This window comes from Pyrus communis, chromosome 15 (genome assembly GCF_963583255.1).
Source record: "Pyrus communis chromosome 15, drPyrComm1.1, whole genome shotgun sequence".
Classification (NCBI taxonomy): Eukaryota; Viridiplantae; Streptophyta; class Magnoliopsida; order Rosales; family Rosaceae; genus Pyrus; species Pyrus communis.
In genome coordinates this window covers 3,748,061-3,800,765 of record NC_084817.1, presented here as the reverse complement: position 1 = coordinate 3,800,765, position 52,705 = coordinate 3,748,061, and the positions used below count along the sequence as shown (strand labels likewise).

General features: G+C 36.2%; 3 protein-coding genes, 1 long non-coding RNA gene and 1 pseudogene across 5 annotated transcripts in view; all 5 read left to right on the top strand.

Moving 5' to 3' along the window:
* The window catches only part of LOC137717611 (uncharacterized), a 4,549-nt gene extending 570 nt beyond the window's left edge, over positions 1-3,979 (top strand). For both annotated transcript variants that reach the window (XM_068457027.1, XM_068457026.1), the window contains exons 3-13: positions 702-763; positions 938-988; positions 1,113-1,139; positions 1,399-1,503; positions 1,670-1,777; positions 1,872-1,943; positions 2,047-2,097; positions 2,250-2,312; positions 2,398-2,522; positions 2,670-2,883; positions 2,999-3,979. In XM_068457027.1, coding sequence (XP_068313128.1) covers positions 702-763; positions 938-988; positions 1,113-1,139; positions 1,399-1,503; positions 1,670-1,777; positions 1,872-1,943; positions 2,047-2,097; positions 2,250-2,312; positions 2,398-2,522; positions 2,670-2,883; positions 2,999-3,703 — 1,583 coding nt within the window. In that variant the 3' untranslated portion in view covers positions 3,704-3,979. The remainder of the gene's footprint in view (positions 1-701; positions 764-937; positions 989-1,112; positions 1,140-1,398; positions 1,504-1,669; positions 1,778-1,871; positions 1,944-2,046; positions 2,098-2,249; positions 2,313-2,397; positions 2,523-2,669; positions 2,884-2,998) is intronic.
* Positions 3,980-34,107: 30,128 nt separating this feature from the next.
* LOC137718593 (uncharacterized) lies at positions 34,108-35,248 on the top strand. The gene is made up of 3 exons (XR_011065901.1): positions 34,108-34,265; positions 34,951-35,020; positions 35,160-35,248. It is a non-coding gene; the product is annotated as an uncharacterized lncRNA (long non-coding RNA).
* Positions 35,249-35,493: 245 nt separating this feature from the next.
* Positions 35,494-37,122, top strand: LOC137718136 (eukaryotic initiation factor 4A-6-like; annotated as a pseudogene).
* Positions 37,123-38,868: 1,746 nt separating this feature from the next.
* Positions 38,869-39,255, top strand: LOC137718135 (uncharacterized). The gene has a single exon (XM_068457639.1). The coding sequence runs from the start codon at positions 38,869-38,871 to the stop codon at positions 39,253-39,255; it is 387 nt and encodes a 128-aa protein (XP_068313740.1).
* Positions 39,256-45,598: 6,343 nt separating this feature from the next.
* On the top strand, positions 45,599-51,415 carry LOC137718133 (uncharacterized). Its single transcript, XM_068457637.1, has 13 exons — positions 45,599-45,793; positions 45,904-46,086; positions 46,187-46,342; positions 46,453-46,707; positions 46,809-46,995; positions 47,380-47,463; positions 48,097-48,293; positions 48,356-48,468; positions 49,953-50,160; positions 50,321-50,509; positions 50,618-50,761; positions 50,856-51,107; positions 51,212-51,415. Exons 1-13 carry the CDS (start codon positions 45,599-45,601, stop codon positions 51,413-51,415), a joined length of 2,367 nt encoding a protein of 788 aa, XP_068313738.1.
* Positions 51,416-52,705: the final 1,290 nt, after the last annotated feature.

Here is a 52,705-nt window from a genome sequence, read left to right as displayed (position 1 = left end):
CGAAGCCAGGAATTATCGGGAAAGCGACGAAGTTTTGAAAGGTTAAAAGGTTCTAGAAAAATTTAGACAACCAAATCCTTTTAGGTGGTAGACAAAATTAATGTCGTTTATAATTTGTCAATACAAACAAGTTACGATTATTGCCGGCGTGGTTTCACGTCGCATATGATCATTATTAATAAAAGCAAAAACATCTGTCTCAATGTTTATTTGGAAAACGCCCTCCACATGTAAGTTCATTTTAAGTAATCCTAGTAATCCGAAAGCGTTACTAAAAAAGTGTGATAATGCCATAATGGGGACCTAAAATGGAAGTAATCTGAAAGCAAAAGAGAAAAGGGGATTATTAGAAACCCGTTCTGTCCTTTGTAATAAGCTCACTGCCAAATTATGGTTCTTTTAAGCTTAATTCCTCAAATTGTTGAAATACAAATAAAAATAATTTCAGCTAATTCAATAAAAATGCATCAGAAACCGGCACAACCTATCATCGAATTTGCACCAAAACAGTCAAAACAAGAACAACCCATCATCACATTTTCGTAAAAGTATCGAAATTTGCAGCTAATTCATGTCATAGACGATCAACAATCAAAAACCTAAAATCCCAATTCAACAAATTCGATGAAAAAGAGAAAGAAACTTTGCGCCTCTGTAGCTTCGCTGGTGCTTACATTCGATCATAAACCCCTTTTTTGCAGAAAAGTATGAAAAAGATGCCAAGAAGTACTGGGATTTGTTTTACAAGCGGCATCAAGACAAGGTGTGTTTTCAATTACTTATTCGGTTAGTAAGTTTCACCATAGCTACTTCTGCGGTTGCCGGGCCCCCAAAATTATGCTCTGTTGCATTCTTCTGTGTGCCAATATCTGGTGCCCATATCCGAGTTTTGATTTTGCCTGATGCGAAATAACTAACTGCGAATTTCTTTAATCAGTTCTTTAAAGATCGGCACTACCTGGACAAGGAGTGGGGCAAATATTTTTTGGTGAGTGAAGAATTATGATGGAGATATATATGTAGGTTCTTAGTTTTGTAGTTTCATATCCATCCAACAGTTGCATAAGATTTTAACTTTTGTTTTTATTTTTTTTTATCTTTTTGACTATCAGGGCGCTGGGCGGAAAGTTATTTTAGAGGTAAATTAGTGTGCCAGTCATGCATGTTACTGTTGTTGTCTAATATCTCTGTATCAGTAAAGATCTTGTGGCATTATGTCACATATATGCCTCAACTTGATTTGGAAGAAATATAATTTACTTCTCTTTTGTGGCAAAGTATTTATCTTAGTTTGTGAAATGCGCTGATCTATTTTATGTTTCTATATATAGGATCTCTGACCATTTTCCTGGAAGGACGTTATGTATTGGATTATTGATTACTGTATTCAATGTACAGGTTGGCTGTGGAGCTGGAAACACTATTTTCCCACTGGTAACGATGTATCCAGATGTTTTTGTCCATGCATGCGATTTTTCAACAAATGCTGTTAACTTGGTTAAGGTATGATTTCCTTCTACATTTAGTTGCTGATTCCATGGCAAAAGATATTTGATTGAATATGTTTGACTAACAAAATGCAAGTAGACGAAAAATAGTAAATTCAGTTTAGGCTGGTGGTTGGTATTGAATAGCCATGACAAGTGATGCATGACAAGTTTTATTGCAGACGCATAAAGACTTCACAGATACCCGTGTTAGCGCATTTGTTTGTGATCCTACCATTGATGATCTAAGCAAGCAGATTTCTTCATCGTCTGTGGATATTGTAACCATGGTATATGAATTGAACATATTGAGCAACTTTCCCAAGTGGTTAAATTTGACGAGTGAACTTTTTTACTTAGTAAAGTTGCTGACTTGTTAAGTAGATTTTTGTGTTATCTGCAGTGTCTCCAGAGAAGATGCCTCTGTTACTGAAAAATATTAAGAAAGTTCTCAAGGTAACTGATGATTCTAACAAACTTTTATTTCAAGCAGCTCTTTTTACAGAATTAGTGTATGCCTCCTGATATGTGATGAAATTTGTGGATTCCTTTTTCCCAGCCAAATGGTTGTGTGCTGTTTCGTGACTATGCTACTGGTGACCTTGCTCAGGTTCCTCTCCAATATGCGTGTATTTTGAAATTCATCCTTATTATTAATTGATTGTTTTTTTTTTTTTTTTTTTTTTTTTTTTTTTTTTCGCCCTTTTGAAAGATGGTTATAAGATACGGAAGTTTACTTATAACTGTATTGGTAATTGACAGGAAAGACTGAAATGCAAGGACCAAAAGATAAGTGAAAACTTTTATGTCAGGGGTGATGGCACTGTAAGGTTTTCTTGCACATGCTTGTACATTGAGCTACTTTTTTCTCCGTTCACAAGCTTGATTGTGATCCCTTATTATATTTCAGCGTGCTTTCTACTTTGCTAATGAGTTCTTGACAAGCTTATTTAAAGATAATGGTTTCGATGTCGAAGAACTTGATTTGTGCTGCAAACAAGTTGAGAACCGGTCAAGGGAGTTGGTTATGAATCGGTAAACGATCCTATTTTCACTTGTAGGTTGTGTCCTGTATGTGGATGAGGATTGTCACTTTGATTAAATCCTGCTCTTCCTTTGGGTTTTTGTTCTATTAATTAATCTTCTCTGATCAAATTGTAATTCTTGTATTTTTTATTCCAGACGTTGGGTTCAAGCCGTATTCCGCCTTTCAGACGATACAAAGTCCTCTACCAAAACGGAAGCAGCAACCGAAGTAGATCATCTTGGTCAAGAGAAAAGCGAGCAAGAGGCCAATGAGAATATCTTGAAGAAACCTGTGAATGATTTGGATGTTGACATTTCCGACGGTGTGGCGGTGGACATGTTTGGTGTCTTACCTTCCAATGACAACGAGGTAAAGTTTCGTCTTTTTTCCTTCTACAAATATGCTTAAATTTTCATAATTGTTTGCAGAAATAAAGCTTTTATTAGGTTGCGGCTCGACTCATTTAAGGCATTCTTGCTCTTAGGTAATTGAGCTAGAGCTAGGTGATTGGACTTTCAAGATTGAAGTGTTATCCAAAGTGTATCAACACACTTGCAAATCAACTGGTTTAATGTTGTGGGAATCAGCTCGGTTCATGGCTTCTGTTTTAACCAGAAATCCAACTATTGTCAGCGGGAAAAAGGTGTTGGAGTTGGGGTGTGGCTCCGGGGGTATTTGCTCTATGGTTGCCGCTAGATCTGCTGACCTTGTGTTTGCGACTGATGGTGACTCGAAAGCACTTGACCTACTGACGCAAAATGTCAAGTCGAATCTTAGACCGCCATTTCTGGACAAACTGATTACAAGAAGATTAGAGTGGGGAAATAGAGATCATATAGAAGCCATCAAGGAGGCTAATTCTCAAGGTTTTGATATCATCCTCGGCACAGACGTCACTTATGTAGCTGAAGCAATCTTGCCCTTATTTCAAACTGCAAAGGAGTTGATTTCATCGGACAGGAGCACCGCTGAGGATTTCAAACCGGCCCTAATCCTTTGTCATATTTTCCGTCGGGTAGACGAGCCTTCCATACTTTCAGCTGCATCCAAATTCGGGTTTAAGCTAGTCGATAAGTGGCCTGTAGAAACTTCTCCTTCATCACAAAGCATCATCAAGTCTTGGTTCCCTGAGAATGGTTCGGAGCATGTCGAAAGGGGAGCACTACATATTCTGTACTTCCACGCGTAGCGGAATTTCGTGACTCGATAGTTATATTTCTTTCTTCTTTTATGACAGATTACATCAAGAAATACAGTCAATGTTCAACATTCCAGCCATTTTGTTTTTGTTGTCACGTTTTGAACTAAAATCTGTAATTTTTCTTGAAAGTTGTTTGAGTTGCTATTGAAAGCATTGGATGAAAGGAGAGCCATCACCTTCAATTGTGTAATTTTCTTCTTTTTGTTGGGTAAATAAAAGTGTGTAAAATAAAACAGAATAATAAGAGCAAGTTATAATGGTTAATTCATTTTCGTGGTTTGATGGTCAAGGTTCATGCAATCTGCAAGTGACAATTTGCTCCGGTTTTTAGGGTTTTTTTTTTTTCTTCATCCCATTGCGTTTCGGGATTGAACCTTTTCTTCTTCCCTTTAATTTGGTTCATGAAGCAGTTAGTTAAATCGTCTTTAGCTTATCACCGTGAATACAAATTAGTATTATGGAGTATAAAGAACATCTAGTTTTTGTGGCTAACCATGGTTTGCTAGTTAAGAATCATGCAATTTGCAAATGGCGGACTGCTCTGGTGTTTAGGGCTTTTCTTTTCATTGCATTGCGTTTTGGGTGTAGACCTTCTCTTCTTTTTTTTAGGGCTAGTTTGGGATTGTGGTACTTTTAAAAAAAGCAGCTTATTAAAAAATTTGGAATATTAAATGTGTTTGGTAAAACAAAAAAAAAGTGTTTGTTTAAAAAACTGTTATCAATGACAGTAGAAAAGTAGAAACATGGTCTACCATGCTTCTAAATTTTTATTTTTTATTTTTATTTTTTCAAAGCATAGTAATCAATGCTCATGTAATGAAATTTTCAAATGGCAAGTATACCCACTTTACAAAATTACAAATTTTGCCCTTACATTATTGTCTTTAACAATTATTATATCACATTAAATATCATATCTTTTATAGTCATTTTCATATTCAAAGCAATTTATATAAAAATTTAACAAACACTGAGACACTACTTTTCTATTTTTATTTTTATTAAAAGTACTTTAACAGAAAAAAGTTTACCAAACATTCAACAACTTTATTTTACAGCTGTTTATTTTCACAATACAACAAAAACTGTTTAAAAAAAAACATAGCAATACCAAATTAGCTCTTAATAGTAAGTTAAATATTTTTAAGTTAATCACCGTGAATACAAATTAGTATTATGGAGCATAAAAACAACTAGTTTTTGTGGCCTCGAAACCGTATCATTGTCACAATACTACATAACTCCAATGTTTTTTCTGTTATGTGGAAAAATATTATGAAAGGTTAGTGGTTAAGAGCATTTACTGGTGTACATATATCTTGTATTCGATTTCTCCAGTCATATCACTTTTATTAAAAACTGTAATACCTTGAAAATTTAAATATATGAATTTTATATTCATAATTGTGAATATGTGGGAAAAATCGAAAATAAATCGATTTATGGTTATGAAGAATTTAATTGAGAACTTTTAAAGTTTTGTTTTCAGAAATTATTATAATTTATGGTTTTGTATTATTGAGATTTTATGTTATTTTTGAAGAAATTATATTAATTCATTTAAGTTTAGTTTTAAATTAAACTAGTTATGAAGTTTGGGAATTAATAATTTAAAATCCGTAGGGCTTTCAAAGCCACAATTTATATTTTTGAATAGAGCTTGATCTCTCGAACGCATAGGCGCAAACCGTTCATGAAACGAATTTATAACGAAAAAGTTATTAATGTTTAAAGTCAGGGATATTTTGGTAATTTTACTTCATTTTAAAAGGCTCCAGAAAATCTGGAGCAATAAGTTGTGCAACGTGTGTGGTTGGGATGAAGGAAAAAATGAGTGATGGACGACTATGATTGAAAGGAAAGAACAGAAAGGAGAAAAGGAAGAAAGGAATTAGGGGGGGTGACCAATGGGAGGAGGGAATCAGGAGAAAAAGGAGAGAGATGGGGGAACACCGGATGACAAAGACCCTGCGACCCAACCCATTTTCCTCATCTTCTCCGGTGATTTTCATTGGTTTCTCGGCGAATCACGTCGATCAAACCTTGGGAAATCATTTCAAGACCTCCCCTTTACCCAATCCATTCCAAAAACTCAAGATAAAAGGGTGTGGATCTCGTGTAATTGGCACGGTGGGGGCGGGGTGCGCAGGAGCTTTTTGGCTGCCATTCGCCATTTTGTAAAGCCAAATCCAACCACCACCACTATCCATGGACTCCTTGTGAACCCAAGACCATGTTCCAAGCCTTGGATGGGGCGGCGGAACACCGGAGGACATGGATCAAGGTCACCCAAATTATAGGGTTTCCGGCGGGTTTGAGACAAATTGGAGCCTTTCGAGGCTAAATTGGACTTGGCCGCAGGTATAAAGTTTGTTCTACTCTTTGAGATCTTCATTTTTGTAATTTTTGAGAATTTTTAGAAATAGTTAAAATTTCCAGCAAGTTGGGGCGGCCGACTGCCACCCACGTCGGGGCTTGTGGCGACACACGGCCAGGGAGCTGACATTGTGTTTTTATAAGAATTTTGTTATTCTAATTATACCTGTGAGATCTAACTGCTGAGGTTTGAATATTAAAACGATTGTGGTATATGTTGGATTAATTGAATATACTCGGATTTGGGTTGAATTTTGGAAATGTGAACTACAAAATGCTTGATCCCGCTCAAGGGTACGTACGCAGTCTAACAGTGTTAGATGCAGCCTTAAATAACTCAAGAAACAATTTTTAGAATGGGAAGTGTTTTGTAAAAGGAAATAGTGACAAAGTGAGAATAAATTTGTGCGTTTGGTGTTTAAATTTTTAATTATGAATCATGGTTGTAAACAAGACAGATAATTAAAGAATTATGATAAGTGGTAGTTAAATCATTGAGATAAATCCTTTGTTGAGAATTGGTACTAAGAAAAGGAATTTGGTAAATAATTTGAGTATTAACCTTATGGCTTGAAAATTTAAAAGTTGGTCATGAATTTAATGTGAGGGATAGGAAATTGAAGTAGAGAATCGGGTTTAATGGTAGTTAACTAACCAAGAGTTTAGTTTGGGCCTATCACCAATAATATTCCCCGAAAATAAATATTTTGGGTAGGGACGTGACAAAAACAAATTAGGATAATGGCATTAATTTTCATTTGAGTGATATATATATGCTGCTTTTACAGGCATGCATAGTTGAATTGGAAGCATAATTGAACAAATAATGAGAAGAGTACTCACACTTTAAACATGCACTCGTAATGACATGGAAAACATTTCGATGTGTTGAAAGCTTTCTGACTCTTTTGTTTCTTGTGGTGATATTGCTTGTAATTATTGCTCTTGTTGATCGAGTTAACATGAAGCTAGAGAGGAAACGAAAAGCAACCGGATTTGATTATTAGGTGATTGTAGGGTTTTATGGTAGCTCTTAGGAATTTAGTCAGAATGAATGTAGGATAAAGATTGTGTGATGGTAGAACTTGATTATTGAGTATGAGTTTATTGATAAATTTTAGTTTTATTCTTAATTTCATCTTGTACTTCATGGTAATTATGCAATAGGATAAAATAGATAATTCACATTTAGAATTTAAGTTGGGTGTAGAAAGAGGTTAGATGGGTTCAAATAAAATTTTCCTTTTTCAATCTATGATAAATAGTGAGATTTTAAATATTTACTTTTCATGATAATATCCACATATAAATGGACCTAGTATATAACAGAAACAATAGATCTCTAATTATAACTTTACTTTACACCTAGTACTACAGTTTGGTAGTGTTCCTTATCACTTGTAAGTGAGAAGTGTTAGGTTCGAAACTAGTGAATGACGAGTTCGACATTAATATCATTGTATAAAAAATATCACTTTTCATAATAAAATACACAAAAATAGGACTAAGAACATAAATAACAGATTTCAAAGAACAAACGTTTGCTTCCCATTTATTACCTAAAATACAAATGAATAGAAGTATCAAATGCATTTCTTGGTGCCACAAGGGGCTTTTAGATCCAGGTCCAAAAACATAAATGATTTTTAGGAGTGACTCCAATTACCTAATTATATGTATTTATTTTTTTGATGCTCATTTTATATTTTCTAAAAATATTAAAAATCAATTAAAATCTTCTAATATTATGAATTTTCAACCCCAAAAAATATAATTAATATCTTATTAAAAAAAATAAAAAAATACATTGACATAAATCTATCTGCAAACCATTCTACCCTATAAAAAAGAATCTATCATATAGGTAGAAAAAAAACATAATATATCTACAAGCCAGACATATGAATCTTACTTGATTATAAAAAAGAATCTATCATATAGGTAGATAAATATAATTAACCTGTGATATAGGTTGATTATAAAAATAAAAAATAAAATCTATAAATGGGGTTTAAAAAGGGATAAAGAACAAGAAAGAACAAAAAAAAAATAATAATAATCAAAGAGATAATTAGGAAGAAATTTGATTTTTATAATAAATCTTATCATTTAAGAGATAATTATTGATAATAAAATAATAAGATTTAAAGAATTGGACTTATTTTAATAAATTGGACTATTCCTACTATTGGCTCAAAAAATTGGACCTATATCAAGTTTCCCCTTAAGGGAGTTTATGTTGTAATAAACATAAAACATCAAGAAATCAAACATAGAATTCTCATTTGAACATGAATGAATGCGAGGTAAAATTAGGCTCTTATCTACAAATAAATAGAAATAACACTAAACCGGAGAAATAAACACTACGAATCAATCACCAGTATTTTACTTATTTGCTAGAACAAAATCACTTACACTACGAATCAATCAATCAAATAAATCCAATAATGAGATAAAATCATCGATAATTAGTTATATTAGTATCGATCTCCATTGGAAAATCCGTGGATCAATCAGAAAGGGTCTTATTATTTTCTTCGAGTTTTTATTTTACATAAATTATCTTTCCAGATGTTAATCAACATAATCAGTGGAATAAAACTTCAAAAACAGTCTGGGATAAATGAAATATTGAATATGTTTCCAATAAATACAGTTAATTTGTCACAATAGCATTACATAAATCTTAGAAACTGCTAGGTTTTCAAATCACCAGTGCCTGTTTGCAAGAACAGCTATGGTTTCAAGCTACAAGATCTGCCCCAAGGAAGAAAGGGCTACATGCTGAAGGGGTTCTTCACGATCAACAACCTGATGGTAGAAGTTACGCCAACGAAAGACGGACACATATACACCTTATCATGGCAACCAATATGTATAGTACGGAAATTCTTCTCCCAAGGAACTCCACTTCACCAGGATTTTCCAGATTTAGCTGCAAATTAGGCCAAAAAGCGCTACCATTGCAATATTTACTGCATCAAGATAAAAAATAAAAAATAAAAAAATAATAAAAAAATAAAGATAAAAATAAAACTTACCTCATAGATCTGAGGGTTTATATGACATATCGATGTCGTATCTCGACTGTTCTGACCCATGTAAGGAAGCCTGATACGATGAATACAGTTCATAATTCGTTAATGAAAGTCAGATCTGACTTCAGAGCTTTTGTGTCCATAAAGATAAATTTTCAGCTTTCAACCTTATGGTATTGTACCAATTATGGCAAGAGAGACCAAAATTCACCTGCCTACCAAACGATGATAATTTTTCTTTGCTTCTGAATACGGCCTTGAAGTCAGCAACCAATTCAATGCCTAATAAAAAGGGATTTCGATAGCAATAAATAAAAAATAAAAATAAAAACCCTAAGAAACCCTAATCCCCAATCCCTACATAGTTTGAGACCGACATGTCGAAATCGATAAGTCTCTGTAACCACGACAACATGATGCAATTAATGATCCAGTCTAGACCCCCCATAGACTCCGTCAGATCAGTAGTTATTTTCTGGGAGCAAATTTATAAGCAGAAAATTCATGAAAAATTGTAAACGCAAATATACAAAACAAACATGCTTCAGAGAGTGAGAGAGAGATAGGTGGGTGTGACAGATAGAGAGTGAGCACGCAAAGCTTCGAGCATGAACCCAGCATGCAAGAAAGTACCATGTGTGCTCACTCTCTTCTGTCACCGCCCTTTACCCTTTAAAACCTTCTCTTCAATATTGCAGCACATAGAGAGAGAGAGAGAGAGAGAGAGAGAGAGAGAGAGAGAGAGGCCTCCAAAAAACCCTAGCTGTTTATCCCCAAACCCCCAAATTTTCTCTGAGATTGGAACACTTTTTATTTTTATTTTTATGGAGGGTTTCAAACCCTAATCTCTAGGATCGCTCTACTCGACCTCACCGGGAAGGGAACCCCAATCTATCACTCTACTCATCCTCGGTTCCTCACCGTCGAGGGAACCCTAATATCTTACCCTTGTTTTGCTTTGCTTTGCTTTGATATGAGAAATTGCAAGGCCTATTGGGGCTTTATATAGAAGGAAAAAAGAGAAAAGAGAGGAGTAACAGGAGTTGCATCGCTTATGGAATAAATCTGGGTTTATCTTCTATTGGTCATCGTCCATTATTTTAATGCCATTTTAATTTTTAATCACAGATCGAAGAGAAAGGAAAAATAAAGTCGTCTAGAACTTTATCGCTTCCCATCTCTAATGTTCAAACCCCAACCACTACACTTATCCAGTAACTGTCACCGATGCATCTAGTAATTATAAATCTTCCAGACCTTTCCTCCTCTCCTTTATTTTGATATGTGACAATCCCTTCCTTTCAAGGACGAGGTCTCTTTTCCTCCGTATTAAATAATATGTTTATGGACTTAATTTGGACATGTTGTTTTGTGTCCCAACCTAGCACCAAATTTATGCATACATTTTAAGAGTTTATTAGAATAAATTGTATTGTGTGATGACAGCGTATGGACTTCTTTTAGAGTTAATATAGACAAGGGCGGAGCTAAGATTTTTTTCTTGGGTGGGCTAGCTGAAAATAGTACCATAAAATCATAAATTTATTTTTTTGCTTATATAAAATTATATAATAATCAATATAAAAGAACAACAATATAATATAAACTATTCTCAAATTCATAACCCTAACCCATAAATTCAAGGACCATATAAATAATTAACCTACTAATTAAATCAAGAATAAGTAAATAAAGAGATTAAGAACGTACCAAATGTGACATTCATTGGAAAATTACAACAGAAGGTAAGGAATTGCAGAGATAGAGATTTAATTGTGGATTTAAAGAAATTATTTTTCGTTTCTTGAGTAAGACGCATAGAGGCTAAATTACATAGGGTAAATGGTCTAAAGAATAGGATAAAGGGGGACTGGAGACAGAACTAATTTATAATTTTTAGTCTAAGATGTATTATTTACTACTTATCCTCTACTAAATATACATTAAATAATAATGTCTTGAAATTGAGTAGGATATAAGCATGAGTTTACAAAAGAATAGATATATTAACAAACCCATTTTTACTTCCAACACAATCTTATTAATATTTTATCAGTGATCATCTTCAATTCAGAAAGGTGTGTAAGAAGTAAAAATGTGTGCATGGATAGCACTACCCTTACAGAAAACCTCCCTGGGCTATAGCTCACCTTAGCCTTGTGGGTGGCTATGCCATTAAATATAGATTTGCACCAATAATATAGTGTGAGTGATTAGCTGTTCATGTGAATGAGTGAATTTTAGTCTTAGTCGTTCATGTGAGTGAGTGATTTTTTGCTGTCTATAAATGTGAAGAATGAGAGCCAAGGATAATAGTCCATGCATGCGTGAGTGGTTCCTATATTCACATGCATAAATTAATACAAAATGTGGCACTTTCTCCATAAGAAACCCAATGAACACATAGGATATGCAAAAGAACGAAACTTAGGAAATGAAAAAGTGAAGCTGTTACGATCTTTAGTAACTAAAACATGATACTTAAATCATTGTTGTCATTGAAATCATATGCAGATATCAGCAGTATCCCCATTTGCTAGCTGGATTGGCCGAAATGGGCACAATGCCTTGAATATCCATGACACAAACAAAACACGGGGGTACAAATATATCTGCAAAGTCGAACATGCAAAAGTACCATGCTTCCTTAATCAAATCATAAACTAATTAAGGGCAAATCACAATTAAGCTCAAATTAACAAAGCAATGTGGCAGGGCTAGTCCTTTGGAAAAAGAAAAAGAACAAGAAGAATTGCTTTCGCACAAATTGGCCAATGACAGGTCAACAGATCCATTGTTCTTGATCATACTATACACAAGCCGGCGCAAAAAAAGAACAAAAAAAGAAAAAAAAAAAAGAAAAAAGAAGAAGATAAAAAATCGGCGCTAAAGCAGTTTAAAGTATATATGCTTTATAATAATTGATTCATTTTTATTGTTGGAATAATAATTAACTAAGAAAATGCAAAAGAAGGAATATATCAAAGACAAGGGCAATGTCACAAGTCTCTCTAAGCGACCAATCAGTGCAAAAATGCGTGGTTTGTGGGACGTCATGCCTTTGTTACATTCCCTAATGAAATATATAGTATGTGATTAGATTTGATACTTGCATAAAGTAAAATTTGTATACGTAACTGAAAGTTAATGCAACCCATTTAGATTAAATCGTGATAATCTAGCAGAGTAAAACTAGATTCAAGAGATTTTGGTGCTTCTTGAAATGCAGTCATGCTCAACTAAGGATCGTTTCTGGAGAGATGTCAGGGACACATTTATTGCAATCGTCGGATTAATCTAATGGGTTGAAATTCTTAATAACTTATCTTAAAGTACACCCGATTAAGAACAAACTCATGGCCGTGAGTTCTGTTTCACGGAAAAGCTTTCTCGTTTCTTCTTCCCCATCCTGCTAACAAACTAGATAGGTCATCCTCGACAGAGCAATAACAAGATTACACTTTTCAAGTGAGTTGGGAAACTTTTCCTTTCTTTGGAGGGATTTTACGAGCAATCGGAGGACTAACCTTGAAACCCTAAAAATTAAAAGTATAAAAACCCAGATATACTGAAACTTTGACTAGACAATTCCAAGATGTTTAAAGATTCAATCACTCCAAGATGGCATCTCAGGTCCTCAAAGGACTCCAATACGATTTTGAACAAATATTAATCAAATTAAGTACAACCATTATTTTTTTACCAAAAAATTTAAAGCTATGATTTCACTTTTACTCCTTGATCGATTTGTGCTTTCTACAACAAAGAAATGGCTCAACATTTAACACCCATTTGCTTTATCTACACATTGCTGTCAGCATCACTGCAAGATAAGAGTGTGTAGTGATTGTAGATGTCATCTTTCTCTTATGCTCTTATAAGAGAGGAGTGTAGTGATTTCTTTGGAGTGTTAGTTTGAACTTGTCAATACACTCAATTTTGATTCGGAATGATCCAAATTTATTATAATTGATAGGATATAATATTGCTTAGGTCCGATCCTCATCAAAGGCAAATTTGAACCACATTATTGTTAGCCATTGTGAGGATAAGCTCATTCCTGCCCACTCCCTTCCTTAGTATAGATGATATCGTTGGTTCAAAAAAAAAAAAGAAGAAAAGGATAGAGACTTACAATTCAATATTTCAGTAATCCTATTATAAATGGGTCAAGATATGTATCAAGATTGATATGATTCAATAATAATTTGATTCAACTTAATAGAACATATTATCTATTTTCTATATTATTTGTTTTTTTTTGTCGAATTTCTATATTATTTGTTAGGTATTATACTTTGTAAGTAACCTCATTCAAACTATCGGATTATCTAATGCATAATAGACAAATATAATAACGTTATTTAAAAAAAAAAATTCTTAAATTAAATCTTATAATGATCTGATTCAATTTGGATCAAATATAGATTGACAAGTCAAATATGATAATTTGAATAAATTCAAATTTGATAATCCTATTATAACTGAATGTGCATATGGATTAAGGCTGACAAAATCTAAATTCGACTAATTTACAAGTCTATCTTAATCGATATCACATGTCAATCGATGATGTATTGCTGGCTATGTAGCTTACCAAGTACCAGGGAGTGGTAGGGTCAGAAAAATATCCCGTTATGGAAGTGGGAATGCCTTTTGTATGGCCTAAGAGTTACCCTTTTGGGAGTGGGAAATAAGGGAAGTGCTTCCATACGAATGAGGATCCTTGTGTCCGTTCATCATAAATCGTACGATCAGTTTTCATCAGGTATTATTTATATTTAATTTTAAATAAAAAATTTAAAATGATTTCTAACCGTACGATGTACAATGAATGAACATGATTAAAAGATCTCCTGGATCCTCACATAGAAGATCGGAAGAGGATACTCATTCCTTACATACATTGCATACATGTTTGAATAGCCCCAGCTGAAATAAAATATTATTCCAAAAGTCACTACTTGCATTGCCAATCATGATGATAAAGCATCTTCTCTTGCCATCGAGGTATATATATATAGATTTCATGGTCCATGCTCCATGGAACACTTTTTTGTGGTAAGCGGTAACCTTAATGGCAGTCGAGAGACCCTTGGAGCCTTTGGACCAGCAGCAGCATGCTTTCATTTTATCCTTTTCCACTTTCGGCAGCAACCAAAACGGGTGAGGAGCTCATCTCGATCTTTTATCAGGGTGCATGCCACATGCATGTGGCATGCTAGGGTTTAGCTAGCTACTTGTTGGTCGAAGGCCACCAACCAAATTTTATGCTCCAATAATGTGTATTTTTTTATTTTAACAAACTGTTGCATTAATAGGTTAAATTGTTAAATGTTAATGAAGTGGAAGATTGGTGAGGATTAAACTCGCACCAGAATGCAACGGGATCCAATAATGTATGTTAGGGTCATCAAACTAGATAACATATCACATAAATACATGTTGGTATTTTGATAACATGTCAAGGAATAATGTCAGGTAACCTAAGGTATGTGAATATATAAAACACAGATACATTTTTAAATATAATAATATTATTTTGTGAGTTTGAGTGATCCTAGTAACTGCCTAGCAATGTATACATGAGTTTAATATGACTAAAAACCTTATGTATTATTTACACTTAAGTTTGAATTCTGTTATGTATAATTTAAATAAATTAGTTTAGAATATTGTTCATATGTAGAAACTCCCTAACTTTATATATGCGTAACATGCCTTCTAGTAATGGCTTTATTAAAGCTCATTACAAGGGTGCATATGATCTGAGAATCAATTGAGCGAGCATGCTGGCTATTAGTGTTCTGCGATCAATCAATTTAGTTAGATTGTGTTGGATTATATGAGAATCTTTGTGGTCCATTGGTACGTGTCAATAATGTGTGGTCGGGGTGGATTTTCAACCCACTGATAACTCAACTTTTGGCTTTATTAGTTGTGTAAGGAAGAAAAACACAGAAACACTTGCTTTTTGTTGGGGAACCGGATCCCCTCCGGATCCATATATACTGAGCATGCTGAGCAGGTGATCTGAACTGTTGAAATTTGATCTAACGATTATAATTATTATAATTTTATAAGGTTTCCCGTTTGTAACAATTGGATTAAATTTTAATTGCATGGATCGTCTGCTCAATAAGCTTAGTTTTATTGGATCCGGAGGGGATCCGGTTCCTTTGTTGGTGCTGCCGTATTTGAATTCAAGCTAATTCTGGCCCGACGATGTCCCATCCATTCCATTCAAAGTTGAGTGACAAACATCTATCTACCAATCCAACAAATCAATTCAAGGAAATATGATGCTCTATATAGAGAAGACTTACTTTAATGAAGATAAATAAATAAAATAAAAGAAGAAAAATGTAATTCACATACTTATTTTTACCTCTCACAGCTTTACTAATTTTTAGTCACTGATCTTCTTCATTTCATTTGATCTAACGGTTGAAAATTATCAGAGGTGTGTAAGAAGTAAAAATAAATGTCTGAATACCACTACCCATAAGAAAATATTGCACTTATTCACTTATCCCATAAGTCATAAGTATTATCGATCTCACACTTCTACTATATTATAACAATAATTACAAGTAGCGTAAATTAATTAATTTCCTAGCAGTTTAAGGAGAAATTTTCAAAATGTCTGATATTTAAGCGGTTATTCTATGTATCATCAAATAAGTGGAGGAATACAAATAAATATGTTATTTCATCCACTTTTATTATGACATGTGAAATGCCCTTTTTTTTTAAATATCCGGTACTTAAAAAAATCTCGACCGTATAAGCCACAATATCCTTGATCAATGGATTTGCCAGTGGAGATTTCTGCCAACAAGGAAACCATGTGAACAGTGAACTGAATCAGAGAGGTATGTGCATGATCACGTGCTCCCTACCCCAGCAATATACATGCATTGGTCGATAAGTGAGGCGGCCGGTGGCATATATGCCTTGATCGCTTATCTGATCCACAACGAATATGAACTGTGCAACAGAAATAAAAGCTGCATGTATTGCATTTTCTCGTTCTTTTGTTAACTGCATTTGTCTATTTTGGCATATTACATCGAGGACTGCGTGTGAGAAGAACATGATAACATGAAGGCCTCTGAATCTGTTTCTCTCCCGAGTCCACTTCATCTTTTCTTTTCGATAGGAAGACTGGCGATATAAATCAAAGGCAGTTTAGATGTTTATCACATACTGCTACTAGTACAACGGCACCGAGTCTTAGTTTCTATTCACAAGGGCGATAGAGAGTGTGATACCTAATTATATTTAGTCCTAGTTTAAGCGATAATGAGTAGAGTATAATGGTATTAGTCAGGATCCATTAAGTGGAATATAATCTTAGTCAACACGCATTGCTTCTCAACTTGCATCTTACATACATGCACAACACAGTAGACGTGAAATTCTATCACAAAAGAACTTGATGATATTTGAAGTGGAACCACATGAATTAGCCCACATTTAAGGCTTTCAATTTTCCTATACGAGATTCTTGTGTTCTACCTCGCCCCTTAATGTGGAACCATTTCATTATGGGCCACACGTGTAACTACTTTCACATCGATCTTAAAGAATGAAAGCAAAACACAGCATTAAACAAGGTAACTAAAAAAAAAAAAAAAAAAAAAGGTAATTTTGGCAAGACAAGGTAGACCTAGTTGGCCCAATTGATCAATCAACTCGCTCTAATACTAAGTTAACATTTCATATACTCGGCCAATCGCCCCCTATTAACCCTATTGATTGGTCGCACAATTTGCATCCAATGACTTGCACAACACTACGAGTGAGAGGTTCAACAAACGAGATATTTTGCAACTAACCTGACATAAAATCGGGTACCTAATTCTAATAAGTATCATTCTTATTGAGAATTTCCACTTATAACAAAAGGTTTTTGTCATCTCAGACGGGGAACTACCTAATATGTCACATTTAGGTTTATCAATTCTTTTTTTTGACAGATACTAGTATATAGTGTAGTGATTATCTTCTCTAGTTAAAAGTAAAAGGTCTCATGTGGTAGTACAAGCCCTGTCAGAATATCGTTGTATCACACTACTGTTACCTTAAAGCAAAACAAAAAATAGTTGTAGGAACATTTGGGCCAGAAACAACTAATCAGGAAATCAACTCATTTGCACGACTGGAAAAAGAGGCTTTCACCTTGCACTTCTCTTCAGCCCAGTTTCCTAATTAGGACCCAGTAGCTATGTTTTGTTCTTCAACAACTATCAAATTCAAGCCCAATATACACACAAATACGATGGGCTTAGTAGCACCTCCTTCCTCTGTAAGGAAAAGGTAAGTATGCTTACATGGCCACCAAACATTAATTTTGGTGGGCATATCCTTGACTCCCTAAAAAGATAAAGATACATAAGATTCGAATTATGGGGGAGTCAAGAAAATAAGTGACATACCATCAGTTGTCATGAGAGAGAATGAGGGAGAGGTCGTCTCTGCAAATGATGGAGTTGAAGATGTACTTGAATTATTTCCTTAAGTTTTGAATTATGTAACATTGTGAGTGTAATTATATTGGCTAGATAAAAATGTGCTTCCCTATGTATTTGAGTTTAAAATCTCACCCCAAATTGAACTAATTTAAAGAAAAATATTGTTTGTATTAAAAGAAAAAAAAAATGAAGTTTAAGAAAGAAAATAATAGCAAAGTAGAACATTAAAGGTGAAAGCTTTTTTTTTGGATGAGTTGAGGTAAAAGTTCTAAGTTGTTATATATATGATGCATGTTAATCTGTTTGTTATCGATATGATTTCATGCAAGTAACATTTTTTTTTATTAACAACGGTAGCTTTAGCAAGTTAAATCATTAGTTTGGGGTTGCTGTGTGAAAAAAGGGAAGGGTAGAGTTGCCTCTGCTTTCTACTATTTTGTACCTATAATTTTGACAAAATTTTTTTTTTTTTTTTCATTTACCAAACACAATTTTAGCCCTAACTTTTTAAAATAACCTCAATAATGCCTAACCAGCCCCTAGTAGAGTGCATCGGTGGGGATTGAACCGAAAACTTGAAATAAAAACAAAATTACAAGGGCAAAACCGGAAAATTAAAATATTAATCCATCGAAGATCCGTCACATAATTTCCCTATCCGATAATCTTCACGTACAGCTCTTTCACCTTCTCTAGTCTTCTTCTTTTGCATTGCTGCTTTTCTCCTCAACTCCTCTAACCAATATTACACACACAGAGATCCGAGGAGTTTGGGAAAACCCTAACCCTGATTCAATCCACAATCCCGTCAATAAAACGCATCAGTCCGTCCAACTCCCAACTGCGATCAGGTTGGCTCTGTTTTTATTTGTTTAATTCCTTTTAGGAACTAATTTAATTATGCTAGCTCGTTGAATTTCTCGATCCTTTTGCAGATAATTTGTTCATTCGGTATGGTTAGAGAGTAATTGCCATGGTTTGTTAGTTAAGATCCATGCAATTTGCAAATGGCTGACTCCTCTAGTGTTTAGGGCTTTTCGTTTCATCACATTGCATTTTGGGTGTAAACCTTCTATTATTTCTTTTAGGGCTGGTTTGAGATTGTGGTACTTTAAAAAAAAACAGCTTATTAAAAAATCTGGAACATTAAATGTGTTTGGTAAAAAAAAAAAAAAAAAAAAAGTGCTTGTTTAAAAAACTGTTGACAATGATAATAAAAAAGCATAGAAAAACAGAAGTGTGACATCCCACATCGCCCAGGGGAGTGATCCTTAAATGTAAATTCACATCTCTACCTAACACGAGGCCTTTTGGGAGCTCACTGGCTTCGAGTTCCGTAGGAACTCCGAAGTTAAGCGAGAAGGGGGCTAGAGCAATCCCATGATGGGTGACCCACTGGGAAGTTGTTCGTGAGTTCCCAAAAATAAAACCGTGAGGGAATGGTAAGCCCAAAGCGGACAATATCGTGCTACGGTGGTGGAGCGGACCCGGGAAGTGATTCGCCCCGGGCCGGGATGTGACAAGAAGCATGATCTACCATGCTTCTAAAAAAAATGTTTTTTCTTTTTCTTTTCAAAGCATAGTAATCATTGCTCATGTAATGAAATTTTCAAATGGCAAATATACCCGTTTTACAAAATTACAGTTTTTGCCCCTACATTATTGTCTTTAACAATTATGATATCACATTAAATACCATATCCTTTTTAGTCATTTAATATATTCAAAGCAATTTATAGAAAAGTTTACCAAACACTTAGACACTATTTTTTATTTTTTTATATTAAAACTAGTTTTACATAAAAAAGTTTACCAAACACTCAACAACTTTATTTTATAGTTGTTTATTTTCATAACACGGCAGAAGCAGTTTAAAAAAAAAAAAAAAAAAACACAGCAATACCAAATTAGCTCTTAGTAGTAAGTTAAATATTTTTAGGTTTGTCACCGTGAATACAAATTAGTATTATGGAGCACAAAAAACACCTAGTTTTTGTGGCCTCGAAACTGTATTATTGTCACAATACTACATAACTCCAACGTTTTTTCTGCTATGTGAAAAAATATTATGAAAGGTTAGTGGTTAAGGGCATTTACTGGTGTACGGATATCTTGTATTCAATTTCTCCAGTCATATCACTTTTATTAAAAACAAATGAGGAACTGTTTTTTCAATCTATGATAAATAATGAGATTTTAAATAACTACTTTTCATGATAATATCCACATATAAATGGACCTAGTATATAACATAAACAATAGATCTCTAATTCTAAATTTTCTTTACACTTAGTACTACAGTTTGGTAGTGTTTCTCATCACTTGTAAGTGAGAAATGTTAAGTTCAAAACTAGCGAATGATGAGTTCGATATTAAAATCATTGTATAAAAAAATATCACTTTTCATAATAAAATACACAAAAATAGGACTAATAACATAAATAACAGATTTCAAAGAACATACGTTCGCTTCCCATTTATTACCTAAAACACAAATTAATAGAAGTATCAGATGCATTTCTTGGTGTCACAAGCTATGTTTTGGCATACACGTAGTAGCACCGAAGCTCATGCTGTCATTAAGTTGAGGACTTCTTGAGGATTCCTTGCAATGGGACAGAGACTAGAGAGTCAAGACATGCTAGATTTGAAGCTAATAGACCATGCCCAACACGACAAGGGGCAATTTTATTAATTCCAGGCCTTTGTGGATCCTTTGATTATGTAGTTCAGCTGATAATCAGGCTACCGTCGTTCCTGCAGGAGTGAACGAACCAATAGTGTTCGTGAATGGACCTATCTCTCCTTCCCCAATCACCCGTTTTGATTGGACCCGAAACCAAAAATACGATATCACCTCATGCAATACCAGAATTTTATGGGGAGGGGAATTAGTTTGTCATTAATGTGTCTTGAGATATCTCTTGTTTATCTTTTTGCTTTGTTTAAGAGTTTATGTTGTAATAAGCATAAAATATCAATAAATCAAACACAGAATCCTCATTTGAACATGAATGAATGCGAGGTAAAATTAGGCCCTTATCTACAAATAAATAGAAATACCATTAGACCAGAGAAATAAGCACTACGAATCAATCATCAATATTTTACTTATTTGCTAGAACAAAATCACTTACACTACGAATCAATCAATCAAATAAATCCAGTAATGAGATAAAACCATCAATAATTAGTTATATTGGTATCGATCTCCATTGGAAAATCCGTGGATCAATCAGAAATGGTCTTATTATTTTCTTCTGTAGAAAAAGAGTATATGACTGAATGTATATTTCATTGATACATGAATAAGTATATATACAATTACATTCCTTGATTAGCAAGGATTCCTCCTACAAGTTAGGAGTACAATCATAATTTAAGTCTAACTACTTTCCTATTTGTCTAACACTCCCCCTCAAGTTGGAGAGTGAATGTCAAGAACTCCCAACTTGCGTAACATATTCGAAAACTTCTCCTTTCCAAGAGGCTTCATAAACAAGTCCGCCAACTGGTGTGCCGTACCAACATAGTTGGTAGTTATAGTGCCATCAACAATCTTATCATGTCTCATGAAAAACAAAAATGGCAGCTATATGCAATGCCGCTTGATTATAATAGAATAAAATAGACGGACCAATTAAGGGAATGTTCAAATCATTCAATAAAAAATGCAGCCAAATTACCTCACAACAAGCACCTGCCATAGCTCTATACCGCTTCAGCAGAAGAAAGTGAAATAGTTTTCTGTCGCTTTGTCCTCCACGAAATCAAAGAATTTCCCAAGAAAACACAGTAGCTAGTAATCGAGTGGCGAGTAATAAGACAACCAGCCCAATCAGAATCACAAAAAGCAATTGACTTGATTTGACTGTTAAAATGGAATAATAAGCCTTGACTCGGAGTAGACTTCAAATAACGAACAACTCGAAGCTCATCATCCATATGAGGAATACGCGGCTCATGCATGAAACGACTTAGAACATGTACAGGGTAGGTGATATTTGGCTGGGTTATTGTGAGATAAATTAACTGTCCTATTAGACGCCAATACTTTTCAAGATCCTTGAGAAGTTCCCTTTTGTCAGATAATTTTGTATCATCCATAGGAAATGCAATGGGTTGTGCTCCCAGGAAGCCATAATCCTTAAGAATTTCTAATGCATATTTACTCTGAGAAATATAAATGCCACGTTTGGATCGAGAAACCTCAATACCCAGAAAATATTTTAAATCACCAAGATCCTTAAACTGAAAGTGATCATGGAGAAAGAGTTTCAAAGAATCAATTGCACCCACATTATTGCCTGTTATCATAATACCATCCACATAAATGAGCAAGGCTATAAAATAAGTACCTGACTTTTTTGTAAACAATGAATAGTCAGCCTTGAATTGTTGAAACCCAGCAGAAAGAATGACACTAGTGAGCTTGGTAAACCATTGGTGAGAAGCCTGCTTGGGACCATAAAGGGACTTGTGGAGGTGACACACAAGATTCTCCTTCTGTCACCGAAGACCAGAAGGAGGAGACATATAGATTTCCTCATTCAAATCACTATGCAAGAAAGCATTATGGACATTGAGTTGGTGGATAGACCAAGATTGACTAGCAGCAAGTGCAAGAAGACAGCGCACAATGATCATCTTAGCAATAGGGGAAAATGTATCATGATAATCGATACCTTCGACCTGTGTAAAACTCTTGGCAACCAAACGAGCTTTATAACGCTTAATGGAACCATCTAAATTATGCTTAAGTTTATACACCCATTTATAATAAATAGGAACTTCGCCGCCGCCGGGGGGAGGGGGGGCAGGGTAGTCATGGTCCAAGTACAGTTGACATGTAAAGTGTCAAGTTCCTTGATCATAGCAAGACGCCAGTTAGGGTCCCTAGTAGCTTTTGCAAAAGAAGATGGTTTTACACCCCGACTCATGGAGTAGATATATGAAAGATGATTATGAGATAAAAGGTGGTAAGAAATATAATTATAGAGGGGATAACGCGTACCTTTGATAAAACCTGGTTGCGAAGTCAAGGATGGGTGTAAGGGCAGAATCACCTGCGAGCAAACATAGTTTTTTTAAATAAGGTAGGGGTGCATGAGAATGGGAAGATACATGGGTGGGTTGTGACGGGGCAACAGAGGGCACGTGGGGCAAGGTGTCAAGAGGTGGTGGGGTAGCAGGTAGGGCCGTGGGTGGGGAAATGGAAGCATGTGGTTCGATGGATAAAGGTGTGGGTATAGGGGAGTTAGGAATATGTGGAGTAATGGGGAATAAGGCAGCAGGTGGTGGTGTAAGGCCCTTAGTGGGGGTGGGAAAAGGAAGTCCAAAAATGGGGGAACGGGAAGTGAGACGGTAGTGGGTTGAGAAACCGTGATAGGGGTAGTGATAGGTGAAGCAAAAGGAAATGAGTCTTCATGAAAAATTACATCCCGACTAGTGAAGGGGCGATGTGTTTTAAGGTCATATAGTTTATAAGTCTTTTGGCCATTAGGGTAACCAATAAAGGTACAACGGTGAGCCCTAGGAGAGAACTTAGTGGTGGGAATCACGGATGTGGCATAGGCTAAACAACCGAAAATACGGAAGTGATCATAGAGCGGTGGTTTATTATGGAGGACCTCGAAGGGTGATTGTTATGGAGAAGGCGGGTAGGAAGATGATTAATGGTATAGGCGGTAGTGAGTACACATTCGCCCCAAAATTTGAGGGGAAGATGTGATTGAAACCGAAGGGCGCGATCGGTTTCAAGGAAGTGTCTATGTTTGTGTTCAACAACGCCATTTTTGTTGGGGTGTGTAAATGCAAGAAGTTAGGAAAACAACTCCATTTTCAGAGAAAAAATTGCGAAGAGAATAAAATTGCCCTCCATTATCAGTACGAATGCTTTTAATTTTGGTGTTAAATTGGGTAAGAACATAGGCAAAAAAATGTTTGAGAATTTGTTGAGTGTCGGATTTATGCTTCATTAAGAAGACCCATGTCAAACAAGAAAAATCATCCACAATACTAAAAAAATAATGAGCGCCAATAAGGGAAGATTGATGATTTAGACCACAAATATCACAATGAATTAATGAAAAAGGAAATGTCGTTGAAATTGAACTTAAACCAAAAGGTTGACAAGTCTGTTTCACCAAATGACAAATATCACAAACATGACTAGAATCCAAAGAACAATTAAGAAAACTAGAGGCTAAAACTTGTAAACGGGTTGGAGAGGGATGACCGAGGCGCTTATGCCAGAGGGAGGATGGTATGGTAATGATGTTGCATAGAGGTTGGCGGGTGGGGATAAAAGAGGCAAGGGCCACGAGGTAATAAAGGTCGCCACGTCGCTTACCCACACCAGTCGTCGCTTTCGAAACCAAGTCCTGCAAAATACACCAAGATAGAAAAAAGGTCACGGAACAAGATAAACCATCTGTAAGCTTACCAACCGATAAAAGGTCCACTTTAAAATTAGGGACACATAAAACATCTTTCAAATCAATCGAGGAGTTTAAGCGAAGAGTGCCAGTTAATGTAATTGGAGCTGTGGCACCACTAGGTAAGGAAACAGACGGCAAAAGTGAAGCAAAAGTATTAACCAAATCGGAAGAGGATGAAGTAATATGAATTGTGGCGCCATTGTCAAGGATCCATTGACCATGACATGGAGCAACAGGCAGCAAACCTTTGGCAAAGTCATCACTAGAGATGGCATGAGCTTGAGGAGAAGGCGACAATGAGGCTGCGGGATCGGCAAGGGCAGCGAGAAGACAATTATATTGATCAGCGGACAAATTTAGCATGGCTAACTGCAAGTCCTGAAGGCTTGGAGAGCCTTGCACATTGTGGGCAGATGATGGAGAACGCTGGGAGGAGTTGCTACCTGAGGAATGCCTTGAGTTGCTAGAAGGCCGAGAAGTAGCTAGTGCACTGCGTGCAGAAGAAGCAGCATTACTGCTGCGAGAGGAACCGGCAGATGTGGGCATGCGACTTGGTGGTCTCCATGGCTTCCCATGAAAATGGTGGTCAACGAGATAGCCATGAAGCTTATGACATGTCTCACGAGTATGGAAATCGTAGTCACAGTTGGTGCAATGAAGCGGTGATCGGTCTGAGGAGTTGTGGGAAGAACTACGCACGACCATGTAGCGAAGGAATCGGTGGGATGGACAGAGCCCAAGGAGCGTTGTTTCTCAACCTGAGAAACAAAGGAACATGCTTGACGAACAGTGGGTAAAGGATTCATCAAAAGGATTTGGTCACGAACAGCAGAAAAAAGATTCGTGGAGACCCATGAGAAATTGCATAAGTTGTTGCCGTTCATGCTTGGTTCCACAAGAACACGTGCAGCCGTCACTATATGAAGCAAGTTCATCCCAGAGAGCTTTGAGACAAGTGAAATAGGCGGAGACGGAAGATGAACCTTGAGAAATTGTAGCAAGTTCACGGTTGAGTTGGAAGATGCGAGGAGCGTTGCTCTGAGAAAACTGTTTGCGAAGATCGTCCCACACTTCCTTGGCAGTGGTGGAAAATAGCACGGATTCTGCAAGGCCAGGTTCCAGTGAATGAAGAATCCAAGAAAGAATTATGTCATTGCAGCGATGCCATGCTGCATGAGCATCAGGATCATTGGAGGAAAAAGGTTCATGAACATCTCCAGTGATAAAGCCAAGTTTGTTCTTGGCACTCAAGGAAATCTGCATACAACGGGACCATGATGTGTAGTTATCACCATTTAATTTTTTGGAGACAATGACAAGGTTGCGATGGTCTGAATGATGAAGGTAAAAGGGGTTGGTGCCATCAGAGGAAGATGAGTCCCCCATGGTGAACAACAAATATGGCTGCTGAGAAAAAAAAGGGAAAAATAGAGCTAGGGTTTTAAACCTGCTCTGTATACCATATAGAAAAAGAGTATATGGCTGAATGTATATTTCATTGATACGTGAATAAGTACATATACAATTACATTCCTTGATTAGCAAGGATTCCTCCTACAAGTTAGGAGTACAATCATAATTTAAGTCTAACTACTTTCCTATTTGTCTAACATCTTCGAGTTTTTATTTTACATAAATTATCTTTCCAGATGTTAATCAACATAATCAGTGGAAGAAAACTTCAAAAACAGTCTGGGATAAATGAAATATTGAATATGTTTCCAATAAATACAGTTAATTTGTCACAATAGCATTACATAAATCTTAGAAACTGCTAGGTTTTCAAATCTCCAGTGCCTGTTTGCAAGAACAGCTATGGCTTCAAGCTACAAGACCTGCCCCAAGGAAGAAAGGGCTACATGCGGAAGGGGTTCTTCACGATCAACAACCTGATGGTAGAAGTTACGCCAACGAAAGACGGACACATAAACACCGCTATCATGGCAACCAATATGTATAGTACGGAAATTCTTCTCCCAAAGAACTTCACTTCACCAGAATATTCCAGATTTAGCTGCAAATTAGGCCAACAAGCGCTACCATTGCAAAATTTACTGCATCAAGAGAAAAAAAAAAAAAAAAAACTTACCTCATAGATCTGAGGGTTTATATGACATATCGATGTCATGTCTCGACTGTTCTGACCCATGTAAGGAAGCCTGATACGATGAATACAGTTCATAATTCGTTAATGAAAGTCAGGTCAGACTTCAGAGCTTTTGTGTCCATAAAGATAAATTTTCAGCTTTCAACCTTATGGTATTGTACCAATTATGACAAGAGAGAACAAAATTCACCTGCCTACCAAATGGGGATAATTTTTAATTCTTTGCTTCTGAATACGGACTTGAAGTCAGCAACAAATTTAATGCCTAATATAAAGGGATTTCGATGGCAATAAATAAAAAATAAAAATAAAAACCCTAAGAAACCCTAATCCCTAAACCCTACATAGTTCGAGACCGACATGTCGAAATCTATAAATCTTTGACCACGACAACATGATGCAATTAATGATCCAGTCTAGATCCCCCATCGACTCCGTCTGATCAGTAGTTATTTTCTGGGAGTAAATTTATAAGCAGAAAATTCAAGAAAAATTGTAAACGCAAATATACAAAACAAACATGATTCAAAGAGTGAGAGAGAGATAGGTGGGGGCGACAGATAGAGAGTAAGCACGCAAAGCTTCGAGCATGGACCCAGCATGCAAGAAAATACCATGTGTGCTCACTCTCTTCTGTCACCGCCCTTTACCCTTTAAAACCTTCTCTTCAATATTGCAGCACATAGAGAGAGAGAGAGAGAGAGAGGCCTCCAAAAAACCCTAGCTGTTTATCCCCAACCGCCCAAATTTTATCTGAGATTGAAACATTTCTTTTTTTTATTTTTTTGGAGGGTTTCAAACCCTAATCTGTAGGGTTGCTCTATTCGACCTCACCGGGAAGGGAACCCCAATCTATCACTCTACTCACCCTCGGATCCTCACCGCTGAGGGAACCCTAATATCTTACCCTTGTTTTGCTTTGCTTTGCTTTCATATGAGAAATTGCAAGGCCTGTTTGGGCTTTATATAGAAGGAAAAAAAGAGAAGAGGAGGAGTAACAGGAGTTGCATCGCGTATGGAATAAATCTGGGTTCATCTTCTATTGGTCATCGTCCATTATTTTAATGCCATTTTAATTTTTAATCACAGATCGAAGAGAAAGGAAAAATAAAGTCGTCTAGAACTTTATCTCTTCCCATCCCCAATGTTCAAACCCCAACCATATACATTTATTCAGTTACGTCACCGATGCATCTTGTGATTTTTTATAGAGGTAATAAGATAAAAAACCATGTGTGAGAGGAGGGGATGGAAGGAGATAAGAATAAGAAGGGAGAGAATCCTACTCCTATTTTGATATGTGACAATCCCTTCCTTTAAAGGACGAGGCCCTATTTCTTTTCCTCTTCTGGCCTCTTGTCCTCCATATTAAATAATATATTTATGGACTTAATTTGGACATGTTGTTTTGTGTCCCAACCTAGCACCAAATGTATGCATACATTTAAGAGTTTATTTACAAGAAATTGTATTGTGCGACGACGGCATATGAATCTTCCAATCCTCTGCTCTTCTCCTCTATTTTGATCTATGATCGTCCCTTCCTATCAAGGATGAGGCCCTATCTCTTTTCCTCCTCTGGCCTTGTCCTCCATATATTAAATAATATATTCTATGGACTTAATTTGTACTTGTTGTTTTGTGTCCCAACCTAGCACCAAATTTATGCATACATTTTAAGAGTTTATTACAATAAATTGTATTGTGCGATGATGGCGTATGGACCTTTTTTAGAGTCAATATAGATTTGCACCAATAATATAGTGTGAGTGATTAGCTGTCCATGTAAGTGAGTGAATTTTAGTCGTAACCGTTCATGTGAATGAGTGATTTTTAGCCATCCATAAATGTGAAGGATAAGAGCCAAAGATAATAGTCCATGCATGCATGAGTGGTTCCTATATTCACATGCATAAATTAATACAAAATGTGGCACTTTCTCTATAAGAAACCCAATGAATACATAGGTTATTCAAAAGAACGAAACTTAGGAAATGAAAAAGTGACCAAGCTGTTACGATCTTTGGTAACTAAAACATGATACTTAAGTCATTGTTGTCATTGAAATCATATGCAGATATCAGCAGTATCCCCATTTGCTAGCTGGATTGGCCGAAATGGGCACAGTGCCTTGAATATCCATGACACAAATAAAACACGGGGATACAAATATATCTGCAAAGTCGAACATGCAAAAGCACCATGCTTCCTTAATCAAATCATAAACTAATTAAGTGCAAATCACAATTAAGCTTTAATTAATAAAGCAATGTGGCAGGGCCAGTCCTTTGGAAAAAGAAAAAGAACAAGAAGAATTGCTTTCGCACAAATTGGCCAATGATAGGTCAACAGATCCATTGTTCTTGATCATACTGTACACAAGCCGGCGTAAAAAAAAAAAAAGAGGATAAAAAATCGGCGCTAAAGCGGTTTAAAGTATATATGCTTTATAATAATTAATTAATTTTTATTGTTGGAATAATAATTAACTAAGAAAATGCAAAAGAAGGAATATATCAAGGACAAGGGCAATGTCACAAGTCTCTCTAAGCGACCTATCAGTGCAAAGATGGGTGGTTTGTGGGACGTCATGCCTTTGTTACATTCCCTAATGAAATGTATAGTATGTGATTAGATTTGATACCTGCATAAAGTAAAATTTGTATGCGTAACTGAAAGTCTATGCAGCCCATTTAGATTAAATTGTGATAATCTAGCAGGGTAAAACTAGATTCAAGAGATTTTGGTGCTTCTTGAAATGCAGTCATGCTCAACTAAGGATCGTTTCTGGAGTGGAGATGTTAGGGACAAATTTATCGCAATCGTCGGATTAATCAAACGGGTTAAAATTCTTAATAACTTATCATAAAGTACACCCGATTAAGAACAAACTCGTGGCCGTGAGTTCTGTTTCACGGAAAAGCTTTCTCGTTTCTTTTTCCCCGTCCTGCTAACAAACTAGATAGGTCATCTTCGACAGAGCAATAACAGGATTACAGTTTTCAAGTGAGTTGGGAAACTTTTCCTTTCTTTGGAGGGATTTTGCATACAATCGGGAGGACCAAACCTTGAAACCCTAAAAATTAAAGTATAAAAAACCCAGATATACTGAAACTTTGACTAGACAATTCCAAGATGTTTAAAGATTCAATTGCTCCAAAATGGCATCTCAGGTCCTCAAAGGACTCCAATACGATTTTGAACAAATATTAATCAAATTAAGGACGGCCATTATTTTTTTTTACCAAAAAAAGTAAAGCTATGATTTCACTTTTTCTCCTTGATCGATTTGTGCTTTCTGCAACAAAGAAATGGCTCAACATTTAACACCCATTTGCTTTATCTACACACTGCTATCAGCATCACTGCAAGACAGGAGTGTGTAGTGATTGTAAATGTCATCTTTCTCTTGTGCTCTTATAAGAAAGGAGTGTGAGGTGATTTCTTTGGAGTGTTAGTTAAATTTGTCAATACATTCATTTACAAGTCTTATCTTAATCGTTATTACATGTGAATCGATGATGTATTGTTGGCTATGTAGCTTACCAAGTAACAGGGAATGATGATAAATGGTAGGGTAGGAAGAAAATATACCCATTATGGAAGTGGGCATGCATTTTGTATGGCCTAAGACTTACCCTTTTCGGAGTGGGAAATGAGGGAAGTGCTTAGATACATTGCATGCATGTTTCAACAGCCCTAGCTGAAATATAATATTATTCCGAAAGTCACCACTTGCATTGCCAATCATGATGATAAAGCATCTTCTCTTGCCATTGTGGTTTATATATACCAAGAGCATCCGGAGGATCCTCTTTGTGAGGATCTTGAGGATCCTTCAATTACATCTGTTCATTATACATCGTGCGATCAGAAATTATTGTAATTTTTTTTATTTAAAATTAAATATAAACATTACCTGACAAAAGCTGGCTGCACGATATACGATGAACGAATATGATTGGAGGATCCCTGAGATTCTCACAAAAAGGATCCGGCGAGGATCCTCTCTCTTATATATAGTAGATATACTACAGTCCATGGTCCATGGTCCATGGAACACTTTTTGGTGGTAAGTGGTAACCCTAATGGCAGGCGAGAGGCCCTTGGAGCCTTTGGACCAGCAGCAGCATGCTTTCATTTTATCCTTTTCCACTTTCGGCAGCAACCAAAACGGGTGAGGAGCTCATCTCGATGTTTTATCAGGGTGCATGCCACTAACATGTGGCATGCTAGGGTTTAGCTAGCTACTTGTTAGTTGAAGGCCACCAACCAAATTTTATCCTCCAATAATGTGTTTTTTTTATACAAATGATTACATTAATAGGTTAAATTGTTATATGTTAGTGAAGTGGAGGACTGGTGGGGATTAAACCCGCACCAGAATGCAACAGGATCCAATAATGTATGTTAGGGTCATTAAATTTGTGCACCAAATAATCACATAAATACACTTTGGTATTTCGATAACATGTCAAGGAATAATGTCATGTAACATAACATATATGATTAAATAAAACACGGGCACATTTTTAAATATAATATAATTTTGTGAGTTTGAGTGATCCTAGTAACTGCCTAGCAATGTATAGATGAGTTTAATATGACTAAAAAAGCATGCGTCCGTATTTATATTTAAGTTTGAATTTCATTCTGTATAATTTAAATAAATTAGTTTAGAATATCGTGGATGTATAGAAATTATCTACCTTTATATGCCTAACATGCCTTCTAGTAATGGCTTTATTAAAGCTCATTACAAGGGTGCATATGATATGAGAATCAATTGAGTAAGCATGCTAGCTATTAGTGTTCTGCGATTAATCAATTTAGTTAGATTGTGTTGGATTATATGAGAATCTTTGTGGTCCACTGGCACATGTCAATAATGTGTGGTCGGGGTGGATTTTCAACCGACTAATAACCCAACTTTTGGCTTTATTAGTTGTGCTTGAGGAAGAAAAACACAGAAACACTTGCTTTTTGTTGGTGCTGCTGTATTTGAATTCATGCTAATTCTGGCCCGACGATGTCTCATCCATTCCAAACAAAGTTGAGGGATAAACGTCTATATATCAATCCAACAAATCAATTCACGGAAATCTGATGCTCTATATAGAGAAGAATTACTTGTATGAAGATAAATAAATAAAATAAAAGAAAAAAAGTGTGACTCACACTTATTTTTACCTTTCACAACTTAATTTTTCTAATTTTTAGTCATTGATATTCTTCAATTCATTTGATTTGACGGCCTAAAATTGACATGAGTGTGTGAGAAGTAAAAATATGTGTATGAATAGTACTACCCATAAGAAAATATTGCACTTATTCACTTATCCCATAAGTCATAAGTATTATCGATCTCATACTTCTATTGTATTATAACAATAATTACAGGTAATGTAAATTAATTAATTTCCTAGCAGTATAAAGAGAAATTTTTCAAAATGTCCAGTATTTAAACGGTTATTCTATATGTCATAAAATAAGTGGAGGAATACAAATAAATATGTTATTTCATCCACTTTTATAATGGCCTGTGAAATGCCCTTTTTAAATATAGGGTACTTAAAAAAATCTCTCATGTATAAGCCACAATATCCTTGATCAGTTCGCACCAATGGATTTGCCAGCAGAGATTTCTGCAAACAAGGAAACCATGTGAACAGTGAACTGAATCAGAGAGGTATGTGCATGATCACGTGCTCCCTACCCCAGCAATATACATGCATTGGTCGATAAGGGAGGCGGCCGGTGGCATATATGCCCTGATCACTTATCTGATCCACAACGATTATGAACAGCGCAACAGAAATAAAAGCTGCATATATTGCATTTTCTCGTTCTTTTGTTAACTGCATTTGTCTGTTTTGGCAGATTACATCGAGGACTGCGTGTGGGAAGAAGATGAAAACATGAAGGCCTCTGAATCTGTTTCTTTCCCGAGCCCACATCACCTTTTCTTTTAGATAGGAAGACTGGCGACATAAATCAAAGGCAGTTTAGATGTTAATCACATACTGCTACTAGTACAACCGCACCGAGCTAGTCTTAGTTTCTATTCATAAGGGCGACAGAGAGTTTGATACCTAATTATATTTAGTCTTAGTTTAAGCGATAATGAGTAGAGTATAATGGTATTAGTCAGGATCCATTAAGTGGAATATAATCTTAATTAGTCAACACGCATTGCTTCTTAACTTGCATCTTACATACATGCATAACATATTAGGTGTGAGATTCTATCACAAAAGAACTCGATGATATTTGAAGTGAAACCACATGAATTAGTCCACATGTAAAACTTGCAATTTTCCTATATGAGATTCTTGTATTCTACCTCGCCCCTTAATGTGGAACCACTTCATTATGGGCCACATGTGTAACTACTTTCACATCGATCTTAAAGAATGAAAGCAAAACACAGCATTAAACAAGGTTATTTCGGCAAAGACAAGGTAGACCTAGTTGGCCCAATTGATCAATCAACTCACTCTAATACTATGTTAACATTTCGTATACTTGGCCAATGGCCCCCTTATTAACCCTACTGATTGGTCGCAGAATTGGCATCCAATGAACTGCACAACACTACAAGTGAGAGGTTTAATAAACGAGATATTTCACAATTGACCTGACATAAAATCAGGTACCTAATTCTAATAAGTATAATTTTTATTGGGAATTTCCACTTTGTCACAAAAGGTTTCTGTCGTCTTAGACGTGGAACTATTTTTTTGACAGATACTAGTAGATAGTCTAGTGATTATCTTCTCTATTTAAAAGTGAAAAGTCTCATGTTCGATTCATTTAAACAAGTTCAATAATTAATTAAATAGTGGTAGTACATGCCCCACACTCGTTAGAGTATCGTTGTATCACACTACTGTTACCTTAAAAACAAAACAAAAAATAGTTTTATGAACATTTGGACCAGAAACAAATAATCAGGAAATCAAGTCATTTGCACGACTGGAAAAAGAGGATTTCACCTTGCACTTCTCTTCAGCCCAGTTTCCTAATTAGGACCCAATAGCTATGTTTTGTTCTTCAACAACTGTCAAATTCAAGCCCAATACACACAAATACGATGGGTTTAGTAGCACATTCTTCCTCTATAAGGAAAAGGAACGATTCCGTATATGGCCACCAAACATTAATTTTGGTGACCATATCGACTCTCTTAAAATATAAAGGTGGTAATGAGATTCAAAGTATGGGGGAGTCGAGAGAATGAGCGACATACCATCAGTTGTTGTGGGAGAGAATGAGGGGGAGATCATCTCTGCAAATGTTGGAGTTAAAGATGTATTTGAATTATTTCCTGTAAGTTTTTTAAATTATGTAACATTGTAAGTGTAATTATACTGGCTATATAAAGATGTGATTCCCTATGTATCTGAGTTTAAAATCCCATCCCACAAACTAGTTTCAAGAAAAATATTGTTTGTATTAAAAGAAAAACAATGAAGTTTAAGAAAGAAAATATTAGCAAAGTAGAACATTACAGGTGAAAGTTTTTTTTTTTTTGGATGAATAGATTTAAAAGTTCTTAGTCCTTATATATATGACACATGTTAATCTGTTTGTTATCGATATGATTTCATGCAAGTAACTTTTTTTTATTAACAATGATAGCTTTAGCATGTTAAACTATTAGTATAGGGTTGCTGTGCTGTGAAAAAAAGCAGAAGTAGAGCTGCTTTTGATTTCTGCTGTTTTGTATCCATGATTTTGACATTAGAGTGGATCGGCTACTTTTAAAAATGACTTCAGCAATGCCCAACCAGCCCCTAGTAGAGTGGATCGGTGGGGATTGAATTGAAAATTTTGAAATAAAAACAAAATTACAAGGGCAAAACCGGAAAATTAAAATATTAATCCGTCGAAGATCCCTCACATAATTTCCCTATCCCATAATCTTCACGTACAGCTCTTTCAACTTCTCTAGTCATCTTCTTCTGCATTGCTGCGTTCCTCCTCAACTCCTCCAACCAATATTACACATACAGAGATCCGAGGAGTTTGGGAAAACCCTAACCCTGATTCAATCCACAATCCCGTCATTAAAACGCATCACTTTGTCCAACTCCCAACTGCTATCAGGTTCGCTCTGTTTTTATTTATTTAATTCCTTTTAGGAACTAATTTAATTATGCTCTCGTTGAATTTCTCGATCCTTTTGCATATAATTTGTTCATTCGTTGTGGTTAGATCAATTATACATCCGTGAGTAATTGCTACTGATTTGGATTACTTTTTATGCGCCAGAAGATGGAAACTTTGAGAGAAACTGTATGAACTGTGTTGGAACCCCCAGTCCCACATCGGACAGAGGGAGAAGAAAAGAGTGCTTTAAATAGAAATACCCCTCTCCTCTTTAATTAACATCGAGGTTTTTTGTGATAAAAACCCCACACCTGAGGATTGTGCAGATGGTTAAGTGGGGACAGTATCGGTGTTGTTGGAGTGCGCCCTCGGCCCATCGACCTGAAAATTTCCACAAACTGATTTACGTTGCGGTTTTAGATAACCATTTTTTTTTTTTAAATTTATTGAATTAATCTATCTCATTGTCCCGTTGATATTGAATTTGGATTTTCAAGATTCCTAGAAAAAATTATCATAAAAAATGAAGGTTCCTGTATAACGGGTTTGATTTTGGAGAAAGAATGCACCTTTCAATTTTGAAGTCCGGGATCATTTGAATGTGATAACTGTGTAAGCTCAGATTATTGCGATAAGGTGAGTTAATTTTGTAAGCGTGATGTCTTGGGGTTGATATTTTCAGTTATGGCTGCTGTGGCACCGGAAGCATCCCAATTTGATACTCATCAGTATGATGCAAAAATGAGTGAGTTGTAAGTTTTATTTTGTCCGCTCGCTTTCTTACTCTCATACTTTTTTTTTATTTTCGTATTCCATATTTTGAATGTGGTGCATAATTTGTGTTGCCAACGATAAAGATTTATTCTTGGTTTACTGGATTGATGGGAGTAGACTTGGAGCTGATGGGAAAGACTTCTTCACATCGTACGATGAGGTTCATGACAGCTTTGACGCTATGGGATTGCAGGAGAACCTTCTTCGGGGCATCTATGCATATGGTAAATCAAACAATGCTACAAATTTTGTTCTCTGGAAGTTAAGAGTTTCTGAAATTTGTTGATGGGAATTTTTTTTTGGGTAGTTATACTTGATCAGATGATTTTCGTTTATCAACATTTTAGGAAGATAGAAGCTTATAAATCCATTTTTCATCAATAGAGCGTATTGAGGTTTTCGGACAATGTTGTTTTGTGTGTGAGTGTGTGTGTGTTTTAGATGACAGAAAATGGTGGGTGGGAGTAATATTTTAGGTTGCAACTTGTAAGATTGTTTACGCGAGAAGTGTGGGGTGTGACCTTCGCTTGAAGTAAAATCCTTTACCATGTAACACTGCCTCTTCTTGATTTACACACACAAACACATGCATATGCATATTTGTTGGTATGATATACTACGAATGTAAGTCATCCCTGTGGTAAAATGGAAAGCTGATATATGATTTAACAAAGGGGAATTGTTCCTTTCAGCAAGGGACTTGATGTGATTCAGCAGGCACAATCTGGAACTGGAAAAACAGCGACTTTCTGCTCTGGGATTTTGCAGCAGCTTGATTATGGCTTACTTGATTGCCAAGCATTGGTTCTTGCACCCACACGAGAGCTTGCTCAACAGATTGAAAAGGTTATGAGAGCACTGGGTGACTATTCGTGAAGATCAACGCATTCTCTCCAGTGGAGTCCATGTCGTTGTTGGCACTCCTGGTCGTGTTTTTGACATGCTACGAAGGCAGTCTCTTCGTTGTGATTACATTAAGATGTTTGTTTTAGATGAAGCAGATGAAATACTTTCACGAGGTTTCAAGGATCAGGTCCTTAATTTCTTTTTCATTTGCATTCTCTGTTTCTTCTGTGTTTCGATACTTCTTGCTACAAATAATGAGTTTGGTGATGTTCAATTTCGCGTGCTATTTTGGTTAAGTGGTGTATTGTACTAACAATCCCATTTCATATTTTCAGATCTATGACATTTTCCAGCTGCTACCACCGAAAATTCAGGTGGGGGTTTTCTCCGCCACAATGCCACCGGAGGCCCTTGATATCACCAGGAAGTTCTTGAACAAACCTGTAAGGATTTTGGTGAAACGTGACGAGCTCACCCTTGAAGGTATCAAGCAGTTTCATGTCAATGTTGAGAAAGAGGATTGGAAACTCGAGACACTTTGTGATCTTTATGAGACCTTGGCAATTACACAGAGTGTCATCTTTGCGAACACCAGGCGCAAAGTTGATTGGTTAACAGACAAGATGCGCAGTCGTGATCACACAGTTTCTGCCACCCACGGAGACATGGACCAAAACACGAGGGATATCATCATGAGAGAGTTTCGGTCTGGTTCTTCTCGTGTGCTCATAACCACTGATCTGTTGGCCCGTGGTATTGACGTCCAACAGGTCTCTCTTGTGATTAATTACGACCTTCCAACACAACCGGAGAACTACCTCCATCGTATTGGTCGTAGTGGACGGTTTGGGAGGAAGGGTGTTGCCATCAATTTTGTCACCAAGGACGACGACAGGACGTTGTATGATATCCAGAAGTTTTATAACGTTGTCATTGAGGAGCTGCCGACAAATGTTGCTGATCTGCTCTGACTAAGGTTTTGCATTGTTTTGGTGAATTGCCATCGAATTTTCGAAGCCGTATTCATCTTTTTCCTAGGGGCGATTGTTTAACATTGTTTACTTGGAACAGGGGAATTCCCGTTTCAGGGGCGGAAAAAGCGACTGGAAATTTTTGGTCGAAGTTTTGTTGCGTCTTTTTATAATTTTAGTAGGTCAGAAGTTTTGCACCATTAAACTATGTTAGGATTGAAGTGTTCAAAGTTTGGTTTTTGAGATAAAATATAACGTTGGAGTCACGGAAGCTTCTAGCTTGAGTGCGCTGAAGATTGATGCAATTTTGACTTTTGAGAATTTTGTTTCTGTTGTGAAAGAGTGAATAGAAAAATGGTAAAGAGAGATTCTTATTTATGACTGAGAATATATACATATATCTGATATCTCTACGCGTCTATAATATCGGAAATTCAAATAGTGATGGAGCAAAATGACCCCAAACATAAAAGGGGATGCACTGATTGGGATCAACTTCTCAATATAGTCGAAGAAAAAGAAGAATAACGTTTTTTTTTTTTGGTTGAAAGTCCTTAAAAAAAAGAACAAAAAGAAGAAAGATGAGACTCCCTCATAACAATAATTGTTGACAACCAACTCTTACAACAAAGTGTAGCTATTTGTATAATTGTTTAGTGACCACTTTGATGATTACCTTCCTAGGTGAAGTGGGGCTTACACAAAATGGGTTTTACCGACCCATGATGAACATGATAAGTAATTCATTTGTATTTACCAACACATGAAATTTTTATAAAATATGGGCTTCGGATTAAAATAAGTAATTGGATATCTGAAAAAAAAAAACTCATGAGTGAAATCAATTAGAGAGGCAACTTGATGCATACATATTCCTTCTCTCTTCTCCGATTCATGATTTCTTTCATTCCATATAAGCAAACATCACATTATCGTATGTTTAGCGTTCCTCAAAATTCTATTTTTGATTAAAAGTTCCTAACTATTTTATTTGTGTATATTTTCTTTGAAATTGCTTCTTGCCAAAACATATTCAAATGTGAAATAACATTTGGATTCATAAAATGGTTTTGCCAAACAAGGCCAAAATTGCTTCTTTATAGCACATATAAAAGGGTAAGAATTTACATGGAACAGGTTCACCGCTACATGATGTCCTATATCCAATAATACATTGCCAAATGCAAGTTTTTCTCCGCATGGCAAGATATTATTAGATTAAGACACCACGTAACGGTGAACCCATTCAATATAAGTTGCTCTCATATAAAAGGCCTAAAATTTGTATTTTATATCATTTTAGACAAATTGGTTCCTGAAATTGGCATAACTCCTTATTTTGGTCTTTGAGATTTAAAATCGATAGATGTGATCCCTAAGTTTATCCACTGTGAATCAATTTGATCGTTTCATGAAAATCTTAGTTTTTTTTTTTTTTTTTTTTTTTCCAACATGAAAATCTCTGTTACTAAGGATTACAATGATAAAAATACTCTTACGAAACAATGAGCCAAAATGCTTTGATAAAAATTAAGAGTATTTTTTTTCATTTTCACCTTTTTTAATGGAATTTTTTCAAAAAAATGTTTAAAATAATTAACGGTAAACAAACTCAAAAAGTTAAATCTTAAAAAATAAAGTAAAAAATTATATGGATCTCGAAACCTATTTTAGTTTAAAAGTCTTCTTTCGTTATTCCATATAGAAGACCTAAAATTTGTATTCCTTTATTCTTTTATGCATTGAATAGAATTCAGCTTTTTCTTGGTCGATGCTGGAAAATAATACTAACAAACAGCATCGTAGACACGACAACCTGATTCCCCGCGAAACACGCCATCTAAAATCACTCATAAGGTCAGCTATTACAAAAAAAAAAAAAAAAAACCTTAAAAAATGAAACCCAAACAAAATATCTATTTAGTTTTCTCCTCTTACTTTTCTTCTTCTTCTTGCTCCTCTGTTAGAATCCAAGCCCACCAAACGGTCTGAAAGCTCTCTCTGCCCCCATGGAAGAAGACTACAGGAGATCAAGGTCGTCGTACGGCGGCGGCGGGAATAATATGCAGGTGGGAAGCTACTATGGACACCCAACAAGGCCGCCACGCCCCACTTCCTCCTATGAGATGAGGAGCTACAGTGTTTCATATGCACAAACCCAGATGGCTAATCAGAATTATAACTATAATAACAGGGAGATTAAGCTGAAAAAAGGGAAAAGCATTTCTGGGTCGTCTTCCAATTGGGGGGTCCTGGCTGATCCGGAGTTGCAGAGGAAGAAGAGGGTTGCGAGCTACAAGATGTACTCTGTGGAGGGGAAGATGAAGGGCTCGTTCAGGAAAAGCTTCAGGTGGCTTAAAGATAAGTACACCCAAGTGCTTTATAGCTGGTCGTGAGTAAAAAGTCATTAATAAGTGCTTTTTGGTGGGTAATATTTAGCTTTTGTTCTGTAATTATTCTTATTTGTAAGTCTTGAGAGGAAAGAAAGTCTTGAATTTTGTGTCTTTGAAATGGAGTTTATGGTTGTGATCGTATATCAAAAAAAAAAAAATCATGATTTGAGTTTGCTGCAAATTAATAAATTGAACTGAATTGTAAATTGGAGTGTATTGTTTCTGGTTTTGAATCAATTTGTCACCTTTTGTGATTATCCATATTGTTCTTGTTAAAAGTTATGCGCTTTGAGGTACGCTGATATCGATTTGTCGGCGTACACAAAAACTATTTGTTTGGAGATATTGATACATCTCACCTTCAAAATGGTTCAAGATTTTGATTCTCTGTTCTGGTGTTAGGTTTTATCTATACTATGTAAATCTGGATGCTCTAATTTTTCCCTTACCTTTTCATATTTAACCTTTTTGTAGCGTGCTTTAATTTGCGACCTGCATATATGAGAGGTGCTTTAATTTTCATTGTAAGCAATAATCTTGCTTGGTTACTAAGATTCTGTTAGGAATTCTTTTTGGAAGGGCAAAAAGCGCTTTTTTACAAGTGAAAACGCTTTTGATTGCATTTGGCAAAAAACTTAGAAGCACTTATTGATAGGTATGTACCGCTTTTGATTGCATCTGGCAGCAAACTTAGAGGCGCTTATGTCTACCGACCAAATGCTTCTTGTGGGAGCATTTTCCAGTGCTTATTTTAATTGAGAATTTAACGTGTTAATAATCAAAAGTACTTTTATTATAAGCACTTACGAGCATAAGTGTTTTTTAGAGAAGCAACGCAAAAGGGCTCGAATTGTCATCCATGGCTGTTTATAGAAAAAGACGTAACCATGTCACATGATGAGTATAACAATAATAGGAGGTTATATCTCTGGTTGTAGGCAAGATTCTCACCTATTTATGTGTTTTGTTATCATCTTTTGGTTTTCATATCCATCAAGCCACTTGGCTTATGTGATCATCTCTGTCGTGAATTATTTGTAGCCGTTGAGTTGGTTGACTCCTTATGCAAGGCCAAGTAGTTCTGTGGTTGAGATGATTTTAATATGTAGCAGGACCAACCTATGAAGTTTTGGCTCTGGAATTTCTGCCAGCCCATATGCTTGTAACCTCCCCTCCCCTACCATAATATAATGTCATTGCAACTGTTTCCATCACCTCCTCTCTGTCCGCAAGTGGCTTGTAGTTTGAGTAGTTAAAAACATAGTTACACTCGAGCTCTCATGTTTGATTTCTCCTCGCCAGTTTGATTTCTTTTGGAAATGGTTAATACTCCTGCAATTGAACAACTAGACCATTGGCTGGCATTTATGCACAATGATTCACAGTGGCAGGGGCATCATTGGTTTAAAGAAGATATAATCTGAACTCCGTGGAAGGGCTCCATAAAAATCTTTCAAAAGCGCAACTTTGTTTTGCGGGATTAGATACAGCTAATCGACCCGCAAAAACTAGGTCAGATTGATACTGCCAAGCAAGCAGTACTATGTGCCAGTCGATCAGCTGGTATCTGATCCCGCATGGCCTGAATGGTTGGATGCGCCTGTTCAAACCATTTCTTCAAACCAAAATAAAAACTCCTAACTCTACCATTTGAAACTGCAACTAAGAGAATGCATTACTTTCACTTGAACTAATTTCAGAGAGTCTGACCATATTCCGCTCTTTTTTTCAATGGTTTTCAATGCCACCCAAGACAAAGAAGGAAACTATTGAATTGGAATTGTTTAATATGTAGGAGTACATACTTAAGATCAACATGTAATTAGGGTTACAGATCAATTGGAATTGTTTAATGGACAAATCATTTTGGTCTAGTGATTACTAAATTAAGTGTATTTTTGTTATTTCGGTCCTTATTTAACATAGATTTTTTCACGGAATGATCAAAATGATTGAGGTTGGACAAGCTCAAACCAATTATGTTAATCTCAGAAACCATTTTGGCTAAAAAACCTTCTTTGTATTTACTTGATAAGAGTTCCTAGAAATTAGTTCATAAAGTTAAAGACTCTATAATCTTACTCTATTTGGGGCTTTTTGACTCCTTGCACATTAAATAACTTGTATGCCAAATTACTTAATTGTCCAAGCAATCCTATGATAGCTCGTTGTCAAACACGTGAGATTTTACATAGTGACTAAATTACTTTGTGTGGGGTGCAAGTAAATTTGGCTATATATTAATAGGACAGCTTAGCATCTCCTTGCTAGGTCAGATTACTTTCCCAGTCAAATTGTCTCTGGCTCAATCATCTGCAGTACCTGAATACCTCAACATCCGGAAACGACAACACTATGGCACAACTGGAAGTGAATTCTACACAAATAGTGCCGGAACTTGAAAACGAAGGAGGCAAAGATCACTTGCATGGAAATCGAAATCAGGGCTCAAGAGAGCCAAACTTAAACGCCAGAATTAAACATGCTCAGAAGATGGCTGCAAAGACTAGTCGACATAAATTTGAGCAGGATAAAGCTTTAACGAAAAAGATGGTATGTCTGCAATCTGCATGAATTTGTTTGACTGCATTTCCTAATTCATTCATCAGATATGATCATGAATTAAACCATGTTGTATTTTTTTGAAATTTATGTATTAACAGTGTGATAGGAATCGGTTGAAAGAACCGAATAAGCATGAACGGAGACTCAAATTCTGTTTGGCCACGACGAGGGAGAAAATGAATATACTGCAACTATTTTTGCTTCATTTCGCAAACAGAGCTCATCAAGGAAATCCAATGAAGCTTTTCTTGCCACGAGAAGAGATAGCTAAGCATGTAAGAGTTTTACTTATTATGTATGCACATACGTCGGTATGTAAATGTTTCTTGATTATATAGCCTTTTTGAGTTTGTTGGAAATGTGATAATGTATTCTGCAGAAAATGAATTTCCGGATGGTACATGAAACAAACAGTTTGGCGGAGGAAAAACAGCTTTTGAAAGAGATCAATGCGAGGCAGAAGGAGGTGGTTGATTCAGTTTCACCATTGGGAAAAAATCGTTATTTTCCGCCTTACATAGATGTAAGAAATTTTAATTTCTCCTAGATTAGTCAACTATACGCTGTGGTTTTTTTAATCTAATTTGGATCTGGTTTTATGGTTTGGAATATTGAAACAGACTTGGCACTTGCGCCTCGACGAGTATTTTATGGTGATAAACCCGAGGAATGTAGTTGAAGGCCTCCTAAGACAAATCCAAGAACTCAAATGGCGAAGCGCAAGACCGGGAATTATATTTCAAAGGCAATGGGATGGTGAAGCCATTGCTGATCATGCAAGTTATGATGCTAATGCTGCTGCCTATTCTATTGCCAATGCCAAGGGAAAGATTTGGGATTCGTTGAGTTCAAAAAAAGCGTTACAAATCAGAGTAACATACATAATTCTAACTAAAAAAGAATTGGAAAAATTGATTTTTGTTTTTATTTTTCTAGCTCATTTGATTTAATTTCTTGACACAAATATTGCAGGTAACTGGCAAGGAGATGGATGAATTAACGAAATCAATGGTGGCCCTGCGGCGCGGGCAGAATATAAAGAGAGCTGGGAGAAAATTGAAGGTCATTGAAAGAGATATAGAATGCTTGAAGAAGAAACTGACATCGATGGATCAGAAGAAAGATGAAGCATACGAGTGCGTTTTTAAATTGAGAAAACAAGAGAGTTAAAGACGACATCAGTTCTGCTATTTACCAAATAAAAATACATAATGCCATTGCAACAAATTTCAACGTCTCTTTCCGCAAGAACTCAAGTAGTTAGTAACATCATTACATTCAGCTCTTGTTTCGGTTTCCTTTCAATGTGATCTGTTTTGCAGAAATATATCCGCTCTAGCCAATCTTGACAACGTTCATATATGTGGGCCCACTTAAATCATTTCAACCAAAGTAAAGCTGTAAACTGGAATGTGTTACTTTCACTATAATTATTCTCAGAGACTAAGTCCATATTTTGCTCTCTTTTGACTAAATCGTGCACTTCTTGTTGGAAATATTTGGCGAGTAGATGCTACTTTTGGTAAAGTTCACACAAGATAAATATTAATAAATGATAATTTAGGTTGACATGGTAAATCATATAAAATAATGAAGCAACAATGAAATGCTTTTGTATGGTAGAAAACGCTCTTCATGCTTAATTAGAACAAAATCTAAAGTTGAGGTGTGTAAGGTTACTGTTCTTAAAAGTGAATTTCGCCTCTCCGAGACTCTTGGTGTTGCAAGTTATGATGTCATACTCTCCAGGATACAACAACCTTGAAAGCGTACACTTGCTACTCCAGTTAGGTGAACAACATTGGTACAAAACCATTGAATGACGTAGCAACACTTGAAAGAATGAGAGATCCATACGACGAGAGAGGAGAGAATTGGAGAGTTAGTATTCCTGAGAAGCTTCATACATGGATGAGTGGTTCAAAGAAGAGGATCACTTGATCAACTCTGATCAAATGGTTTATATTCTGGAGATATAAGGCTTAATGATTCACATCAAAATAATGACTAACAGTTACGAAGGAATTAACACATATGATATTAAAATTAAGATGTTGATATGCATAAGCAAAGCGCCCAGGAAAATTTGGAAAAATAGCCAAAATTTTAACTATGAATTGAATTTTAACCAACCATTATTATTTTTTATAATTCTAACCAAAATTTGACGTGAAAGTACTACAATACCCTTTTTAAACTAAATTAATTACAAAAATATATCATCTCCATCTATTCATGGTCCAAATTTTGACTATATATCAAAATTCCCTTCTTTTTTTTTTTTTTTTTTTCACAGGATTTCTGAGGAGGAATATATCAAAGCCATCAAGGAGGAAATTAACAAGGTTGTTAAACTTGAGGAAGAGCTCGGCATTGATGTCCTGATTATATTACCTGTCAATTAAAAATTATGTTCTCCTTTTAAGCTGAGGGAGTCTCTTATGCAGAAGAATGCATTTTCCATTTAATAGTGTCGACCATCTGCATTAAAGGGGCATATTAATTGTCAAGAAGTCCATCTTCCCTGTACAGATGCTCCGAGTTGGATTCGTCAAAATATAAATGGGTTTTTGGAAATAATATGCCTACCTTAATCAGCTTATGCTGAGATTAGAAAGAGAATAAGTATCCAGTCCGTTAGGACTACATGTGTTAATCCTATCATATGAACGATATGGTTGAATACTTTGGAAAGCAATTGTCTGGCTTTTCCTTTACCGCCAATCATATTGATCCCGATGAGTAAAACCTTCAATCGTCTACAATGATGTGAGCCGCCTCAAGCCTATAACTGTGTTCTGGTCATCTGCTGCTCAGAGCATGACTGCCCGCCCAATCTAACCGCCCGCCTATGACTGTTCTGGACTAAAGCCATGAATAGATAGAAAGGATATAGGTTTGCAAATATTTTAGTTAAGAAAGGGTATTGTAGTATTTTCATATTAAGTTTAGTTAGATTTATAATAATTTGTAATAGTTGGCTAGAATTATATTTCTAATCTAAAATTTGGCAATTTTACTTTTTTTTTTTTGGAAACAAACAATAGTATCTATACTAAGGGAGAGGGGGTGAGCTTAGCTTTACAATGGAGCTAACAAGAATGTGATTCAAACTCGCCTTTAGTGAAAATCGAACCTAAGACCTTTCACTTACAAGTGAAGAGAAATACCACTAGAACATAGTATTAAGTGGCAATTTTTTGTTAGTACATTAAGGGGAGGGGGAGTTCGGTTAAGTCGCACAATGGGCAACCTAATTTGATATCTAATTCACCATACACAAGATTCGAACATAAGATCTCTTACTTTCAAGTGAAGAGAAATATCACCAGACCGTAATAGTGAGTGGCAGTACTAAGTGGCAATTGACTTTGTATTTTGAAATACCGTAAAAAATTCCAACACTTCTGGCACACGCCATGTCCATTTATTTACTCAGCTTAATTTATTTAATAAGGTTTTTAGAATCAGTTGACTAAATTTGCGTGGGGTGCAAGAAAAATCGGCGGAATATTAATAGGAGAGCTTAATAGTTTACCACCATCTCCTTACTGAGTCAAATTATCCTTGTCTCAATCAGTTGCAGTGTCTAAATATCTGTACGTTTGAAGGTACTGTATAAATGGTTTCGCCGTTTTCCTTGTAATTTGGTACGCTGATGCATTCGGGTGCCAGGCACAAAACCTGTATTTCATCTATTAATGTTGACGGTATACTTTCACATCCTTTTGTTTCTTCATTTTACTCTTTCCTTTGCATCACATCAGGCAAGGTCAACACTATGGGGGAACTGGAAGCTAACAGAGAAAACAATCGCTCGCAAGAGGACGTGCATGAAAACTGGAATCGTGGTTTAGAAGTTGATGTTGTGGGTGAAGAGATAACTATTAAAGGCAGAATTCAAGAGGTCGAGAAGCTGGCTGCAAAGATCTGTCAAGATAAAATTGAGCTGAATGAAGATATAGAGAAAAGGAAGGTATGCGAAATGGTCCGAAAATTCTATATGAATATATAATATATATGTGACTGCATTTCCTAATTCAATCATCAAACACCATATCTGACTATTGAAAATATTGTCAACAGTGTGATAGGAGCAGTGGCCTTTTTCGGTTGGAAGACCTGAATGAAAAGGGACTCAAATCCAGGTTGGCCGTGGAGAGGGAGAAAATGAATATACTGCAACTATTTCTGCTTCGTTTAACAAACAAAGCTCCCCAAGGAAAACCGGAGAAGCCCTTCATGCCACGAGAAAAGATATCTAAGCATGTAAGTTTTCCTTATTATACATGCACACTCGCCGGTACGTCAATGTTCTTGATAATACAACCTTTTGAGTTCGTTGGAAATGTGAACATGGATTCTGCAGAAAATGAATTTCCGGATGGTACATGGAACAAACAGTTTGGCTGACGAAAAGCAGCTTGTAAAAGAGATGAATATGAGACGGAAGGAGGATACTGCTGGTTCATTTTCGCCATTGGGAAGGGATTATTATTATTATATACCTCCGCCTCTTGTAACTGTAAGATTAAACAAGTAATATTAAGTTCCTCAAGAGTTAATTAGTCTACTAGACACCGAGTTTTTCTTTTTCTTTAGATTTGATTTTTGTCGTTTGGATTACCGAAACAGACATATTACTTGCGTCATCTCTCTGCTGTACAATATCTGCGGAATCAGAGAAGTATAATGCATCACCGCCTAAGACAAATCCAAGAACTTCAATGGCAAGGCGATAGACCGGGAATAGTATTTGAAAGGCAATGGGATGAAGCCATTGCTGAAGAAAGGGCTAGTGCAAATCCTAATGCTGCTGCCAATGCTATTGCCACTGCCAGGATTTGGGATTCTTTGAGTTCGAAGAAAGCGTTACAAGAGCAAATCAAGGTAAAGCACATAACAATTCTAACTCATCCAATAGAGTAGCTAAAAGTTCGAACTTTGTTTCTTTTAACTTGCTAATTTAATTTCTTGACACAATATTGCAGGTAACTGGTGAAAAGATAGAAGAGTTAACGAAATCACTAACAGCCGTGCGGCCAAAAGTTAGGAAAGTTGAGAGAGAATTGAAGGCCATTGAAAGAGATATGGAAATCTTGGAGAAGAAATTGCCATTGATTGATCAGAGGAAAGATGAAGCATACCAATGCCTTCTTAAATTGAAAAACCAACAGAGTGATCATGTCCATGTATTCTTAAATTGAACATAAAGATTCACAGTTGTGTAAAATAAACATTGGTTGAAGAACTGTTCTGCCCACCCCTATTATTTGGTTTGTTTTCAACACACCAAAACTCCATTGTTTAGGTTCGGAAAATATAATCCAAGTGCTTTTTAATTACAGTTACTAAGTTAGAAAATTATTAAAACCATGAAAAGGGAAATGATTTTACACACTGCACATCCCCATTTTTTTTATTGTCATTGGACCGCACAAATCAAAGGAGAATCAAAGGCTATAATTAAGAGGGTCAAGGTGTGCAAAAATCACTCACTCATAAAAATCGTTCAGATGCGTGGTTTTTGTTTTTGTTTTTGTTTTTTTGTTTTTTTTGCAGGATCAAATACAGCTAATCCACCGAAGAAAACATCAGATATAGCCAAGCAACCACTACTAGTAGTGTGTGCCAGTCGATCAGTTGGTATCTGATCCTGCAGAATGGTATCCGGCTTCTAAACTATGGGGAGGTAGGATTTGAACTCGGGTATATAGGAGGGGCGCTTCCGCTCTAGCCCATAGTCACAACGCCCACTTTCACTTGAATTGTTCTCAAAGACTAGGACCATATTTTACGGAGCTTAATTTGACAATGCCACCCCAAGAAAAAAATATCTGGATATTCAAGGTAATGTGCAAATGTCCCTTTCCTTGTTTTTATGTTAATGCGCTGATTCATTCGGTGCCAGTCGAATTCAAGACATGTGTTTTATCTATTATTGTTGATATGACGTTCTTGTTGAGAGTGAATTTCACGATGGGAAAATAAGACATTTTGCATGTGCTTACAAGTAATTGGACTATTCCCCATATTCGATCTAAAAAAAAAATTGGTTTTAGGTGGAATCTCAACTTTCTTCATGGTATCAGAGCAGGTTATCTTATGTGTGAAGCCTAACGGCCACATGTGCTTCATGTCACCCGATTTGTGTTGTGCACGTGTTAGGTTTGAAAATTCACCACAAGTGAGGGGGCATGTTGAGAGCAAATCCCACATCGAAAAAGGAGTGACCTTGCATGTACTTGTAAGTAATTGTACTACTTCCCATTTGCCAAGAACTTAAATGGAAAAGCGCGAGACCGGGAATGCTCTTTGAAATGCAATGGGATGAAGCCACTGCTAATGAAGCAGGTGCTAATACTAATGCTGCCGCCAATGCCAAGAGAATTATTTGTGATTCTTTCAGTTCGAAAAAAGCATTAAAAGAACAAATCAAAGTATCATACACAATTCTTACTGATCAAATAGAGCAGGTGAAAATTCAAACTTTGTTCCGTTTAACTTGCTGATTGAATTTCTTGACACAATATTTCAGGTAACTGGTGAAAAGATTGAAGAATTAACTAAATCACTATCGGGAGTGAGGCCAAAAGTTAGGAAAGTTGAGAGAGAATTGAAGGCCATTGAAAGAGATATAAAATGCTTGGAGTAATTACCATTGATGGATCACAGGAGAGATGAAGCATACCGATGCATTCTTAAACTGAGAAAAAACAAGAGAGTGGTGAGGTGCAAGAAAATGTGATGACAGGAAGGTGTCTGAAATTAGTTGCTTAGGCCCCAAGTCTCAAATAAGCTCTTTCATCAAGGATCAGCAGAGGTTGAACGTCGAATTCTTTATCTTCCTTGAATCTGTAAAATGAAATGGTTCAATTAATTAGTTCTTAAAGTTACCTTGTGTCAGTACTGTAAGCAATTGTACTGTTAGACCGTCGGCATTTATGCACCAAGATTCACGGTTGTATTGTAGCAACTTTGGTTGAAGAAATGTTCTGCCCACCCATTTTCTTTTGTTTGTTTTCAACATCATTGAAAGTCCACTGTTGAGGCAGTGAAAATACAATCCAAGTTCTTTTTTTATTTTTCTAGTAACAATAATCCAAGTTCTTTTTAGTACAGTTTTATTTAAACCTTGAAATAGGAAATGATTTATACACGTCATTTTCACCTCTTGCACACTCCTTTTTTTTTTATTGTCATTGGATTGAACAAATCAAAAGAGAATCAAAGACTTAAGACGGGTTGGGCAGAAATCATTCGGGATGAAAATCTTTATGAAGTGCTATTCTGGTTCATGGGATCAGGACAGCTGATCGACCTGATATAACGAAATCAGATACAACTAAGTAACCAATAGTATGTGCTGGTCGATAAACCGGTATCCGATCTTACAAAATGGGATCTGGCTCCTAACTTTTAACCATTTCAACCAAAAAAAGTTAAACTGCTATTTGAACTTGGAACCAAGAGAATGTATTTCTTTCAATTGAATTATTCTCAAAGACTAAGACCATATTTTTCTCTCTTTTTCTAAATGTTTTTCAAATTGTGCACTTATCGCACATGCCGTGCCCATTTACCCAGCTTCATCCGACAATGCCAACCTAAGAAAAAATTATTGAACAGGAATTGTTTAATGAGGGTTTGGAATCTGTTTACTTAATTTGCTTGTGATGCAAGGGGAATTATTTAATTAGGTTTTGCAATCTGTTGACTTAATTTTCTTGGGATGCAAGGGGAGTTGTTTAATAAGGTTTTATACATCCCATTAGTGTGTATTTATATTGTGGTTTTTGCTATAATTATTAATAGGAAAGCTTAACCCTCGTATCAGCATCTCCTTCCTAAGTCAAACTCAAATTGTCTTTGTCTCAATCATTTGCAGCACCTGATTATCTGGATATTCAAGGTAACGTACTAATGGTCCTTTCCTTGTTTTTATTTTAATTTGTGACGCTGATCCATTCGGGTGCAAGTCGAACTTAAAGACCTGTGTTTCATCTGTTAATGTTGACGATCTACTCTCGCATCCTCTTCGTTTCTTGATTTTTATCTTTATGCCAGTGCATAAACCCATTCATTCTTTTCATTTGTATATAGTGTGATTTGCTTATTCCTTTGTATCACATCAGGCAAAGCACCATGGAGGAATTGGAAGCTAAACGAGACAACAATAGCTTGCAAGAGGACTTACACGATAACTGGAATCGGGGTTTGGAAGTTGATGCTGCTGATGATGAAAAGACAGATTTAAAAGGCAGAATTCACGAGGTTGAGAAGCTGGCTGAAAAGATCAGTCAAGACAGACTTGAGCTGGATGAAGATATAGTGAAAAGGACGGTATGATAAATGGTCTGCAAAAATCTGTATGAATTTAGACTGCATTTCCTAATTATTACTTCTGAGTTGTTGTTCTGGTGTCAACTTCTATCATCAAACGTGGTCATGATTCAAAATGAAATATGTAAAGATCGATCTTATTCAAAATTTATGTCAACAGTGTGATAGGGCATGCACCCTTTCTCGGTTGGAATCCCTAAAAGATCGTGAAATGGGACTCGGATCCCTTTTGTCTGCGGCGAGGGAGAAAATGAATATACTGCAACTATTTCTGCTCCATTCTGCAGAAAAAGCTTACCAAGGAAAACCTATGAAGCCCTTTTTATCAGCAGACGAGATAGCTAAACATGTAACGGCTAAATGTTTTGTCATATTTCCTAGAATATTTTTCTTTTTTTCTGTCTCCAAGCGTTTTGATCCGTTGGTTTTGTTGGAAATGTGCATACGGGTTCCGCAGAAAATGAATTTCCGGATGGGACATGGAACAAACAGTTTGGCGGAGGAAAAACAGCTTTTGAAACAGATGAATGTGAGACAGAAAGAGGGTGTTGATTCATTTTCATCATTGGAAGGGCATTGTTATACTCCGCCTTATGTAGATGTAAGATTAAACATGAAATATTTAGTTCTCTTAGGATAGCCCGTGCATTTTTCTTAACCTTGGGATTGCTTTTACGAATGAAATATTGTAACAGACTTGGCACTTGCCTCTCGATGAGTTTTATTACGTGAAGAATCAGAGAAGTATAGTTCGAAACCGCCTAAGACATATCCAAGAACTTAAATGGAAAAGCGCAAGACCGGGAATTCTATTTCAACGCCAATGGGATGAACCAAATGGTTATGTAGGTGATAATGCTAATGCTGCTGCCAATGCTATTGCTAATCCCAAGAGAAGGATTTGGGATTCTTTGAGTTTGAAAAAAGCGTTACAAGAACAAATCAAAGTAATGTATCTACATAATTCTAACTCATCAAATAGAGTAAAGTTAAAACTTTGACGTTTGTTTCCTATAAGTTTGCTGATTAATTTCTTGACACAATATTGTAGGTAAGTGGTCAGAAGGTTGATGAAGTAACGAAATCACTATTGGCCGTGCGGCCAAAAATTAAGAAAGTTGAGAGAGAATTGAAGGCCATTGAAAGAGATATAGAATGCTTGAAGAAAAATTTGACGTTGATGGATCATAGGAAAGATGAGGCGTTGCCTGCCTTCGGCAACCAAGAAATTAACAGAGATTTCAGCGGAGGTTAAACGACTCCATGAAAACTATGGTGTTGCGATAAACCAAAGGCATTGTTATGGATGCAATTTACTCATCACAGTGTTAGAAATCTTCTCTTCAACAATCTCTTGCAATATTTTTGCAGTCATTGGCGAAGTATTTGTACTCAATCTTTGTTGTATACTCGAGATCACCATTTTCGAATACCTTAGTTATCAAATTTCATCTTCCTTGACTTTAGTACCATTATGAAATGGTTCTTCTTAGTTCTTACTATCCTTGCATATCAACACTGTAAGCAATCACGGCGACATTTGGACACTACCAAAATTCCTTTGTTCAATGTGTGAACTCCATTTTAGATGAAACTGCAATTAGACGTTACGCAATTAATCGGAGTGTTAAACCATTTCAACCAAACAGGTGGAACATCAACAGAGGACATTTTGCCCTTTGTGTTAAGGAATCTCCTACATCAAAGGAGATCAGTTCGTCAACAACACAATCTGCTCCATCAACTGCACAATTGGCTCCTTCGTATGAAAGTCAACTATGATATATGCTATGCTGTCTTTCCTATTCTATTTGATCAGGATTGATTCAGTCATTCAAGTATGATTGTATTTACCATATTAGGATTGTATTCAAAGTGTATATAATCACAGACCTGTACCTATAAAGAATTCAAGGAAATATATCAATTCTATATGGTATCACGAGCCCAAAAACTCCAACGAGCAATTTTTTGTTGATCCCTCTCTTTCCTGTCTTCATCCATGGCCACTGACGCCGCTACAACCAACCCTCTACCAGACCTCAACTCCACTACTCCTACCTTGATCACCATAAACGCTACAGCCCAATTACCTGTGAAACTCACACCCACCAATTACCCATCCTGGCGTGCTCAGTTCACCGCCCTTCTTTACGACTACGACCTCATGGGTTATGTGGATGGTTCTCATCTCTGCCCATCAACCACTCAAACCGTGCTACGCACCTTTTGGATTCGGCAAGATCAACTCCTCATTCATGCGATTCTTGCTTCCGTCTCTCCGCAGGTCATCTCCCTTATTGCCTCTGCCAAGACATCCAAGGAGGCTTGGGACAAGCTTCTCCATCTCTTTGCTAGCAAAGCCCGTGCCCGCGTTCTTGGTCTCAAAGAACGCCTTACTCTCTTGCGTCGTGAGAACAAGCCTGTCTCTGAGTATCTGCAAGAAGTCCGCGTTATTGCAGATGAGCTTGCCATCATTGATGTCCCCTTCTCTGATGACGATCTCCTCCTCTACATTCTTAATGGTGTTGGCTCGGACTTCAAG

Coding starts and splice junctions, on each gene's coding strand:
- LOC137718135 (XM_068457639.1), top strand. CDS start 38,869: ATGGAAGAAGACTACAGGAGATCAAGGTCGTCGTACGGCGGCGGCGGG.
- LOC137718133 (XM_068457637.1), top strand. CDS start 45,599: ATGGGGGAACTGGAAGCTAACAGAGAAAACAATCGCTCGCAAGAGGAC. Junction 46,087..46,186: donor GAGAAAAGATATCTAAGCAT/GTAAGTTTTCCT, acceptor TGGATTCTGCAG/AAAATGAATTTCCGGATGGT. Junction 46,708..46,808: donor CGTTACAAGAGCAAATCAAG/GTAAAGCACATA, acceptor ACAATATTGCAG/GTAACTGGTGAAAAGATAGA.